The sequence below is a fragment of the Chenopodium album genome, chromosome 5 (assembly GCF_948465745.1).
Source record: "Chenopodium album chromosome 5, dcCheAlbu1.1, whole genome shotgun sequence".
In the NCBI taxonomy this organism is placed as follows: Eukaryota; Viridiplantae; Streptophyta; class Magnoliopsida; order Caryophyllales; family Amaranthaceae; genus Chenopodium; species Chenopodium album.
The window spans coordinates 22,137,930-22,210,018 of NC_137838.1; the positions used below are offsets into that span (position 1 = coordinate 22,137,930).

General features: G+C 35.9%; 1 protein-coding gene across 1 annotated transcript; it reads left to right on the forward strand.

The window, feature by feature from the left end:
- Positions 1–40,579: 40,579 nt before the first annotated feature.
- Positions 40,580–54,331, forward strand: LOC145632026 (vacuole membrane protein KMS1-like). The gene is made up of 8 exons (XM_081684281.1): positions 40,580–40,907; positions 42,728–42,939; positions 43,252–43,330; positions 43,668–43,967; positions 45,290–45,447; positions 52,978–53,094; positions 53,200–53,379; positions 53,793–54,331. Exons 1-8 carry the CDS (start codon positions 40,826–40,828, stop codon positions 53,961–53,963), a joined length of 1,299 nt encoding a protein of 432 aa, XP_081540407.1. The 5' UTR covers positions 40,580–40,825; the 3' UTR covers positions 53,964–54,331.
- Positions 54,332–72,089: the final 17,758 nt, after the last annotated feature.

A 72,089-nucleotide genomic window follows, 5' to 3' on the forward strand; every position in this document is an offset into this window, starting at 1 on the left:
TGTCATATAGGGAATGTTTTTATTGATAAAGCTTTGTGTGATTTGGGTGTCAGTGTTAGTGTTATGCCATCGTCTGTCTGTGCTAAACTTAATATGGGAGAATTAAAAAATACTAATATAAATTTGCAAATGGCAGATCGTTCTGTAAAATACCCCTAGGTATTTTAGAGGATGTCCCTGTCAGAGTTGGTAAATTTTTTATTCCTGTTGATTTTGTTGTTTTAGACATGGCAGAGGATACACAAATACCCATTGTATTAGGTAGGCCTTTTCTCCATACTGCAGGAGCCATTATTGATGTGAAAAATGGCAAACTAACCCTTTTTGTTGGTGATGATAATGTTACTTTTAATCTAGGGAAAGTTTTGAAAGGGCCTATGCTAGAGGAAAATTGTTGTTATATTGATATAATTGATATAATGGACGATATTTGTGATGATAGCTTGCCACAGGTTCTAGCAAGGGATCCCCTGGAGGAAATTCTTTGTGGGAATTTATCTACAAACAATGCAAGCGTTTGGGGTAATGAGGTACAGGATATTGAAAGAGCTCTTTCCTTAAAAGAGTTAGACCCCAAGGAAACAATTAAGGTAGTAAATTTAGTTCAGGAATCAAAACCTGCAGAGGTCAAGAAACCTGAACTAAAACCTCTCCCTTCTCATTTGAAATATATTTTTCTGGATGAACAGGAACTATAACCCGTGATCATCAGTACTGAACTTAATGTCCTACAAACTTCCCAACTTCTAGGGGTTCTTCAAACCCGTAAGAAAGCTATTGGGTACAGTATTGATGATCTCAAGGGTATTAGCCCTGATTTTTGTATGTACAGAATACATTTAGAGGATAACTATAAGCCCTACATTCAACCCCAAAGAAAATTGAATCCTAACATGCAGGAAGTAGTCAATAAAGAGGTTATGAAATTACTTGATGCAGGTATTATCTATCCTATCTCTGACTCCAAGTGAGTAAGTCCTGTGCAGGTAGTGCCTAAAAAAGGTGGGATGACTGTAATCACTAATGAAAAAAATGAATTAATTCCCACTAGAACTGTGACAGGGTGGCGTGTGTGTATTGATTATCGTAGACTGAATATCGCCACTAAAAAGGACCACTTCCCCCTCCCCTTTATAGATCAAATGCTTGAGAGGTTAGCTAACCATAAGTTCTTTTGCTATTTGGATGGATATTTGGGATTTTCCAAATTCCGATTCACCCTGAATATTAGGAAAAGACAACCTTTACATGCCCTTATAGCACTTTTGCATATCGTAGAATGCCCTTCGGTTTATGTAATGCTCCCGCTACCTTTCAACGTTGCATGATGAGCATCTTTTCTGATTTCATAGAGTCTATTATGGAAGTCTTTATGGATGATTTTAGCGTGTATGGTTCTTCATTTGATTCATGTCTAATTAATCTCGCTAAAATTTTAAAACGATGTGAAGAATGCAACTTAGTTCTAAACTGGGAGAAAGGTCACTTTATGGTGACAGAGGGAGTAGTTCTAGGTCACATTGTATCTGATAAGGGCATACAAGTAGACAAAGCTAAGATTTTAGTGATTGAGCAATTACCTCCCCCAGTTAATGCTAAGGGAGTTAGAAGTTTCTTGGGTCATGCGGGGTTTTATCGTCGCTTTATCAAAGATTTTTCTAAAATTGTTAAACCACTGACTCAACTTTTGCTCAAGGATGCTCCTTTTATTTTTACTGACGAGTGTCTTGAGGCTTTTAACAAGATTAAGCAGGCTTTGATATCGGCACCCATCATATGTGCTCCCGATTGGAATCTTCCTTTTGAGATCATGTGTGATGCAAGTGACTTTGCACTAGGAGCCGTGCTCGGACAAAGAAAGAACAAGGTTTTGCATGCTATTTATTATGCAAGCAAAACTTTGGATGAAGTCCAAGTCAACTATGTCACTACGGAGAAGGAGTTTCTTGCTGTTATATATGCTTTAGAAAAATTTAGATCATATGTTGTTGGTTCTAAAGTCATTGTTTTTATTGACCATGCAGCGTTGAAGTACTTGATAGCTAAGGCGGAATCAAAGCCAAGGATACTCCGATGGGTTCTTTTGCTTCAAGATTTTAATATCGAAATAAAAGATAAAAAGGGAGCAGAGAACGTAGTGGCAGACCACTTGTCACGTATCAGGTATGATGAGGGTAAGGATTCTCTTCCTATAGATGATTCTTTCCCTGATGACAACCTATATGCAGTTGTAGAGCAACACCCATGGTATGCCGACTTTGCTAATTATTTAGTGGGTGGTACTCTACCTCTTGACTTGTCCTACCAACAAAAAAAGAAATTCCTTTATGATGTTAAACACTATTTTTGGGATGATCCTTTTTTGTTTCGTGAGTGTGCAAATGGATTATTTCGCAGGTGTGTTCCCGAATGGGAAGTCCACGGTGTGCTTACTAGTTGCCACACCTCACCATAAGGAGGACATCATGGCCCTACTAAAACGGTGGCCAAGATTAATGAGTCGGGTTTTTATTGGCCTACAATGTTTAAGGATGCTAACACTTTTGTGCAGGCTTGTGACTCTTGCCAGAGGACTGGCAACATCTCGCGGCGGCATGAGATGCCTCAAACCGGAATTTTATAAGTTGAAATTTTTTATGTTTGGGGTGTTGATTACATGGGACCGTTCCCTTCTTCAAAAGGGAACCACTATATACTTGTCGCCGTCGACTACGTATCCAAGTGGGTTGAGGCCATCGCTACTCCTACTAATGATGCCAAGGTGGTCCATAGACTTTTCAAGAAGACAATATTTCCAAGATTTGGCGTGCCTAGAGCGATAATCAGTGACGGAGAATCTCACTTTCATGAGCGGAAGTTAGACACCCTCCTCAAAAATTATTGTGTCTACCATAGAACAAGTTTAGCTTACCACCCCCAAACTAGTGGCCAAGTTGAAGTTTCTAACCATGAGATCAAGGTCATTCTAGAGAAGGTGGTAGCAAAGTCAAGGAAAGATTGGAGCGATAAGTTGGATGACACCCTTTGGGCGTACAGAACTACATTCAAGACCCCTATAGGTACTACTCCATATAGACTCGTGTACGGTAAAGCATGTCATCTCCCGGTCGAATTAGAATACAAGGCATATTAGGCTATTAAGGAGCTCAATTTGGATGCTAAATTAGCGGGAGAAAAGAGGTTACTTCAACTTAACCAACTCGATGAGTTTAGGTTGACGGCCTATGATAGTGCTCGTGTCTACAAGGAGAAGACAAAGAGATGGCACGACAAGATGATCCTTCTGAGAGAATTCAAAGAGGGTGATAAAGTGTTGTTGTTCAACTCTCGACTTAAACTATTCCCAGGAAAGTTGAGGTCAAGGTGGTCGGGTCCTTTTATTGTAAAAAGGGCCAATAAATTCGGTTCTGTGGAGGTTTTTGATGAACATGGTAACGAGTTCAAGGTTAATGGCCAAAGACTCAAGCTATATCATGAGGGGGCTACGATTGGTGCAGTTGAATTACTTCACCTAAGCGATTCCGATTTACTTTGAGCTTCAATGTGGTAAGAGGTCGTGCGGGACCTAGATAAACCAGTGCTTTGTGGGAGGCAACCCGTATTTCTTGCTTTCTAGACTAGTTTTTCGTTATTTTTTATTTTTTTATTTTTTATTTAGAGAGGTGAGGAGAGTGAAATTTTACCTTTCATAAGTGTTTTTGTACAGGTTTTAGATCACAAAGTAAGGAGTTTTCAAGAGAAAAAGTTCGAAGAAAAGAGAAGCTCCAAATTGGGTACGGGCCTGATCGGGCGCGCACCTGAGGGTTAAAATCGAGCATAATTTAGCCCGATCGGGCAAGGAGTCCCGATCGGGCGCGAAATATGGATTTTATCGGAGCATATAATCGCCCGATCGAGCGAGGCACGCCCGATCGGGCGTGCAAGTAAGGAAGAAAAACAAGGGTAATTTCGCCCGATCGGGCGAGGCCGCCCGATCGGGCGAGGCCGCCCGATCGAGCGGAATTTTGAAGAACCCGAGTGCCACAAAAGAAATATCGGGCAAAGCTCGCCCGATTGGGCGAGCATTTTTGGCGATTTCGAACTTCGAGTTCGCGCCCGATCGGGCGGAGGTCGCCCGATCGGGCGCGCACTTCACATTTCACAGGAACCTATATTCGCCCGATCAGGCGAGGCTTGCCCGATCGGGCGCGCCTATATTCTGGAGGATTAAATCCTCCTTCTCCCCCTTTATTTTCTTTTTCTTTCTTACTTTTTCTTCTTCATTCACACTTTCTCTCTCTAAAACCTCCATTTTCAAACCTTCAACCTCACTTTCTTTCCAAGATCTTCTCAAATTCATCCATCAAAACCTTAAAAATTTTACATATTCTTAATCCTCACACCTTCCTCAACATTTTCCACCCACTTTCTCCCACTTTCTCTCATCAATTCTTAAAACTTCTTAGAGAGAGAAAGCTTCAATACCCAAATTTTTCACTACAAATGGCTTCCAAACGATCTAGACAACAAAGGGGTGAAAGTTCGAGGCAACAACAACCAATGGTCGACCCGGAGCTTCAAATACCGGGATGGGAGGAGGTTGTTATCACCTCAACGGAACAACGGGCAAGGATGCTCAATCTCATCGAGAGGCATGTAATCTCTACCCGTTTTGTTCATCATCCTACATTTTCTAGATTAGGTCTTGATAAACATGTAGAGAAATTATTTAAGGGTATAGGCATGAGTGGTTTCTTCCAAAAGCATCATGATATTTACGATTACTTAACATTAGAATTTATTTCTAGTTTTAATGTTATTAAAATAAATGCTTTTATCACTCATGTACAATTCCGATTGCTAAACAATGATGTGCGATTAACTCTAAAAGAATTTGGTAAATTGTTTGAGCTAAAATCGGACAAACCTATCGAACCCTCCCAAGACCACATTGTCGTGGTCTACAAGAGACTCACCGGGGAGGGTTTGATTAACCTCCAACACGCCAAAGGGACGTGGATTCAACATCCCGTCCCAAAGTTTTGGCAAAGGTTTGCCGACCTCACAATTTTTGGGAGGCATGAACCGGCAAACGTGAGGAGGGATGAACTTGAATTTTTGGCATCCTATATGATCCCTAATGCTGAGAAATTAAACATACCACATAGGATTGCCCAACACTTTCAAACGGCGGCCAATGCGGCCGAAACGGGTAGGTCTAGGGCGCCTATCTATTTTGGGGGGTTGGTGACCCATATTGCCATTAAACACCTAGGATGGAACCCAAATGGGCATAGGAAAGTAGTGGGTTCAACCCTCATGGACCTAGCTTACTTAGGGAGCCTAAACTGGGTGCAACCCATGGGCGGTGAGACTTGGTTGATAGTCCACCGGGAATCAGGTAGGAGAGACCAAGCTTTTACCCTACCCAACCCCGCCTTGACCAAATTTGAGAAGGGGAAGCCTTCTTACACATTTGAGATAAACGTTCAAGGCGAGGTTCAAGAACCTCACCTTTCACCACAACCCCACCATTCCCCCCAACACCATTCACCACACCACCCCCAACCACCACCCCAACCTTTTACCTATGCCATGCCCACCTCCTCCGTCGATTATAACATCGACCCCAATGCCCCTTATGACTTTTCAGCTTTTTGGAGCCAACTCGACCGTATAGAGATGGGGCAAGGGAGAGTAGAGGGTATGGTGCAAAACCTAGATTCTAGGTTAGGCACTTTGGATAGTCGGGTGGGTCATATAGAGAGGAACCTCGGGAGGGGTTTATACCCAATGTACAATGACTATGCACGCCGAGGGGCTATTCCCCGCGGAGGCATTAGTTCCCAATTGGTTCCAATACCCCCAAGGTGGGTATTCCACCCCTAGAGCTTTTGGTACTTATGTGGACTACTCTTCAGTCCATGGATATGGGGGTGATGCTCCTTTTGGTGGTATGGGGGGAAATGTGAACCCTAACTACTTTGCAGGTGGTTCGGGGTATGGTGGTGCTGGAACGAGTCAGGGTGGTGCCGGCTCGTGCTATGGAGGAGGGTACGAGAGGATGGATGATGATGAGGAGTAGCTTCTCCTAGCTACCTTCCCAAGTCAATGAGGGCATTGCTTGATTTGGCTTGGGGGGAGATTTCTTGTATATATGGTAACTCTCTCTCTCTTTTCTCTATTTATTGCTTTTCTAGTGTAGTTTTTATTGCTTTCCTTTATGAAAAAATACAAAAAAAAATTTGAAAAATAAAAAAATTCAAAAATACGTTCCAATGAATTGTAAATCATGCTTCCCTGTGTCCCATACTTAGAAAAATATTGTTTTGATTCTTGGTATATGATAATGAGCTCTGTGAATTTGTTAATCATGATTTGAAGCTTAATTGTTTGAATTCCTAAACATGCGTCAATTTTGCCAACTATTTGTAAATATAGTGCTTGACTAGTTGATTTGGTTAGGAATGTGTGATAGTTCCTGGTATGTCAATGAATTTGAGTATTGGTTTGCAACTATTAGTAATGTTTATATGGCTCAATATTATGCACATTGAGGAGGACGAAGGCATTTGTTCTCTTAGGTAGCCTTTAGACGATATTAGATACATTTGTTCCCTTCTTGTTACCCATGTTGTTGCTTGTGCCCTTTTATTGTTTATTTAGCCACATTACAAGCCTATATGAGCCCCATTGGTTACTAGTCCCAAGCTTGGCTTGGGGGAGCTATTAGTTGGTGAGGTGAGGGAGTTGTAGTGTGCATATCATTTGCACAATGTGGGAATAAAAGAGGAGTGATTGTTCTTTGATATTATGATTGAAAAATATAAAGTTGAAAATTTCCAATATGAGGTAAAAAAGAAAAAAAAAAGCAAAGAAAAAAAGTCGTTTCATATGTTCAAATGTTCTATTTGAAGGTTGCTCAAGAAAAAAAAAAAAAAAGAAGAAGAAAATTCAAAAGAAAAAAAAAAGTTCAAGTTTGAAAAAAAAAGAAAGAAAAAGAATAAGTAGTTCCAAGTTTGTTTTAATTCAATCTATTTCATATTATCATATTTTGTGAGTGAATATGTAAAAGTTGGGATTGTGTTGTGTATATGATTGTTTGGTGAACTTTTGTGGAGTTGAGTTGTGATTGGAGATGTTTTGGTCATCACTTGTTGTGATCATAGGTTTTATTAGGATATGGCTCCCTTAAGCATGGCTTTACTCTCACATTTTCCTAAGCATGGCTTTACCCTAACATTACAAGCTTTAAAGATCTTCCGACCTTTGTGCATAAGAGTTGTATGAATGTGAAAGTGTTGTTTATCAATGCAATTTATGATTTGACATATTTCGAGTCGACTAGTAGGTTGAGCGTTCATTGTTTTAAACACACGAGAGAGTGAGTTGGGAAGGCATTGTTCACAAATAAAGGGGTTGGTTGGAGAGCGATAGAGTACATCTTTTACTCGCCACAATGAGACTTGAGTGTGTGAGCTCTAGTCTTGAATTCTATATGCTCATGTGGTTTGCTCTACTTGACAATTGTTGGGGATGAAGGATGATTAGATGAATGAGATTGATTGACATTGAAGCATGTTCATTAGATTTATCTTGAATCGTTTGTCCTTGATTTTGTTTATTGGGATGAGGCATGTTTTATATGTTCATTAATGAGCTCTTTGCTTAGGGACAAGCAAAGGTTTGGCTTGGGGGAGTTTGATATGTCCAATTTATATAGTGTTTTACCCCGTCCCATGGTCATAATTAGTAGTGTTTTTGGCTCTTTAGGGCCACTTTTATTACTAATTTGTGTTTTCTAGTGTTTTTGTATTTTTGCTTGAGTTTTGTATAAAATTGCACACTTGGAGCGTTTTCCGGGTTTTTCACGAAGCAACTACTAGAGTTATGAGGACACGACCATCCTTGAAGCCCAGGACCAGTGAGAGCCGATGATTAAGGGCTCGGTATGTGATACTGGGGCAATTGGATCAAGTAATCAAGACCCGATGAGGAAATCCGGATTGGGCCGAGGAATCGAGCCCAATCGAAATCCAAGCCTCGAAGAAGAAGTCAGGCCCGATCGGGAAAGCATACGCCCGATTGGGCGGGCGCGCGCATAGCAGCATCAAGAAAGAAGCCGCCCGATCGGGTGAGCGTAGGCTCAATCGGGCGCAGCACACCAGCAAGGGCGTAGAAGAAAAAGGCGGGCCCGATTGGGCGCGTGTTTTTTAGGGACCAGATTAGTTTTCGTTTAAGGATTTGTTTTAGGGAGGTTTAAGTACGATTTTTATACGTAATTTTTTATTACCTTCTCTTTTAGATTTTCTCTCTCTACTTAGGATATTCCCTCTCTCTAAAACTCTCTCAACATTGTTCTTAATTACGTTCATTAATCCAGATTTCTTTTGGTAACAATTTCTTCTCTTTTAATTTCAGTTATTTTATTTAATTCTTTCATTATGTCTTGCTTTATTGATTTGATTAGTTTAGATTTAATTATGCTTGAGTAGTTTTATTTCTAGGGTTTATGGGGATCTAATAAATAATATGAAGGGGTAAATTTGTGATTGTTGATTATCAATGCTTGGTTAATTTCCTATTGATTGATTTAATGCTATGCAATTAGGTTTGGTTGGATTTAATTGTATGAGTTTAGCAATATTAATTCGAGATTCGACAGAAGAGAATTGATGTTTAGGCTTAGTTTCAATAGGCGGACTAATATATATGGTTAAGTCGAGATTCGACAGATGAGATTTAATACCGGTAAATTAACTCTGTGATTATAATACGTAGCGAAAGCCCTTTATAATCTGACTAATTGATGCTTGATGATTGCTTATTATGATTTGCCCTAGAAAATTGTTTATTAGTGAACCTATGCCCTAGGCCTTTTAATATTTAATTTGTACCTACTTTATTTTTCCTGATCATATTCTTCGTAGTATAGTCTTTAATTACAACAACATTGGTTACCTTGATAATTTAGATTATAATAATTAATTAGGAGTAGAAAGACTTGTTTCCCTGTGGATTCGACCCTACTTCCCTATCTGCATTAGTTAGAGGACTTAGGTAATACTTTTGATTAGGGGATACGACTTTACCCTGTCAATTACCTAGTCCTTAGGCGTGTAAGTTTTGATATCACAACAAAAGAGCACCCAACTAAGTTTTAGTACGCCTTTTATCCAAAATCAGCGTAAGTGACTTATTTACCATATTCACTAACAATTACGCACCAAGTTCACAAAATTACATGAGGTACGACTAAATTACTGAAATTTAATCCCCAGGCTGCTGCAGCTACTTGGGATGCTTCCATGTCTGCTGTAGCAGCTGCCTGGGCATGCCTGAGCTGCATGGGCATATGTTGCAGCTGCCTGGCAAAACCCGAGGCAGCTGCCTCGGGTGCTGCAGTTGCCTCGGGTTCTCACTTTCCCATTTTCTACATTTACTATCAAATGAACTACTTTTTTCTCATAGCATGCCCATATTACCTAGTCTTAGGTGTCTAAGGTTTGAAATAACATCAAAAGAGGGTTTTACTAAGTTTTAGGACGGTTTTTATCCAAAATCGGCTATTTGATTTCTACTTTGCCCAATTTCTACATTTTTTATATAATGAACTATTTCTTTATCATAACATGACAATATTACCTAGTCTTACGTGTTTAATGTTTGAAACCATATCAAAATAGCATTTTACTAATTTTTAGGACGGTTTTTATCCAAAATTAGCTATTTGACTTCTACTTTGCCTATTTTCTACATTTCTTATACAATGAACTATTTCTATATTATAACATGTCATTATTACCTAGTCTTAGGTGTTTAATGTTTGAAATCATAGCAAAATGGCATTTTACTAAGTTTTAGGACGGCTTTTATCCAAAATTGACTATTTGACTTCTACTTTGCCCGTATTCTACATTTCTTATCTAATGAACTATTTCTTTATCATAACATGTCAAAATTACCTAGTCTTAGGTGTATAATGTTTGAAATCATATCAAAAGAGCATTCTACTAAGTTTTAGGACGACTTTTATCCAAAATCGGCTATTTGACTTATACTTTGCCTCTTTTCTACAATTCTTATCTAATAAATTATTCTATATCATAACATGTCATTATTACCTAGTCTTAGGTGTTTAATGTTTGAAATTATATCAAAATAGTATTTTACTAAGTTTTAGGACGACTTTTATCCAAAATCGGTTATTCCACTTCTACTTTGCCCATTTTTTAACATTTTTTTCATATAAACTTTTTGTTTCTCATACCATTCCCATATTACCTAGTCTTAGGCGTGTAAGTTTTGATATCACATCAAAAAAGCACCCAACTAAGTTTTAGTATGCGTTTTATCTAAAATCGGCATAAGTGACTTTTTCTACCATATTCACTAACAATTACGCACCAAGTTCACAAAATTGCATGAGGTACGACTAAAATTACTGAAATTTAATCCCCAAGCTACTGCTCATGGCTGCTGCAGCTGCTCGGGATGCTTTCATGGCTGCTGCAGCTGCCTGGGCTACTGTTGCAGCTGCTACTGTTGCAGCTGCCTAGGCAACTTCCTGGTGGATGTTGCAGCTACCTGGGCAGTTGCCTAGGTTGCTGCTGCAGCTGCCTGGGCAGTTGCCTGGTGGCTACTGTACCTGCCTGGACAACTGCCTGGGCATGCGTCCGGTGCTTCATTTTCCTCGGGGTCTCTCTTTGCCTCGGGTTCTCACTTTGCCTTGGGTTATCACTTTCCCAATTATGTGTTCGTTGCAATAATGGAAGCAAGTATTGATCGAACGAAAACAAAAAAAAAAACCATACCTTCTAAAGGTGTTGAACTTCCGTGCACCTATTGACTATGTCAAACATAAACCTCATCACGTATAGGGCACAATCAACGTCGTTGTCTTGTTGCGCACACTGACATGACACAAATCTAATCTAGTCATGCATAGCCATAAATAAAGGCAAGTTTATTAAACAAATCACTATATCAAGGCATTACCTTCGAAGATTTCCACGTAGGTCCCGCAACCGAACGACAATTTAGCTTCTTCATAACACTATAGGAAAATAAGTTCAAAATTATGCTCAAAATAGCCATGAAGAGGACCAAGTTAAGCCCTAGAGTATTCGAAAATTTCGAACCCTAATTTGAGTTTTTTGAAAAACCCTAACCCTAATTTTCGATTTTTTCGAAATTAATATCTCTAAAATATGATTTTTGTGCTTAATTTTGATTTAATTTGAACCGTTTCATGTTTCATAATTTTAATTGGATTGATTATTTATGCATAAAAATATTTTATGTATGATCATCGATTTAATTTTAAGAGTTAGAATTATATTGGGATTAATTTTATGATGAACCCTAATTTAAATAGTGAATGATCATTTAATTTTAATTAGTGGACTGATTTAATTTAATTTTTAAAAATTTTATTTTTAATTAAATTAAAAACAAAAAAAATTAAATTGTTGGCAGTCGCGGCGGTTGGCGCAACCACGGTGGCTGCCGACCTGGTGGCAGTCCAAGAGGGAGGGGAAGGGAGGGCGGCGGTCCAAGGTGGTTGGGCAGCAGCTATGCAAGCGTTGCACGCTGCTGTTGTGGCTACCACTGCTACTGCTCAATGCTGTCCTTTGCGGCAGTGGCTGTTGTTGGCAGCCAGCCACCGTGGCTAGCTTCGGCTAGCCAACCACGGTGGCCGGCGAGTGCGGTGGACTGTTTTTAAAAAAAAATCTGTTTTTTGAAAAATATTTCAAGATAATTACAAATTATTTTGGGATAATTTTGGTTTTATTTTGGATAAAAATCTTTTGTTTAGGATAAAATCAAATCTTTCAAATGTTGTTATATTTGATATTATCCTTACTTAAAGTTATTAAATTGGTAATTATTCATAATTAAGTTGTTAATTTTTAATAAGAGTGATTAGGATATTCTGAGCATATTCCAAAAGAATAATAATTGATTTAAATAATGTGATTATCCCATAATTAGATTAGAATATAATTGATTTTAAAATTATTTAATTGGCTAATAATTAGGATAAAATCTCCTAAAGTTGTAGGATATTCATGGAAGATTAAATATGATTTATCTTTCTATCTCATGCCTAAATTGAAATGTATGATATTTTATAATTGGTCATGAATAATATACGATATTATCTAATTATGATTTAAAATATGAGATATTTTAGGAAATACATTGCCTTAATTATGAACATTCGATGTTGTAGTTTAGACAAGCATGTTGAGTGATTTATTTTATGGCACTTTTATAATATATGATATTATGTTGCTATATATAGACTAGTATGTCCCATAGATTCTAAATGCGATCTACGCATCATGATGTATTTATGTAATCTAAATATTGTCCATGTATCGTTAAGTATTTTTGTAACTTTTATTTAAAGCAAATAGATTAGTTATTAGTGTTAGTCCAAAAGAAGCCCATGAAGTGAAGGCCTAAAGGAGCAAGGTGGATGGAGATCCATGATGATTCAAGTGGGAGCATTTTCATTTCTAGTTTTCTTAGGACTAAGGGGTCATACTATGTCATGCTTTTTTTTATGCATTAGTAGACTATGCATGTTAGATTTTGTTTATGTTGATTGATGATGTGCTAGAGTTCACTAAATAACCACAACATAATAAATCTAGGTCCCAGTAATATTAAGATTGCTTTTCCAATTAAAAACCCAATAAACCTTTGATATTTATGATAGGTCATGCCAAAGCTGGGTGTCATTTTATATCTTGGGAGAGTTGGGGTAAATCAAGTTTTACAGTTTTAATTGGTTATGCTCAACAAGGTTACCTAAAACATTTAGAACCTTGAAGCAAAGGGTAATAATTAAACTTGTGATGATTAATTATTCAACTAAGAGTTACAAAAGTTGTACTAGTAAAGAGTTTACTCACCTTGAAAATGTAATGGTTGATGGTAGGGCCAAAGTCCGGTCAATTATTTCACAAATATAGAGTGTTGGAATCACTTAAAATTCAATTGGGATCATTTAATATTGAATAAAGTGCATTTAAAGTAACCTATTTAATTCGTTTATGGTACTTTAATTTTTAATAAAACATAACTATTAAACTTTGCCTTATTTTGACATAGATGGGTAGCCATAATCACAATGACAACAACATTTACAATCTTTGACCATTCCTTGAGAAGGATAGGTTGATAGGGGATAACTTTTCCAACTGGGAAAGAATGCTGAGACTTGTTCTGAAATCTAAGGGTAGAGAGGATGTCATTGACACCCCATTGCCAGGAACTTTGCCAGAAAATCCAATTACGGCAGAGATCAAGAAGCACAAAGAAACTCATGAGAGAGTTGTGCCTATCACTTGCTTAATGATTGCTACCATGGAGCCTGGTCTTCAAAAGCGTTTTGAGGATCAGGATGCGTACACAATCATGCAAGAAATCAAAGCCTTGTTTAAGAAACAAGCAAGAATTGGAAGGTACAAGCTCCATCGTGAAATTTTGGACTGTAAGATGGAGAACGGTACCACAGTTCATGATCATGTTTTCAAAATGATCGGCCTTATTCAAAATATGGAGAAACTGGGCACCCATACAGTGATGAGATGGAAAGATACATTATTCTCCACTCACTTCCAGAAATTTTCAACTAGTTTATCGTGAACTTTAACATGACTGATGCTGCAAAGACTATGAATGAGTTGCATGCAATGCTGGTTAGTGCTGGAAAACAAATTCCCAAGGAACCTAAGAAGGAAGTTCTTATGATTCAAAAGGGAAAGGGGTTCAAGAAGAAGGGGCAAAAGGCTAGTGATAAGGGCAAGGGCAAGTCAGTTGCTAAAGCTCCTGAAAAGCCTAAAGCGACTCCAAAACCCAAGGCTGCAAGTGAAAGTTAATGCTTTTACTGCAAGAAGAAAGGGCATTGGAAGGGCAACTGCCAAAAATATCTCGAATTCCTCAAGAAGAATGGAGCATCAACCTCAGGTATTATGTTATAAATATTTTAACTTTCACTTAGGTATGTGATACCAAGTTGCATTGCTTAACATTATTAATAATGTTGCACAGGAACTGCAAACAAGTGAGGCTAGCATGGAGATAGAGCTTGAAGATGAACTAAAAGTATTTGAGTGGTCAGAGATAGCTTCATAGCTTTATTTTCTGATTAGTTAATCATGATTTTAGAACAATTTCTAGTTTTCGATGAGACAATTTTCAGTTTTTTTTTTTTTTTTTTTTTTTTGAATACTGATTTGGTTTACTTGGCTTTGACAAGTGTTGATTCATGACCAAGGTAATAAATTGTTTTCATTATGCTAGATATGAGTTATTTTATTTCATGACATTGATATAAGGAGATCACAAAAGTAAAATTATATGATTAAAAGTAAACTTACTTATAACAAGGTAAGGTTAGGTCACACAACCAATTCGCACATCCAAAGTAACAATTTTATGGACTCTTATTCTTATTTGATTATGAATCACTTGAGAAATAGAAGTCATGCTTGATAAGGTAAAATGACCAAGTCGCCTTTTAGTTGAAAGGGTGAAGGAGCTAATGACCTTTTGGAACTCATACATATGATGTGTGTGGACCAATAAGTTCAAGAATTAGCAAGAGATTTAACTATTTCATTGCTTTTACTAACGATTTAAGTAAGTATATCGATAATTACTTAATGAAGTAAAAGTTGGAATCATTGAAATGTTCAAAATTCCAAAATGAAATATAAAATCAGTTTGAGATAAATCATTTAACACCACAATATGATTGTTATGATAAATATTTAACTCAAAATTAAAGATCATCTAAAGGGAATTGTTTAATTAATTCACAATCCAGAAACACTAAATTAAAATGTGTGTTAGAAAGAAGGAATCAAACTTTCCTAGATTAACTTTAATGACTTAAAAATATCGTTTTGAGGATATATATTAGAACAACAACTGTGAATAAACTAAACATAAACTCAACCAAAGCAATTGAAAAGACATCATAAGAGTTATGAATTGGAAATGTTCCAAAAGTTGTCTTTTCTTAACAAGATTAAAAGTTATGAAATCAATGTAAAATGTTTACAAAGATGACATAATAGACCCTAAATCAAGATAAATAGTTCTTCATGGGTTTTCCCATGGAAACTAAAAGGTATTATTCCTACAATCGCGAAGATAACAAAGTGTTTGTTGCTCACAGTAGTGTCTTTACAGAAAGAAATCTCTTCCTACAAAGCCAAGTGGGAGTAAAGTTAGATCTCGATGAGATTCAAGACGAGCAACAAATGGATGTGGTTAACACTACATCAGACACAAGGGCGTATGAAATTAGCTAATTTGATAAATCATATGTTGAAGCAAGCTATTTCAACTAGCGAGGCTTACATCGTCCCATTTGAATGAAAGGCTTCAAAGAGTTGAAGTAAATAATTCTATTGTTGCTTAAAACTATTGTAGGTTACTTAGGATCAAAACAAATAGTTTGTTTAAATTCTAAGAAAAGGTGGATTCTGAAATTTTCCTACCGGAATAGTTAGAACCCATACCCTGTAAGCAAGCTTTGGGTAAGTGCCAACTCAGGAAGTGGCTTAAGGTCATGAAATCTAGAATGGAATCCATGTCTGTAAAGATGTGTTAATACATGATAGCCTTACAAATAGGTTTAAGCCTATTGGTTGTGTAAGCTAAGCCTATTCGGATTCTTCTAGTGATTGCTAATTTCAATTAAGAAGTTTAGCATTGGACATCAAAATCACCTTCTTGAAATGTTATTAATGGAGGATATGTATATGATACAACCTAAGAGTTTTGAAATCCAAAAATCATATAAAGTTTTGCAAAATTCATAAATTCGTTTAATGGATTGAAGAGAGCATAAAAGAGTTGGAACATTCGTTTCGATTAGGCAATCAAACAGTTTGGTATCGTTAAAAGAACAAAAAGGAATCTTGTAGAGACAAGAATTTTAGTGGGAGCTATTGGTCTTCTTAGTCTTGTGTGTTGATGACATACAGTTCATGTGAAATGACATATCAATGCTTGACTCGGTCAAGTAATGGTTAAAGAGTTATTTCTATATGAAAGACTTAGGAGATGTTGAGTGCATATTGGGAATCAAGATCCAAGAAATGAATCTTGAAGAATGATTGGACAACATCGAGAGACTTATGTTGAAAAGGTTCTTGACAAGTTTATGAAGCAACACTCTAAGAGAGTCTAAGAGAGGATGTTTTCCCATGTTTCATGGTATTACGCTCAGTAAAACTTAGTGCCTTTAAAAGCTAGTAGAGTTGGAGTTGTAATGTGACTTATGCTTCTGCAAAAGGTCCATTATATGTGCCATGAAATGTACAAAGCAAGGTGTTACATATGACTTGAGCATGTGTAGCAGGTTTTAAGAAAGTTCAGAATAAGCATACTGAAAGTTAACAAGAATAATTCCTTAAGTACTTGAGAAGCACTAAAGATATGTTTCTAATTTATGGTGACAAGAGTGAACAAGTTATCAAAAGGTTATGCGGATGCAAGTTTCTAAATAGGCAAGATGACTTTAGATGGTGATCTAAATGCATTTTATGTCTGTAAGGAGAAATACGGTAAGCTTGAAAAGTTCAAAGCAGAATGTTGTTGTATACTCAATATCAGAATATGTGTGTTTGGCTAAAGTATGAGTAGTTAAGAAGGAAGTTTGGATCAAATTGTCTTATGACTAAAAGGACACCTTTTCCAAAACAAAGGAGCCAAGGTCATATTGCAAACCCACACAAAAAGATATGAGATATCACTCATTTATGTGATCAATGACAAGTGGAATGTCATGATCTGCAGAGTTTTATTATGAATGAAAATGTCATTTATTAAACCCCATCCACAGAATAAAGTATGAGAGTCATATTAAAGTCTTGGATTGTAGCAAATTATATTAATTCAAGTTGTATGTTTTGAGAAAACATATTACATAAGTGTAGACACCTAAAAATGTTGCCCCAAAACCAAACCCGATGATGAACACCTTTTACCGCCATTATTGATAGGGTTGAGTATTTAATATTTGGAGTGCTTAAATACATGTTCTATCCAATATATTTCATGAACCAATCCAATTTCTAGCTCATTTCCCTAAACCATAACCTATTTTCCACTTTTCGTGTCCACATCGCAAAACCGAGAGAAACTGATTTTATGGCTATACAATTTTGATCCAATTATTATTTTTTTGGATAGGCCTTTTGATAAGCTTTCCAACCATATATCATAAGCCCAATTCCGAGCTATAACGAAAAAGATATGAGCAAAACACTAAACTCGGCCCAAAACCGACACCCTTCCACTAAAACGATCATATCTTAAACTCTAAAGATTATTTTGACCTGATTCCAATTGTGTTGGAAAGTAGACTTAATAATATTTCCAATGATATATTATATGCTTTATTCTAAGTTACGGATTAAAAATTCTGATGATTTTAAAAACGCGTAAAAAAACTGGAATTACCGCGCAACAGCTAAAATGCCGCGACGTGGCAAGATCTGACGTGGCACGGGGCAAATTCCCGTGACACGGTACTTTGGATGTGTTTTTCATGTTTTTTAGTGCCCCGTGACTTGGCATTGGTACCGTGACACAGCGCCTTATGCCGCGACACGGTGGATTTTGCCGCGTCACAGCATTTTCAGCCGTGTCACGGTGGGTTGCTGACGTCACGGTGCTCACAAAACTTCTCCGCGTCACGGGAGACTGTGCCGCGACACGGGGAGTACTGCCGTGTCACGGTAGGAATTCCCGTGTCACGATGCCTTTCATGTGACACGGGACAGCTTCGTGTCCTATCCGCGTAAATCCTTCACGCGTTTTTACTCCCGTAGGTCAAATATTTCCCGCGTCACTCTAATTTTTCCCGCGTCATACTAATTTCCCCCGTGTCACGGTAGAATATGCCGTGTCGCGGTAGCCTTTTTTAGGGGTTTTATCTTTTTAGGGTTCCGCGTGTTCCCTCAACTCATTTTCCCTATAAATACCCCCCTCCTCTTTACAGTTCGGGGCACCAAAATCATTCTCTCTTCCTCTCTTTTACACCAAAAATCATTCTCACTTTCTCTCTCTCGTATTCTAAGCCTTAAACCTATATTCCTAATTACATCATTCTTCCCCTAAGCACTCCAAGGAGTCCATACTTAATCCGAGGTTTCGTCCTAAAACCAAGGCGTGAAAGATACAAATTACTGAGGGTTTGGACCAAATCAACTCTACTTTTATTTAATTTAATTTCCCTTTGATTTATTATTTATTGAAGTTACTAACAATTTATTCATGATGTAGCAATTTAAAGGAACGCGCAGAATGTGAGTAATTAACCAATTTAATTACTTATTATTATTTCTAATTTCTAATATCATGATTAGGTTATTATTATTATTTGATTTGACTAACAATTTATCGTTTTCCAATATTAATGGTTATTCTATTATTATTATTATGATCACCACATTGCATGTTAAAGGGAATATGTAATTGAAAATCACGCCTAATAAGATAATTTGGACAACCGGCTTAGGTTCCTTTTTAATCTTGTTGTTTAATCAAGTGATCACGATATTTTAGAATTATATGTTGCATTAATATTAAACCAATTTAGCATAATAAAGATTGGAGCAAATTGAATCTTTGTTTGTATGCCTTTGAGATCGCAGGAATCACTTTTCACAATAAGAATCGAGTAGAGGCCAATATGGGCGAATGTGACTCCATGACTCACTTCGTACCATCATCCCTGATCCTCCTTTCGTGGTTCCGAACCATATGGAGTTAGTAATATCATGGATTATGAATGGGGTGTAACCTTCACGGGTCAATCGTTGTTGCCTTCGTTGTCCCTTTATCGTGGTTGCCTTTTATGATCCGTGAACGGTTTACAAGTTCCTCAAAAAACTTGTTGGCGGCTCCCTACTTTCCTTGTCCCTAATCGTATTATGTCAATTCCCACTTCATATGAGTGTCAAGCATATTCACACATGCTTTAACGTAGGCGCACTTCGAACGACGCCTACAATAAGGAATGTATATATTTGCCGAATTATGTTTAAAACAAAAATTATTATTTCTCTTATTTAATTATGGTTTAATTAAATAAAATGTCCAAAATAATTATGAATTCATGGGCTCATCAGGTTGATGACCTAGTGAATAATGAAACCCCACAGATGAACAAAATTCATATATTATTTAAGTTCCTAGTTCGAAATCATTAAAGTGGACATAAATGATTTCAATAAATGGACTAGCATGTAAGATTGATTGGAAAGCGCAGTTGCATGGGCTATAGGGGCATAATGATGCTCGATCAATCACTTGGATATGCATGAATGATGCATGATCGAAATATTGACCTACTTTGAAGTTCAAGTAAGAGCTTTTGGATATCTTAGTGGATTACTTTGACAAGAGTGGAACATTAATTTCATTCAATGGATGTTTGACTATGGTGCATTCAAACATCTTCCCGTAACTGGAGGCTATAAAGGACGTTTCCTGGTTACTTCAAAAGTTGAGTGGGAGCCTTGTTGCTACAAGATTGGATTAATTGAGTCTACCTATTAAATTAGGGAATGTGTCATGGCTGCTTGAAGAGGGAGAATTCAGAAAAAACGTGGCCGCGTTCAAATGTATTACTCAGTAATAATTTGGTTGTAATTCTAACTCAGATTTCAAGAAATGATTTGTAGATTAATATGATCTCGACATGTGATGCAATCATATTACCAAGTCGACGCATATTGAATTAAGGAATTTGAATATTGCACACTTGTCTTAGACAAATGGGAGATTGAAGGATTTATGTCTTCTTCATGTGCAATTACTAGATATATATAAATGGATCAAATAATGAAGATAATTAAGTTCGTACATTTATGTCATCGTTATATCATAGCTAGAGGTACTAATGATCTTTGGGCTAGTAAAATAGGCCAAAGCCTAACTAGACGGAACCTATAAGGTTACACAAAGGGCCTAGATTGAGCATTAAAGGACGAGGCTCATCACGGGCCTCATCACTCTTGGTGGCCGGCCATAGGGAGGAATAAGGAGGTTTTGGGCTTCGTGACCTAGTCTAATTATAATAGGGATTATATATAGACTAGGTGCCTAGGGTTTGAGAAATAACATTTTGTGATCAGTTTGATTAAACCCTTAATTAGCAAACACGAAACCTAACCCTCTCAAACTCTCTCTCTCTCTCTCTCTCTCTCTCTCTCTCTCTCTCTCTCTCTCTCTCTCACGGCTCTCCCCTCCTCCTTGGCGTCGATGGTGGTGGTTAGTGCGGTGGTCGATTGTCCGTTAAAGGGGGTGATCGCGGTTCTTCCTTTTCACTCGACCAATCTAGTATTGGTGGATGACTCATTCGAATCACGTAGACTTAGTAGAGGAGAAACGATTGAGGCTCTCTCCCTGATTTACTTGTCAAATAGCTTCGTGGAATTCACGCTTCAAAGGTATAATTATGTGTCTTGTGTGTTATGCACGTGATCTTGAGAGTTGGTGCTTTATGAATATGATTCTTGTTTTTCCGCATTATAGTACCTATAAACTCCTACGGTACTAGCTAATTCCCTTAAAATTGTGTTATGTTATTTGTAGGTTTGACTTTGAGAAAACTTGTTTATGCTCCTAATTAAATAGTGAAATCTCTATCTATCTATCTATCTATCTATCTATCTATCTATCTATTTATCTATCTATCTATCTATCTATCTATCTATGTGTGTGTAAATAATACATAAAATAAAAATCAAATTCTATCCAATACAGAAAACGGGGCACCAATCATGATTATTAAAATTTGAAGGATTTTAGCTTATCATTTATGTTAATTAGCATGGTCCATATTTATTTTGTGTATCAGGTAAATAATGATATGGCAGACAATCCAATAGTATATTTGTGACTTGATATATAGTGAAATAGCGTAGGGCTAACTTCAAATGCGCATATCTCTCAATCTAAAAGTGATGTTTATTAGGCGATTCAAGTTGAAAGTAATATGTTTTTTCAAAAGCTTTCCAACAATAGGTCATAGGCCCAATTCTATAAGAAATGTGAAAGTTATGACTGTTTTACGAAGAATTAACCAAAGCTAGATCTTGCTGACAAGTGATCGACATAGCACATTTGTGCCTATTCAGAAATTCTAGATTATGAGCTTTTTCCTTGGCCATTTGGAAGGGACACGAACTAGCATGCCCGTGTGTATTCGAATGATGCATTTTTTAGTCAATTTTTACTATGTTTGGCCACTCTATACTTTTAAACCCACTAAACCAACTTGGTCCATCTTGTCCAACAACCACTTATTTTAGACTATTATTAGCTCTTCGCTAATCATCAAACAAGGGCATCATCGTCTTTTTAATTTTTTGACTTTTCATTGTAACTAGAAATAGAGTCACCCATCCTTATCCTCTCATCGCTTCCACCGCTTCCCATTTTTTCAATCACAGCTCGCTGGCGATCGACGCACCTCTCCTTGTCCTAGTTTATATGTTTTTGTTGTATTTTTTTGCTTGTATTGTTGTTCGGGTTTCTAGTTTTCAATAATACCCTTGCTCTGTTTTCTTATGAGTTGAAGCTTCTTACGATAGTTCTAAGTTTGGAGGCTAACAAAGTGTGGTTGCTGTATTTGGAGTCCGGTTGGTCGGTAGTGCCCTTAGATTTAGAGGTAGTATAGTTTAGCGGTACCTGGGTTATTAGCTTGGTGGTCCTTTTAGTTGCATTTTCGGGGTGGGATTGTGTTACGAGGAGTTGTCACATTGAATGTGTGGCTCCACTTATGGTAGATTAGGCGGTTTCCTTTGTGTTTGTGCTATTTTCTAGAATTTGTAGTTATTTGTGCAAGCAAAAAGTATTCTTTGCATTTGGAGATTGCGGGGAGCCAATAATTTTGAGGGGAGAGGTTTGTTTGATTTTCTAGCTTGTTTCTTCTTAGTTGCAGGATGATTTGGGTATTCATTTAATTACTATTATCCCAATGTTGGCGTCGGTGATTACAAAGTCAATCATCAATAAAAATTTCAATCTTGAAGGAGGCTCCCCATCTTTAATGTTTAGGGTAAGCAAAATCGTTTATTTTTTTGCATTCTACATAAGTAGAATTGTGAAAGCAACCTGCAATTTGGTGCAAGGTTTCTCATGGCAGAGTCGTTATAAAATACGACTATCTTGGCATGGTTCCTAGACTCAATCTCCACTATTTTGGTTCGTTTGGCAACTATTGGTCTAGGAAAAAGGTTTGGTAAGAACCTTTTGGTTATTCAAGCTCCGAGGTTATTGGTATGATATAAGACATCTTTGGTTTAATCATTCACTTTGTTTTCCCTAAGTGGCAAACCCAGTCTATGGGTTTGTTTGGATGTATGGGTTCAACTACGGTACACAAGGTTTTTCTTTTGGTATTTGTGTGTTTAGCCAGGTGTGTTTGGTTGTTTTTAGTTACTTGTTTTAGCTCTTATAAGATGAAATTTGGTCTTCATTTGTAATAAAGTTTTCTTTGTCACAAAAGAGGGGAGGGGGGGGGGGGGGTGGGGCCAATTGTTGAAAGAAGTGCAATATAATTCAAAGTCCTTGATAAAAGGCCCATGAAAGTAAAGGATGCTCTCCATGTAAACATGCAGATGTTAATGGTTGAGGTCGACCTCAACTAGTGTTGGCTAAGGTTATTGCCAAAATGAACATTTACTATATTAAAAATTAACATTTACTAATTGAACATATTTTACAATAATTTTGTATTCCTCAATAATCAAATGTTCAGTTTCATGCAGTATGACAATCATTCTTAGAAAATACATGTTCATTTAATGCCCTATGATGTTCATTCTTATAAAAATAAATGTTCATTTTATTTTAAATTATTACAAATTTTTGGTGTTATTTCAATTGTATAAATTGTTTCTTTTTATTAGGAAAAATTGCAAATTGCAACCATTATTTAAAGTTAATAATTTGCAAATTCTAGCCATTTAAAAAAAAATTGTAAATTGTAGCCCAAAAGTTCTAATAAATTGTAAATTGCAGCCCGATTCAACTTTTTCATCGGTTTATGTGTCGAAAAATATTCGGTTAAGATTTTAGGGGTCATTTTAATCGTTAAGAAACTGAATTGAGCTCGGAATTAGCAAACAAAAAATGTAAGTGCCTCATTTTTACAGCAAAAAATAGTTGTCCACAATTCGATACATGTTTCCTTAAGCAAAACGAGACACTTACGTTATTTTTTTTTGTTAATTCCGAACTCAATTCGGTACCTTAAGGACTAAAATGGCCCCTAAAACCTTAACTGAATATTTTTCAACACGTAAATCGATGCAAATGTTAAATCAGGCTGCAATCATTTATAAGAACTTTTGGGCTGCAATTTGTGATTTTTTTAAATGGATGCAATTTGCAAAATACAAACTTTAAATAACTTCAATTGACAAAATTTTCCTTTTTATTATAAATGTTAAATTAACATAAGCATTTTGTTTATTATTAAAAAATATAGGAAATTTTGACTTTTGCTACCTGTGAAACAGGTGTATTTCACTTTTGCTAATTGGGAAAAGTTTTATTTTATTTTACTACCTATCAAATCCTTTTTTAAAAAAAATTTGCTACCTGTTAACGGAATCCGTTAGGGTTCCGTTAAGTTTATTTTTTAAAAATAATAATAATAAATTAAAAATTAAAAAAAAAAAACCAGCCCTTCCCTTTAACCACCCTCCCCCCTCCCCCGCCAGCGGCCGGCGAAGGTAATGGTCTCGGGGCTCCGGAATTTCTCCAGTGGATGAAAGTCGACCCATAGGTAGGTAGTAAAAAAGGGCATATGTTAGGTAGTAAAATAAAATAAAAGTTTTCATAGGTAGCAAAAATGAAATTGATGTGTTTTACAGGTAGCAAAGTCAAAATTTCCAAAAATATATTGTTGATTTACTTAAGGAATATGGGCCTTTTATTTTTCTCCTCCATAATAATCTCTTGTTTGTCCTAAAAAAACAAAAATGTGATTTTAATGACATGGGTAAAATCTTCTTCGATATTTAAGTTCTTCTCTCCTCCCCAAAAATGGTGTTTCTGACTCAAATCTACACTTTCTCTTTACCCTCCACTTTCCTTCCCAAACCTCTTTTCAACCACACCTTTTCTCTCTCCTTAAAGAGGAAGACCAAGCCACAATTAATAGCTCAAACCAACAACAATGTTTGTGCTGTTGTTGTCTGGTTCAAGCATGACCTTCAAATCGAGGAGACGATGATAATCCTGACATTGTTTAAGCCGCTTTCAACTACTCTAATGTTGTCCCTATCTACGTCTTCGATCCTCATATTTTATCCCGTTAAGTCTATTTTTCTCTCTTTTTCTACTTGATTTTTGATTTCTTGGATAAAGTACTATAGCAACTAAAATGTTTAGTTATATAATTTAAAATGTACAATTTTTTTTCCCAGTTTCATAGTCTCTTTATTTTACTCTTATATTAATGTTCATTTTTATATAATGTAATGTTTAAAAATGTTCATTTGTTAGGCGTAGGGGTGTCAAACACTTACCCGACCCGAAAGGTTTACTTGAAACCGAACTGTTTTCGAACTGGTTGGACCCAGGTATTTTTTATCTGAATCTGATCTGGAGTCGACTCGACGTTATCTCAAAACCGACTCCACCTGGTAATTTATGATCCAAACCCAATTTGAAATCGACTCATATTTTAACCGAAATCAATAGGACCCGATAATATAAGATCTGAATTCGATTTAACCCGAAATGAAATCTACCCGAAACGGCGAAACCATTTAGACCCGAAAAAATACCACTTTTTACCCGACGTTTAATTATCTGATTTGAAACTTTCCATGACCCAATTAAAACCGACCCCATAATTCAATTAAACCCAACTTGTTTCTTAACATAACCTTTTGTTCTATCTTGAAATCAAATTCTTTACCACTATACATTTGTGGTAGAGAATGGATGATGGCTCAACCTTGGAATCATATATCCTTACATTTGAGTTATGTTGTTTGATGAAGTCTTTCTAGAGTCAACATTCAAGTTGTGAATTGTAGACTTTATAGAGAGAACAAAGATGGGAGTCATAGAAAGGAATGATAATTGATACGGAGTACTATAATAAAATGGTAAAAAAAAAATAATAATAATAAATGAATAGTAACGATTGAGATACCACAAAAGTAAGGCAAAGCAATAAGAATATGTTTGAATCGAGTCAACATTATAGGAACAGTACATTGATTGATATATTAGTGAATTAATTCATGATTTTAGCACTCTAAAGTCAAAAAATCCTATATTATCATTATATACCATAAAATATACTTCCAAAAATGTATAAAATTTGAAATATATAATATAAATATGTATATATGATATATTAATGTGATTAGGTGTGTTATATACACCTGATTTTGACGAATATGTATTTATTTCAGCTTAATTGAACTTCAAAATTTATATAAAACAATTCTAAATTTATTTGAATTTATATAAACGTATCTAAATTTATCTAAACTCATACCCTGTATCAATTTGAAACTATCTGAATTTATTGAAGTTAGCTAAAATTATTTGAATTTATAAGAAAATATCATAATTATATGGTTGGCAGTCGCGGCGGTTGGCGCAACCACGGTGGCTGCCGACCTGGTGGCAGTCCAAGAGGGAGGGGAAGGGAGGGCGGCGGTCCAAGGTGGTTGGGCAGCAGCTATGCAAGCGTTGCACGCTGCTGTTGTGGCTACCACTGCTACTGCTCAATGCTGTCCTTTGCGGCAGTGGCTGTTGTTGGCAGCCAGCCACCGTGGCTAGCTTCGGCTAGCCAACCACGGTGGCCGGCGAGTGCGGTGGACTGTTTTTAAAAAAAAATCTGTTTTTTGAAAAATATTTCAAGATAATTACAAATTATTTTGGGATAATTTTGGTTTTATTTTGGATAAAAATCTTTTGTTTAGGATAAAATCAAATCTTTCAAATGTTGTTATATTTGATATTATCCTTACTTAAAGTTATTAAATTGGTAATTATTCATAATTAAGTTGTTAATTTTTAATAAGAGTGATTAGGATATTCTGAGCATATTCCAAAAGAATAATAATTGATTTAAATAATGTGATTATCCCATAATTAGATTAGAATATAATTGATTTTAAAATTATTTAATTGGCTAATAATTAGGATAAAATCTCCTAAAGTTGTAGGATATTCATGGAAGATTAAATATGATTTATCTTTCTATCTCATGCCTAAATTGAAATGTATGATATTTTATAATTGGTCATGAATAATATACGATATTATCTAATTATGATTTAAAATATGAGATATTTTAGGAAATACATTGCCTTTGTAGTTTAGACAAGCATGTTGAGTGATTTATTTTATGGCACTTTTATAATATATGATATTATGTTGCTATATATAGACTAGTATGTCCCATAGATTCTAAATGCGATCTACGCATCATGATGTATTTATGTAATCTAAATATTGTCCATGTATCGTTAAGTATTTTTGTAACTTTTATTTAAAGCAAATAGATTAGTTATTAGTGTTAGTCCAAAAGAAGCCCATGAAGTGAAGGCCTAAAGGAGCAAGGTGGATGGAGATCCATGATGATTCAAGTGGGAGAATTTTCATTTCTAGTTTTCTTAGGACTAAGGGGTCATACTATGTCATGCTTTTTTTTTATGCATTAGTAGACTATGCATGTTAGATTTTGTTTATGTTGATTGATGATGTGCTAGAGTTCACTAAATAACCACAACATAATAAATCTAGGTCCCAGTAATATTAAGATTGCTTTTCCAATTAAAAACCCAATAAACCTTTGATATTTATGATAGGTCATGCCAAAGCTGGGTGTCATTTTATATCTTGGGAGAGTTGGGGTAAATCAAGTTTTACAGTTTTAATTGGTTATGCTCAACAAGGTTACCTAAAACATTTAGAACCTTGAAGCAAAGGGTAATAATTAAACTTGTGATGATTAATTATTCAACTAAGAGTTACAAAAGTTGTACTAGTAAAGAGTTTACTCACCTTGAAAATGTAATGGTTGATGGTAGGGCCAAAGTCCGGTCAATTATTTCACAAATATAGAGTGTTGGAATCACTTAAAATTCAATTGGGATCATTTAATATTGAATAAAGTGCATTTAAAGTAACCTATTTAATTCGTTTATGGTACTTTAATTTTTAATAAAACATAACTATTAAACTTTGCCTTATTTTGACATAGATGGGTAGCCATAATCACAATGACAACAACATTTACAATCTTTGACCATTCCTTGAGAAGGATAGGTTGATAGGGGATAACTTTTCCAACTGGGAAAGAATGCTGAGACTTGTTCTGAAATCTAAGGGTAGAGAGGATGTCATTGACACCCCATTGCCAGGAACTTTGCCAGAAAATCCAATTACGGCAGAGATCAAGAAGCACAAAGAAACTCATGAGAGAGTTGTGCCTATCACTTGCTTAATGATTGCTACCATGGAGCCTGGTCTTCAAAAGCGTTTTGAGGATCAGGATGCGTACACAATCATGCAAGAAATCAAAGCCTTGTTTAAGAAACAAGCAAGAATTGGAAGGTACAAGCTCCATCGTGAAATTTTGGACTGTAAGATGGAGAACGGTACCACAGTTCATGATCATGTTTTCAAAATGATCGGCCTTATTCAAAATATGGAGAAACTGGGCACCCATACAGTGATGAGATGGAAAGATACATTATTCTCCACTCACTTCCAGAAATTTTCAACTAGTTTATCGTGAACTTTAACATGACTGATGCTGCAAAGACTATGAATGAGTTGCATGCAATGCTGGTTAGTGCTGGAAAACAAATTCCCAAGGAACCTAAGAAGGAAGTTCTTATGATTCAAAAGGGAAAGGGGTTCAAGAAGAAGGGGCAAAAGGCTAGTGATAAGGGCAAGGGCAAGTCAGTTGCTAAAGCTCCTGAAAAGCCTAAAGCGACTCCAAAACCCAAGGCTGCAAGTGAAAGTTAATGCTTTTACTGCAAGAAGAAAGGGCATTGGAAGGGCAACTGCCAAAAATATCTCGAATTCCTCAAGAAGAATGGAGCATCAACCTCAGGTATTATGTTATAAATATTTTAACTTTCACTTAGGTATGTGATACCAAGTTGCATTGCTTAACATTATTAATAATGTTGCACAGGAACTGCAAACAAGTGAGGCTAGCATGGAGATAGAGCTTGAAGATGAACTAAAAGTATTTGAGTGGTCAGAGATAGCTTCATAGCTTTATTTTCTGATTAGTTAATCATGATTTTAGAACAATTTCTAGTTTTCGATGAGACAATTTTCAGTTTTTTTTTTTTTTTTTTTTTTTTTTTTGAATACTGATTTGGTTTACTTGGCTTTGACAAGTGTTGATTCATGACCAAGGTAATAAATTGTTTTCATTATGCTAGATATGAGTTATTTTATTTCATGACATTGATATAAGGAGATCACAAAAGTAAAATTATATGATTAAAAGTAAACTTACTTATAACAAGGTAAGGTTAGGTCACACAACCAATTCGCACATCCAAAGTAACAATTTTATGGACTCTTATTCTTATTTGATTATGAATCACTTGAGAAATAGAAGTCATGCTTGATAAGGTAAAATGACCAAGTCGCCTTTTAGTTGAAAGGGTGAAGGAGCTAATGACCTTTTGGAACTCATACATATGATGTGTGTGGACCAATAAGTTCAAGAATTAGCAAGAGATTTAACTATTTCATTGCTTTTACTAACGATTTAAGTAAGTATATCGATAATTACTTAATGAAGTAAAAGTTGGAATCATTGAAATGTTCAAAATTCCAAAATGAAATATAAAATCAGTTTGAGATAAATCATTTAACACCACAATATGATTGTTATGATAAATATTTAACTCAAAATTAAAGATCATCTAAAGGGAATTGTTTAATTAATTCACAATCCAGAAACACTAAATTAAAATGTGTGTTAGAAAGAAGGAATCAAACTTTCCTAGATTAACTTTAATGACTTAAAAATATCGTTTTGAGGATATATATTAGAACAACAACTGTGAATAAACTAAACATAAACTCAACCAAAGCAATTGAAAAGACATCATAAGAGTTATGAATTGGAAATGTTCCAAAAGTTGTCTTTTCTTAACAAGATTAAAAGTTATGAAATCAATGTAAAATGTTTACAAAGATGACATAATAGACCCTAAATCAAGATAAATAGTTCTTCATGGGTTTTCCCATGGAAACTAAAAGGTATTATTCCTACAATCGCGAAGATAACAAAGTGTTTGTTGCTCACAGTAGTGTCTTTACAGAAAGAAATCTCTTCCTACAAAGCCAAGTGGGAGTAAAGTTAGATCTCGATGAGATTCAAGACGAGCAACAAATGGATGTGGTTAACACTACATCAGACACAAGGGCGTATGAAATTAGCTAATTTGATAAATCATATGTTGAAGCAAGCTATTTCAACTAGCGAGGCTTACATCGTCCCATTTGAATGAAAGGCTTCAAAGAGTTGAAGTAAATAATTCTATTGTTGCTTAAAACTATTGTAGGTTACTTAGGATCAAAACAAATAGTTTGTTTAAATTCTAAGAAAAGGTGGATTCTGAAATTTTCCTACCGGAATAGTTAGAACCCATACCCTGTAAGCAAGCTTTGGGTAAGTGCCAACTCAGGAAGTGGCTTAAGGTCATGAAATCTAGAATGGAATCCATGTCTGTAAAGATGTGTTAATACATGATAGCCTTACAAATAGGTTTAAGCCTATTGGTTGTGTAAGCTAAGCCTATTCGGATTCTTCTAGTGATTGCTAATTTCAATTAAGAAGTTTAGCATTGGACATCAAAATCACCTTCTTGAAATGTTATTAATGGAGGATATGTATATGATACAACCTAAGAGTTTTGAAATCCAAAAATCATATAAAGTTTTGCAAAATTCATAAATTCGTTTAATGGATTGAAGAGAGCATAAAAGAGTTGGAACATTCGTTTCGATTAGGCAATCAAACAGTTTGGTATCGTTAAAAGAACAAAAAGGAATCTTGTAGAGACAAGAATTTTAGTGGGAGCTATTGGTCTTCTTAGTCTTGTGTGTTGATGACATACAGTTCATGTGAAATGACATATCAATGCTTGACTCGGTCAAGTAATGGTTAAAGAGTTATTTCTATATGAAAGACTTAGGAGATGTTGAGTGCATATTGGGAATCAAGATCCAAGAAATGAATCTTGAAGAATGATTGGACAACATCGAGAGACTTATGTTGAAAAGGTTCTTGACAAGTTTATGAAGCAACACTCTAAGAGAGTCTAAGAGAGGATGTTTTCCCATGTTTCATGGTATTACGCTCAGTAAAACTTAGTGCCTTTAAAAGCTAGTAGATTTGGAGTTGTAATGTGACTTATGCTTCTGCAAAAGGTCCATTATATGTGCCATGAAATGTACAAAGCAAGGTGTTACATATGACTTGAGCATGTGTAGCAGGTTTTAAGAAAGTTCAGAATAAGCATACTGAAAGTTAACAAGAATAATTCCTTAAGTACTTGAGAAGCACTAAAGATATGTTTCTAATTTATGGTGACAAGAGTGAACAAGTTATCAAAAGGTTATGCGGATGCAAGTTTCTAAATAGGCAAGATGACTTTAGATGGTGATCTAAATGCATTTTATGTCTGTAAGGAGAAATACGGTAAGCTTGAAAAGTTCAAAGCAGAATGTTGTTGTATACTCAATATCAGAATATGTGTGTTTGGCTAAAGTATGAGTAGTTAAGAAGGAAGTTTGGATCAAATTGTCTTATGACTAAAAGGACACCTTTTCCAAAACAAAGGAGCCAAGGTCATATTGCAAACCCACACAAAAATATATGAGATATCACTCATTTATGTGATCAATGACAAGTGGAATGTCATGATCTGCAGAGTTTTATTATGAATGAAAATGTCATTTATTAAACCCCATCCACAGAATAAAGTATGAGAGTCATATTAAAGTCTTGGATTGTAGCAAATTATATTAATTCAAGTTGTATGTTTTGAGAAAACATATTACATAAGTGTAGACACCTAAAAATGTTGCCCCAAAACCAAACCCGATGATGAACACCTTTTACCGCCATTATTGATAGGGTTGAGTATTTAATATTTGGAGTGCTTAAATACATGTTCTATCCAATATATTTCATGAACCAATCCAATTTCTAGCTCATTTCCCTAAACCATAACCTATTTTCCACTTTTCGTGTCCACATCGCAAAACCGAGAGAAACTGATTTTATGGCTATACAATTTTGATCCAATTATTATTTTTTTGGATAGGCCTTTTGATAAGCTTTCCAACCATATATCATAAGCCCAATTCCGAGCTATAACGAAAAAGATATGAGCAAAACACTAAACTCGGCCCAAAACCGACACCCTTCCACTAAAACGATCATATCTTAAACTCTAAAGATTATTTTGACCTGATTCCAATTGTGTTGGAAAGTAGACTTAATAATATTTCCAATGATATATTATATGCTTTATTCTAAGTTACGGATTAAAAATTCTGATGATTTTAAAAACGCGTAAAAAAACTGGAATTACCGCGCAACAGCTAAAATGCCGCGACGTGGCAAGATCTGACGTGGCACGGGGCAAATTCCCGTGACACGGTACTTTGGATGTGTTTTTCATGTTTTTTAGTGCCCCGTGACTTGGCATTGGTACCGTGACACAGCGCCTTATGCCGCGACACGGTGGACTTTGCCGCGTCACAGCATTTTCAGCCGTGTCACGGTGGGTTGCTGACGTCACGGTGCTCACAAAACTTCTCCGCGTCACGGGAGACTGTGCCGCGACACGGGGAGTACTGCCGTGTCACGGTAGGAATTCCCGTGTCACGATGCCTTTCATGTGACACGGGACAGCTTCGTGTCCTATCCGCGTAAATCCTTCACGCGTTTTTACTCCCGTAGGTCAAATATTTCCCGCGTCACTCTAATTTTTCCCGCGTCATACTAATTTCCCCCGTGTCACGGTAGAATATGCCGTGTCGCGGTAGCCTTTTTTAGGGGTTTTATCTTTTTAGGGTTCCGCGTGTTCCCTCAACTCATTTTCCCTATAAATACCCCCCTCCTCTTTACAGTTCGGGGCACCAAAATCATTCTCTCTTCCTCTCTTTTACACCAAAAATCATTCTCACTTTCTCTCTCTCGTATTCTAAGCCTTAAACCTATATTCCTAATTACATCATTCTTCCCCTAAGCACTCCAAGGAGTCCATACTTAATCCGAGGTTTCGTCCTAAAACCAAGGCGTGAAAGATACAAATTACTGAGGGTTTGGACCAAATCAACTCTACTTTTATTTAATTTAATTTCCCTTTGATTTATTATTTATTGAAGTTACTAACAATTTATTCATGATGTAGCAATTTAAAGGAACGCGCAGAATGTGAGTAATTAACCAATTTAATTACTTATTATTATTTCTAATTTCTAATATCATGATTAGGTTATTATTATTATTTGATTTGACTAACAATTTATCGTTTTCCAATATTAATGGTTATTCTATTATTATTATGATCACCACATTGCATGTTAAAGGGAATATGTAATTGAAAATCACGCCTAATAAGATAATTTGGACAACCGGCTTAGGTTCCTTTTTAATCTTGTTGTTTAATCAAGTGATCACGATATTTTAGAATTATATGTTGCATTAATATTAAACCAATTTAGCATAATAAAGATTGGAGCAAATTGAATCTTTGTTTGTATGCCTTTGAGATCGCAGGAATCACTTTTCACAATAAGAATCGAGTAGAGGCCAATATGGGCGAATGTGACTCCATGACTCACTTCGTACCATCATCCCTGATCCTCCTTTCGTGGTTCCGAACCATATGGAGTTAGTAATATCATGGATTATGAATGGGGTGTAACCTTCACGGGTCAATCGTTGTTGCCTTCGTTGTCCCTTTATCGTGGTTGCCTTTTATGATCCGTGAACGGTTTACAAGTTCCTCAAAAAACTTGTTGGCGGCTCCCTACTTTCCTTGTCCCTAATCGTATTATGTCAATTCCCACTTCATATGAGTGCCAAGCATATTCACACATGCTTTAACGTAGGCGCACTTCGAACGACGCCTACAATAAGGAATGTATATATTTGCCGAATTATGTTTAAAACAAAAATTATTATTTCTCTTATTTAATTATGGTTTAATTAAATAAAATGTCCAAAATAATTATGAATTCATGGGCTCATCAGGTTGATGACCTAGTGAATAATGAAACCCCACAGATGAACAAAATTCATATATTATTTAAGTTCCTAGTTCGAAATCATTAAAGTGGACATAAATGATTTCAATAAATGGACTAGCATGTAAGATTGATTGGAAAGCGCAGTTGCATGGGCTATAGGGGCATAATGATGCTCGATCAATCACTTGGATATGCATGAATGATGCATGATCGAAATATTGACCTACTTTGAAGTTCAAGTAAGAGCTTTTGGATATCTTAGTGGATTACTTTGACAAGAGTGGAACATTAATTTCATTCAATGGATGTTTGACTATGGTGCATTCAAACATCTTCCCGTAACTGGAGGCTATAAAGGACGTTTCCTGGTTACTTCAAAAGTTGAGTGGGAGCCTTGTTGCTACAAGATTGGATTAATTGAGTCTACCTATTAAATTAGGGAATGTGTCATGGCTGCTTGAAGAGGGAGAATTCAGAAAAAACGTGGCCGCGTTCAAATGTATTACTCAGTAATAATTTGGTTGTAATTCTAACTCAGATTTCAAGAAATGATTTGTAGATTAATATGATCTCGACATGTGATGCAATCATATTACCAAGTCGACGCATATTGAATTAAGGAATTTGAATATTGCACACTTGTCTTAGACAAATGGGAGATTGAAGGATTTATGTCTTCTTCATGTGCAATTACTAGATATATATAAATGGATCAAATAATGAAGATAATTAAGTTCGTACATTTATGTCATCGTTATATCATAGCTAGAGGTACTAATGATCTTTGGGCTAGTAAAATAGGCCAAAGCCTAACTAGACGGAACCTATAAGGTTACACAAAGGGCCTAGATTGAGCATTAAAGGACGAGGCTCATCACGGGCCTCATCACTCTTGGTGGCCGGCCATAGGGAGGAATAAGGAGGTTTTGGGCTTCGTGACCTAGTCTAATTATAATAGGGATTATATATAGACTAGGTGCCTAGGGTTTGAGAAATAACATTTTGTGATCAGTTTGATTAAACCCTTAATTAGCAAACACGAAACCTAACCCTCTCAAACTCTCTCTCTCTCTCTCTCTCTCTCTCTCTCTCTCTCTCTCTCTCTCTCTCTCTCTCTCTCTCTCTCTCTCTCTCTCTCACGGCTCTCCCCTCCTCCTTGGCGTCGATGGTGGTGGTTAGTGCGGTGGTCGATTGTCCGTTAAAGGGGGTGATCGCGGTTCTTCCTTTTCACTCGACCAATCTAGTATTGGTGGATGACTCATTCGAATCACGTAGACTTAGTAGAGGAGAAACGATTGAGGCTCTCTCCCTGATTTACTTGTCAAATAGCTTCGTGGAATTCACGCTTCAAAGGTATAATTATGTGTCTTGTGTGTTATGCACGTGATCTTGAGAGTTGGTGCTTTATGAATATGATTCTTGTTTTTCCGCATTATAGTACCTATAAACTCCTACGGTACTAGCTAATTCCCTTAAAATTGTGTTATGTTATTTGTAGGTTTGACTTTGAGAAAACTTGTTTATGCTCCTAATTAAATAGTGAAATCTCTATCTATCTATCTATCTATCTATCTATCTATCTATCTATTTATCTATCTATCTATCTATCTATCTATCTATGTGTGTGTAAATAATACATAAAATAAAAATCAAATTCTATCCAATACAGAAAACGGGGCACCAATCATGATTATTAAAATTTGAAGGATTTTAGCTTATCATTTATGTTAATTAGCATGGTCCATATTTATTTTGTGTATCAGGTAAATAATGATATGGCAGACAATCCAATAGTATATTTGTGACTTGATATATAGTGAAATAGCGTAGGGCTAACTTCAAATGCGCATATCTCTCAATCTAAAAGTGATGTTTATTAGGCGATTCAAGTTGAAAGTAATATGTTTTTTCAAAAGCTTTCCAACAATAGGTCATAGGCCCAATTCTATAAGAAATGTGAAAGTTATGACTGTTTTACGAAGAATTAACCAAAGCTAGATCTTGCTGACAAGTGATCGACATAGCACATTTGTGCCTATTCAGAAATTCTAGATTATGAGCTTTTTCCTTGGCCATTTGGAAGGGACACGAACTAGCATGCCCGTGTGTATTCGAATGATGCATTTTTTAGTCAATTTTTACTATGTTTGGCCACTCTATACTTTTAAACCCACTAAACCAACTTGGTCCATCTTGTCCAACAACCACTTATTTTAGACTATTATTAGCTCTTCGCTAATCATCAAACAAGGGCATCATCGTCTTTTTAATTTTTTGACTTTTCATTGTAACTAGAAATAGAGTCACCCATCCTTATCCTCTCATCGCTTCCACCGCTTCCCATTTTTTCAATCACAGCTCGCTGGCGATCGACGCACCTCTCCTTGTCCTAGTTTATATGTTTTTGTTGTATTTTTTTGCTTGTATTGTTGTTCGGGTTTCTAGTTTTCAATAATACCCTTGCTCTGTTTTCTTATGAGTTGAAGCTTCTTACGATAGTTCTAAGTTTGGAGGCTAACAAAGTGTGGTTGCTGTATTTGGAGTCCGGTTGGTCGGTAGTGCCCTTAGATTTAGAGGTAGTATAGTTTAGCGGTACCTGGGTTATTAGCTTGGTGGTCCTTTTAGTTGCATTTTCGGGGTGGGATTGTGTTACGAGGAGTTGTCACATTGAATGTGTGGCTCCACTTATGGTAGATTAGGCGGTTTCCTTTGTGTTTGTGCTATTTTCTAGAATTTGTAGTTATTTGTGCAAGCAAAAAGTATTCTTTGCATTTGGAGATTGCGGGGAGCCAATAATTTTGAGGGGAGAGGTTTGTTTGATTTTCTAGCTTGTTTCTTCTTAGTTGCAGGATGATTTGGGTATTCATTTAATTACTATTATCCCAATGTTGGCGTCGGTGATTACAAAGTCAATCATCAATAAAAATTTCAATCTTGAAGGAGGCTCCCCATCTTTAATGTTTAGGGTAAGCAAAATCGTTTATTTTTTTGCATTCTACATAAGTAGAATTGTGAAAGCAACCTGCAATTTGGTGCAAGGTTTCTCATGGCAGAGTCGTTATAAAATACGACTATCTTGGCATGGTTCCTAGACTCAATCTCCACTATTTTGGTTCGTTTGGCAACTATTGGTCTAGGAAAAAGGTTTGGTAAGAACCTTTTGGTTATTCAAGCTCCGAGGTTATTGGTATGATATAAGACATCTTTGGTTTAATCATTCACTTTGTTTTCCCTAAGTGGCAAACCCAGTCTATGGGTTTGTTTGGATGTATGGGTTCAACTACGGTACACAAGGTTTTTCTTTTGGTATTTGTGTGTTTAGCCAGGTGTGTTTGGTTGTTTTTAGTTACTTGTTTTAGCTCTTATAAGATGAAATTTGGTCTTCATTTGTAATAAAGTTTTCTTTGTCACAAAAGAGGGGAGGGGGGGGGGGTGGGGCCAATTGTTGAAAGAAGTGCAATATAATTCAAAGTCCTTGATAAAAGGCCCATGAAAGTAAAGGATGCTCTCCATGTAAACATGCAGATGTTAATGGTTGAGGTCGACCTCAACTAGTGTTGGCTAAGGTTATTGCCAAAATGAACATTTACTATATTAAAAATTAACATTTACTAATTGAACATATTTTACAATAATTTTGTATTCCTCAATAATCAAATGTTCAGTTTCATGCAGTATGACAATCATTCTTAGAAAATACATGTTCATTTAATGCCCTATGATGTTCATTCTTATAAAAATAAATGTTCATTTTATTTTAAATTATTACAAATTTTTGGTGTTATTTCAATTGTATAAATTGTTTCTTTTTATTAGGAAAAATTGCAAATTGCAACCATTATTTAAAGTTAATAATTTGCAAATTCTAGCCATTTAAAAAAAAAATTGTAAATTGTAGCCCAAAAGTTCTAATAAATTGTAAATTGCAGCCCGATTCAACTTTTTCATCGGTTTATGTGTCGAAAAATATTCGGTTAAGATTTTAGGGGTCATTTTAATCGTTAAGAAACTGAATTGAGCTCGGAATTAGCAAAAAAAAAAAATGTAAGTGCCTCATTTTTACAGCAAAAAATAGTTGTCCACAATTCGATACATGTTTCCTTAAGCAAAACGAGACACTTACGTTATTTTTTTTTGTTAATTCCGAACTCAATTCGGTACCTTAAGGACTAAAATGGCCCCTAAAACCTTAACTGAATATTTTTCAACACGTAAATCGATGCAAATGTTAAATCAGGCTGCAATCATTTATAAGAACTTTTGGGCTGCAATTTGTGATTTTTTTAAATGGATGCAATTTGCAAAATACAAACTTTAAATAACTTCAATTGACAAAATTTTCCTTTTTATTATAAATGTTAAATTAACATAAGCATTTTGTTTATTATTAAAAAATATAGGAAATTTTGACTTTTGCTACCTGTGAAACAGGTGTATTTCACTTTTGCTAATTGGGAAAAGTTTTATTTTATTTTACTACCTATCAAATCCTTTTTTAAAAAAATTTTGCTACCTGTTAACGGAATCCGTTAGGGTTCCGTTAAGTTTATTTTTTAAAAATAATAATAATAAATTAAAAATTAAAAAAAAAAAAACCAGCCCTTCCCTTTAACCACCCTCCCCCCTCCCCCGCCAGCGGCCGGCGAAGGTAATGGTCTCGGGGCTCCGGAATTTCTCCAGTGGATGAAAGTCGACCCATAGGTAGGTAGTAAAAAAGGGCATATGTTAGGTAGTAAAATAAAATAAAAGTTTTCATAGGTAGCAAAAATGAAATTGATGTGTTTTACAGGTAGCAAAGTCAAAATTTCCAAAAATATATTGTTGATTTACTTAAGGAATATGGGCCTTTTATTTTTCTCCTCCATAATAATCTCTTGTTTGTCCTAAAAAAACAAAAATGTGATTTTAATGACATGGGTAAAATCTTCTTCGATATTTAAGTTCTTCTCTCCTCCCCAAAAATGGTGTTTCTGACTCAAATCTACACTTTCTCTTTACCCTCCACTTTCCTTCCCAAACCTCTTTTCAACCACACCTTTTCTCTCTCCTTAAAGAGGAAGACCAAGCCACAATTAATAGCTCAAACCAACAACAATGTTTGTGCTGTTGTTGTCTGGTTCAAGCATGACCTTCAAATCGAGGAGACGATGATAATCCTGACATTGTTTAAGCCGCTTTCAACTACTCTAATGTTGTCCCTATCTACGTCTTCGATCCTCATATTTTATCCCGTTAAGTCTATTTTTCTCTCTTTTTCTACTTGATTTTTGATTTCTTGGATAAAGTACTATAGCAACTAAAATGTTTAGTTATATAATTTAAAATGTACAATTTTTTTTCCCAGTTTCATAGTCTCTTTATTTTACTCTTATATTAATGTTCATTTTTATATAATGTAATGTTTAAAAATGTTCATTTGTTAGGCGTAGGGGTGTCAAACACTTACCCGACCCGAAAGGTTTACTTGAAACCGAACTGTTTTCGAACTGGTTGGACCCAGGTATTTTTTATCTGAATCTGATCTGGAGTCGACTCGACGTTATCTCAAAACCGACTCCACCTGGTAATTTATGATCCAAACCCAATTTGAAATCGACTCATATTTTAACCGAAATCAATAGGACCCGATAATATAAGATCTGAATTCGATTTAACCCGAAATGAAATCTACCCGAAACGGCGAAACCATTTAGACCCGAAAAAATACCACTTTTTACCCGACGTTTAATTATCTGATTTGAAACTTTCCATGACCCAATTAAAACCGACCCCATAATTCAATTAAACCCAACTTGTTTCTTAACATAACCTTTTGTTCTATCTTGAAATCAAATTCTTTACCACTATACATTTGTGGTAGAGAATGGATGATGGCTCAACCTTGGAATCATATATCCTTACATTTGAGTTATGTTGTTTGATGAAGTCTTTCTAGAGTCAACATTCAAGTTGTGAATTGTAGACTTTATAGAGAGAACAAAGATGGGAGTCATAGAAAGGAATGATAATTGATACGGAGTACTATAATAAAATGGTAAAAAAAAAAATAATAATAATAAATGAATAGTAACGATTGAGATACCACAAAAGTAAGGCAAAGCAATAAGAATATGTTTGAATCGAGTCAACATTATAGGAACAGTACATTGATTGATATATTAGTGAATTAATTCATGATTTTAGCACTCTAAAGTCAAAAAATCCTATATTATCATTATATACCATAAAATATACTTCCAAAAATGTATAAAATTTGAAATATATAATATAAATATGTATATATGATATATTAATGTGATTAGGTGTGTTATATACACCTGATTTTGACGAATATGTATTTATTTCAGCTTAATTGAACTTCAAAATTTATATAAAACAATTCTAAATTTATTTGAATTTATATAAACGTATCTAAATTTATCTAAACTCATACCCTGTATCAATTTGAAACTATCTGAATTTATTGAAGTTAGCTAAAATTATTTGAATTTATAAGAAAATATCATAATTATATGAAATAATCTGAACATATATTAATTTATCTTAATGTGTATGAAATTATTCGAACTTATATGAATTTATCTAAACTAAGGTGAATTTATCTGAACTAATATGAATTTGTATAAACTTATCTAAAATTATATGAAATTGTTGATCTGAACTTAGGGCCTGTTCATTTCAAATTAATTTCAGTTCAGTTCAGTTCAATTCAGCTCCAATCAATTTAGTTCATTTCAGTTCAGCTCCTAATTTTCTAACTTCAAATTATTGGACCCAAAACCGAAACTAAAGTATTATAACTGAGAATGAGTAATAATCGAAGCAACCACATTCAAATTTTAACCAGAACTGAAGTGATTTGAACCAAGATCTAATCGAATTCGAAATGACCCGATCCAAAGTCAAATAAATTCACTTTACCCAAATAAACCAATAAAATCCGGATCTGAGTTCATCTTAACTTGATATGACTCGACTTGAATTTGATTCGACCCAATTCGATTTGTATCCGACCATACTTGAACTCAACTTTAACCCGAATTTGATGAAGCTCAACCCGATTTGATTTGGTTTGTAAGATTAAAATGACCCATCATTACCCAACCCAAACGTCTCGACCCGTCGAGGGTCAACCCAAACTCTATTTGGGTATCCGATTTGACACCTCTAGTTGGGCGCGACCTACCAGAGCTGCTTGGGCATGCGCAGATAAAACAACAATAAAATTGGGTAGCTCCCTCACTCTTTACGCAAACCCTGTTGGTTGAAGAGAGAGAGAGAGAGAGAGAGAGAAAAGAAAGGCTAAAAACACATTAAAATAAACCCAACAAATCATCTCATAATTCTTATTGATTATATAATCATAGATCTGCTCGTTTTTTTGGTTTTCCCTGTCAATTTCACTCTAACAAAATCATTTTCCTACAAACATCATCTGGGCACTGTTTTTTGGTCCAAAAAAGGTGATGTTCATATTATAATTGTAAAAAATTTGATTTTTCAAAAAAAGAAGAGGGCGCATCTGAAGATGGGCTCCAAGAAAAAATCAAGCAATTCGTCTAATTCTTCTGCTGCTTCATCGTCTCAAGAGCCTGATTCTTCGATCTCAGGTAATCCTTTTATTTTCACTCAAATTTATATTCTTATTGATTAACTTTTAATTGTTATTGATTTATTATATTTGGGTATTTTTATGAATTTGGTGGTTAGTAATTGTGAAGTTATTTGTTGATTTGACTCTGATTTCAATCTGGGTTTGGGTTATTTCTGCCGTTTTTAGCACAAAGTTGGGATTTTTTTGTAAGTTTTGGTAAAATATTTTAGGTTTTTCGGAGTTTTCATTATATAATGCGAAATATGATATACTCCATTGATATTGGATGATGGATTTCCTAATTGATTTTAGCATTGGAAATCGAGATTTAAGTTGAATGCATAACAATGTAATGCTTTATTTACTACGTATATATTATTAATATTGCTTCAGAGTTGTCCACAATAGTTTTACCTGTACAGCATTACTGAAAAAAAATTTGTTGTAAATTTGAGTTTGGACTTTAGGGTTCAATGTACTAGGAGCAATAACTAGTTAGGTGATCAATAGAAAGCCTTAGTAGCCTCAACCTTCATGTAAAGGCTATGTTCTGATAACTTGGAATACTGTATACTTATCTAAAGGGGTGAATACTCAAATTTACTAAGGCTGGATTGAACTTAATTTTGGATAAAATCATATGATTTTGGGGGCCGCACTGAATTTTCTTGCTAATTGGAACTGCTATGATGCGTTGTGGGTTTGTGCGTTGGTGTTGAGGCTGTCTTGTGGCTTGAATTGAAAATACAAGCTGCCATGACACCATGAGTGACGAGCAGTGCAGGGGCAGCACGGAGGTTGTAGCGTAGCTGCAGTTAGGGAAGATGGTGAGGAAAGGTTGATGGTGAATTGAGCAAGTTGTGGTTGCTGCTGTTGCAAGGCGGTGAGCACGTGTTGCTGCTTTGCTGAGTGAATGGTGGTGCGTGAGAGTGTTGTGGGTAAGCTGCAGCAATGGAGTGCAGATGGTTTAATGGCTGGTGGGCGTTTGGGTGCTGCTGCGGGTTGTGTTAGCAGCTAGATGTTGCTGGTAGCTGCTACTGCGTGTTGGTGATGCAAAAGAGATGAGGTAGGCTGGTGGTGTAGTTTTTTTTTTTGTGGTGAAGGTTAAGGGGTGGGAGTGGTGTAGGTTAGTGGTGTAGCCCTTGTTTGAATGAATTTTAACTTTTACTTGTAAATCTTATGAACTCATATTAACTTAGTACTGGTACTTTTTTTGTTTTGAGGCATAGTACTGGTACTTTAGTAGACCTGAAACATTTTTTAAGATAATGAGAACAAGGCCTAATCTTTATGGTCTGATATTTATCTCAGTTAATTAAGCTGTTTGAATATTGCTTAACTTGAATCTTTTCTTATACAAATATTCACATAGATGAATGAGATGTATCTAACTGTAAAGATTTTTGAATATTAAATGTTGATGCATGCGAATCAAGGGTCAGGATCTGTGGTTAGAAAAATTCGAGTTGGATTTGCCGTTTTGGCTTTTCTTGGAATTTATGTAACTATCCAGATTCAATGTAAATAATACTTTAACCTGCTTGACTGCTTGTATCATGATTTGCGACTTTTAAAGTCTTAATTCCCCTTTACGACATTTTTTCAAAACTATCATTCGGTCTAGTGAACATATATATCTGATGGTTTGTTTGTTATAGGGTGAAGCCAGGTGAAACTTTATTTACTGTTTATGGACAAACTATGTATTTCTTGTTTAACCATTAACGAGTTAGTTCAGCAGCAAGCTGGCTGTCTTTGACTCTTTGTAGCTTTTGGATGCAAGCTCGGCATTTTTAAATGAAGTAATTTTCTGACACTTATATATGCTACATTCAGGACTACATGAGAAACATCAACATGAACTCGAGACTTTGACTTTGACTACACAACCGGGTAGAACTTTGAAGTTTTTTGTTTTTGCTATTTCTGATTATGTGAAGCAATCAGTTGCATATCTCTTGGCAAAAGGTGGTTGGCTTTTAGTCTTGAGTACCTTGGTAATGTCAAGTGTAATTCTCTTGGCAACTATTGAAGGTTCCCATGAAAAGGTACTGTGTTCTCTATTAACTTTATGTCTCATATTTTTCATGTAGACCTATACAAGTTTTTCTTGGTATACTGTGCAAATTGAGAAGCTATTTGGTCAAAATTGATGCAATGTTATCAGTGCTTAGATTTATAAAATGCTGGGTAATTTGTTTTTTTGGTGCTTTTAAATTGCTAAGGTTGAGATGGATCATTGTTTATTTCATGTATATATTATATCTTGAATTGTTTCATTCTAGAGAAACAAAATGTTTATCATTATCCACTCTAATCGTTGGTGACTAGGTTAATTCTGGTGTTGCTTTCTCTTGCAGCATGTTCAAGAGATTCTTCGATATCTTCAGTTTGTATTATGGTGGACTGCTCTTGGTGTTGCATCTTCTATTGGACTAGGTAATGTGCACTTTTTGAGATTTTTTCTTGTATTGTTGTATGCATTACTTGGTAGCAGCTATATGAAGAAATTGAATGGGGGTACTTGTCAGAGGGGAATATGACAAGCATATTAATTTGCTTTAATTTGTCTTTTGTACTGTTTCAAACATCTTTTTTTGATCATCTCTTGCAAAGTTGCAAGCTCGACTAATTACATAATTATTTCGTGCAAATGATGCAATTTTTATTTGAGCAACAAATTAGTTGTTTTAATTTTTGAAACTTGAAAACAGCAGTGCATGTCATTTTCAGCTCAGTAACATATATCCCTTTTTACTGCTTGTCGATTTTTCAGGATCCGGCTTGCACACTTTTGTTCTCTATCTGGGGCCACATATTGCCCTTTTTACCATAAAAGCAATGCAATGTGGCCGAGTTGATTTGAAAAGTGCTCCATATGATACAATACAGTTGAAGCATGGTCCATCATGGCTTGACAAGGACTGCTCTGAATTCGGACCTCCATTATTTCAGTCTGTTGATGGTACAAGAGTTCCTCTTAGCAGCATTTTGCCACAAGTACAGTTAGAAGCTATTTTATGGGGTGTTGGAACTGCTTTGGGTGAACTTCCACCATATTTCATTTCTAGGGCAGGTATTCACATCATAAGTTAGTATGCATTTTCACCCTGAAGTATCAATATGTTTTTAATGTTTAGTTATTGAAATCATCTAAATATGCTTGTTTATAATGATGTCCAAACTTTAATTTTGAATTATTTTTTCAATACTGAATTGCTGTGATGAATTTTTTTTTTTTATTAAATAACTTTTGTGTTTGAGTAAGTATTCAAAACCTACTCTCTTTCACATGGTATGTTGAAGTTTGAAGGATGTGTTTGTTACTGAATATTTACTTCTTGGTACAAGGTTTGCTGATCTTCAATGTTGTCAAAATCCTGTTCTGGAATGTTTTTATTTTTTTTAATCATTTTTTTCTCTTTAAATTCTAACTTTCTAAGTGACACGACCCGGTTTGTATTACTATCTGATTATTCAAAACTTCATACACATTTTATTAATTCCTAAACTTCATCAACAAATTATTGAAACTGTATTAAATTTTATGTTTCTGATTGCAACAAACTCAAAATGTATGCAATCTTTGATGATTTGATTTATCCCTCAGTCCCTCAAATCATCATCGATGTACTTAAGAATATTCTCTTGGCTGGTATATCACCCGCTTGGTTATAGCATTTTCTTGACCAATGGCTGATTTTTGGGTACTAGGCTGTAAGATTTCTTTGATATGTTAACAATAGTTTTTGTACGTTGCTTCCCGAGTTCTCGCATATTCCAAACACTGAAAAGATTATGTTTTTCTGGTTTTGGAGCAAATATGACCCATGCAGTTGGGTACCATGTTTACCCTCCATCTGTTGCTGCTCATGATACAGTGATAATACTGACATTGTCTGGTTTTGAACTGCATTTGATCCTTATATTGGTTTTCTTCTTTCTGTATGATGCTGCTACTTATTTTAGGATTTCCTTGCTCTAAATCTTACGTTATAGGCTAGAATGTGAAGACATATGGATTAATTTTTAACGGTAATTGTTGTATTCATGTTTTCTTGGTAGTACTGTTGAAAATCTTTTTCTTGTGATATTGTAGTTAGAATTTTTGCCAGTGGTAGTGATTTTGCATGCTCTTGAAAAGTAATATTTCTTGATTTGCTTATTCATTATCAGCCTAATCTTTTGTTCTTCCAATTCAATATGTTGTTGTATTTGTGTTGTTTTCCTGTTCTGTCTTCTCTCTACCTATCATATGCTGGCGTTCTCTGAACATGGTTTGTTTGTTTGTTTTTTTTTTTTTTTTTCCCTGGATGAAATTAGCAGTCTGCACTAATTATTCCTACTGACTGTTTTTACCTAGCTCATTATGTTAGACTTACCCAAATCTTTATTCAGCAAGCTTATCTGGAAGCAAATTGGACCCAATGGAGGAATTGGATGTGTCTTCCCCTGAAGACCATGGATTCATTGGCAAACACTTAAAGCAATTGAAATATTGGTTCTTGTCACATTCTCAGTACCTAAATGGCTGGACAATCTTACTACTTGCTTCGGTTAGTTTGCTTAATGCTCTTTTAACATTGTCAATCTTTGGCATCTAGCATATTTTTACCTCATACATAATGCGATCCACTTTAAGGTGTCCATTATTCGGATAAAAACCGAAATCCAATCCTATCCAAACCGAATTATTAATTCGAATTGGATCCAAATTTAAATTGGATCGGATTGAAATTTTTTGAAAATTTGGATTTTCGGATCGGATTGACCTTGTTTGGATCCAAAAAACCGAATTAATCGAAATATGAAACATGCTTTTACAAATAAGGATACTTTATATAAATCACGTAAAATTATGTTGATAATTACATTAATATAATTTATGTTTTTAATTTTTGGGCTTTTCTAAGCTATGCCCCCAAAGTTATTGAGTTTCTAAGGTGTGCCCATGTTTTTTTAAAATTACAAGATGTACCCTCCAACTTAAGGTGTTTATTCAACTGTACCCTATAACGTTAATCCAACGTTAACAGTTGTGTTAACGGTTTATTACAACACTTTGGAGAGAAATTTCACACCAAAATTGGGTTAGAGTTATATAAGTAGGTTAACATTTAGCATTTTTTTCCAAAATTTCTCATCTGCTTGTTCTTCTTTCTTCTAAAAAAAATCATAGATATGTCAAGCTCTCGGTGTATTTTTTATTCTTTTTTCTCATCCACTTCTTATTACTTCCTATTTATGTACAATTACTAACGTCGAATTTACGTCAGAGGGTACGGTTGATTAAATAACTTAAGTTAGAGGGCATAACTTGTAATTTTGAAAAAGTATGGGCACACCTTAGAAACTCAACAACCTTGAGGGCATAGCTTAGAAAAACTCGTAATTTTTTTTATTATTCTTGTATAACTATGTATTTAAGACTAAGCTTTTCATAATTGCATTTTTTCAATTTTATAATCACTTTAGGCCCCTAAAAATTTGCAATGTATTTTAATTTGGATTTTCGGATCGGATCTAAATAACCGAATTTTAATTCGGATTGGATTCATGCGAAATTCGGATCGGATTGGATTTAAAAATCAAAAACCGAATTTTATTTCGGATCGGATTGGATTTGGCCTAAATCCAAACCGAAAACTGATTAGACACCCTATTCCACTACACAGAATGAATATGAATTCGCAATATGCTAGGTGGGAGTATTGTAATACGTTTGAGTTTTTTTTTTTCTCTTTTTGATAAATACGATTTTTAGGGTCATAATACGATATATTAGGTAACCCTGCAAAGGAAACGGACTAGCTATCAGGAAAGCAAAATAAGGACCCCCTCCTCCTCCTCCCCAAGGCTTTATGGTGTTTGGCTGGCGTAATGGAGACAAATAGTCAAACCCCACCCTTGTTGATCTATTCTTACTCTTCATCACCCCTCCTTGTTAAATCCTATCTCCTTAGACATATCATAATATGGTGAATACGCTGATTTGGAAGTATTAATACGCAAAAGTATTGAGTATTGGAACGAAAGTATTAATATGAAATATTTGGGGGGTTGGGGGCGAGGAGTATTGGGTAACCCTGATCAATCGCAATATGAACGCTTGAGCATAGAGGTGTCTATTTGGATAACGGGATGGAGTTTGGGTCGGGTCTGTTCGGGTTAAAATATTTCTTTTCAGGTCCGGTCGGGTCAAATTCGGGTCATAATTTATAAGTCTGGGTCGGATATGGGTCGGGTTAACTCCAGATCGGTTCATGTTTGGTTCGAATAAATTCAAATTGGGTTTGACCAGGTTAATTTCGGTGTCAGGTTGATTTTGGTTCGGATGATTTCGATTCGGTCAAGTCCGGTTTGATTAAGATAAGGTTGATTCAATATTTGGTCAATTCCAATTCAAATCCTTTCCGTGTTTGTCTAGATTTTGTTCGAGTTGACCAAATTCAATATCCAAATAAGGTCATTTTAAAATTAGAGTAAATATTATTGGGCCGATATTAAGTCATTCATATGTCATTTCTCATATTGCATGGTTAATTATTACGAAATGCAAAGAATTAGTTTTCTCATTTAATCAATTCATGTGTAATTTTATCTTGGAGCCAAATTTAAATTGAATAATTATTGATGACTTATCATACGTACGTACATAACACAATTAGTAATGAACTAGTGATAGATTGATTAGATTGATAGATAATAGTCACATATGGTGATTTACACAAAAGAATGTCCTCTTTTTAAGGTACTACTCTTCAATTGTTTAATTTCATGAGGCTACGAGTACTATTAGTTTGCTTTATTACTAATTCAATTTGTATATATATTTGTTAGAGTTTTAGACTTTCTAATTTATTAAAAATTTGTAAATTTTTAAATATATAGTAGTATAAGAACTTGAAAAAAAAGGTAAATAATAAATTAGGTTTAAAATTATTGCCGGGTTAAAATCGGATCGGGTTAAAAATCGAATCTGGTTAAAATCAAATCGGTTTAAAATCGGGACGGGTTAATATCAGTATGGGTAAAAAAGATTGGGTTAAATCGGTTATTTGTCGGGTCATCTTCAGATTGTTTCAAGTTCAAGTCGGGTCAAATCAGTTTGATTTGAGTTCAAGTCGGGTCATATTGGGTTTGGGTTGAGTTCAAGTCGTGTCAAATCGGTGATGGGTCAAGTTCAGATTGGGTTAAATTGGGATTCGGATTAAGTTCAAGTCGGTTACAGATTGGGTTTGGGTTCTGAATTTCTCGGGTCAAATCAGGTTGGTTACAATTCGAAACGGATGATTTTTTTTTTTTGGATTGGTTCGGTTTTGACACCTCTACATGAGCATCTAGAATATAGATCTAAGTTATGAGTTATGACTAAATGTTTGCATTGATACAACTAATTCTGTTCACAACCCTGGTCTAGGGAGGGTATCTCTTGAGTTCCTTGAATATGAAGAAGTTAGTGCCTACCCCATTTTGGGCTGTATTATTTTCCTGGATTCTGATATGAGTATTTCTCATTTGACCAATGTAGCCTTTTTCTTTATAACTCTGTTTTTTATTTCTATTTTTTATTTTTAGGGTTTGTTGTCAGGTTCACTACTTAGCTTATGTGAAATTTAAGCATTTTTTTAATGAAATCTAATTAAAACTCTCTTAGTTCTGGAATTTATGTTTCAGGATTTATAATTTTTATTTTTGAACTGTTGGCAAGAATGGCAACAGTAGAGTAGTAGGACCAGTTATCTCCTGAAACGATACTCCCTTTGTTATTCTTCAGACTTTCAATTTTAACACGTCCCTGAAATAAATTTTACTGATCCTTTTTCCTCTGCATTAAATGAACCCATTTTAGTCTTCATCCTAACAGTTTTCAGTACTTGTCTCAACTGCCAATATATTCTGGCAATTAGGAGATGTCTGTTAATTACCAATACGTTAAAGCATTACAAAACATAAATACAACACGTCAAAGCCTCTGAAGTGCAAAAATAATCATCTTCCCCCAACTTCATGGAAGGGTTTGAGAAGCAAACCAGGCCAACACACACACACACACACACACACACACACAAAAACTGAAACCAAGGAGCTAGAGGACCAATAGATCAAACTATAAAACTAAAGCTAGCAGCAGCACAGATAAATCTCTGAGCATAATTTAGCAGGTAGAATCAGAGCACAGAACAACCTCTCACAGTGCATCTTTCAGCAGTACATTAGACCAGCCCCCATAGTCTGAGACCAGAGCTCTACTGCCCAAACCTTTGTTTTGAACCCTGGAAGAACCTGAATATGGCTATAGAACATGGGTCTCTCCCCTTAATGTAATTACTGTTCACCCAGCGGACCCAAAATTTTTATTTCTTGTATTGCAAAGCCCCAAAAAGCTTGCAAATAGCTGCTTTATTCCAAACAGGCAAACAGTCAATTGCTTGATGTTTCTTCCACCTCCTATTTTCAATTAACAGAGTGACAAAAGCTTTTTTGGAGTAATATCCCAAGTCCTTATAAACAAACAGCAGCCTCTGCAGTTCTTTTCAAAATCAGCATGGGTGAATAAATCTGATTTCAAAATATCTTAATGCCAAAAAAACTACTTTGCTTCCACGGCTGGATTTTATCAACTAGAGTTTTGGATCACGAAAATTGTAAACTTCTCGGGGAAGCTACTTTCTGGATCTTTAAGACTCGAGGGATGCTTGCCTTGTCACCAAGAATCACACCACTTAAAATGACACCATTTTTTTTAAAAAATAATAGACCAGAGGCTTTAGAAAAGAGATTTAGAGCATATAACTATAAAGAAATTGTTGTAATATTTGCTCCAGAGAATAACAACAAATCAATGGCAAACATATGGTGATTGATAACTACCATTTTTTTTTCCTTATTTATTTTTCGTCCTTAGTAGTCCTTACTACCCAAAATTTAATGAATATAAGGGATGGAGGACATAAGAAACTCGGCATCGCACCTCCAACGCACCTTATGTTGCTTTCCTTTCCCAAAACAAGCCAATTCACCTACCTGCTATGGCCCATTGGAGTAGAGAATTATTAAGATTCTCCTTCTTAAAATAATGAAGGTTTCTTCACTATACAACATTGAAGCTACAACCATTCCACAATGAAGGATCAAGCCAGAATTTGTACCTATGCAATACATATGTCCATAAAATATACCTTGGCCCTGTTTGGGAGAAAGCTGAAAGTTGAAGCTGATTGAGTTAGCTGATTTTGACTAGCTGATTTTATTAACTGATTTGACTAACTTATTGTATTAACTGATTATATAAAAGTGTTTGGTAAATAGCAGATAGCTTAAAGGTGATTGAGTATGTGAAATGACCAATAAGCTAATTGTGGGGTAGGTAGTTTAGATAGGATTTTAAATTAAATGAGGTTATAAGTGTAATTTCACAATAATTAATGAATAAGCTAATTGAAAAAGCTCCTAAAATGAGCTTTTTCAAAAAGAGCTTATTTAGTGGAATAAGCTCTTTCAATAAGCTTAGTACCAAACACTTGTATTAGCTTGTTTGACTAGTCAATCAGCTAAAGCTAGTCAAATAAGCTATTATACCCCCAATAAGCTAACTACCAAACAGGGCCTTATCCTTATTTGTCCTCAAAAAACATCTCAAATGAAGTTGGAAACAGGGAAGAGGGTGGGATTCTGTTTTTTTTTTTTTTTTTTTTTTTTTTTTTTTTTTTGCAAGGATTTTTGAATGTTTAATAAGATTATATCCTATATCTCACTTTCACTTGCCAAAGTTGAAATCCAAGTCGTGATAATATATTTGTTTAATAGAGAGCTAGTTTTGAATGATGGAATGCTCAAATAGATCAAAGTAGTTTGATGTAGAAATAGAATCAATTGACGTGGTCTCTATTTTGCAATTTTAATACCAAAACCGTAGAACTTTGAGGCTATATTGCTGTAGTATAATCAGTGATGCAGCCTTTATAATATAAATGGTGACTTGAAGGCTTTATTTCTGTGGATCGTTTATCTATGACATGAAGTAGAGAGTACATCTAAGTTTGAGGGATAGGGAGGGTCAATCAGTCAGTGCGGGTCTACATGTTGGAACCTGTATATATTAGATGTGCCTTTGGGATTCACATTAATATCATTAGGAGTTGAGGAAATTAATGATATGTTTTTGTTACTAGAGGTATGGAAGTAAATGAAAATAGCAATGAATGTAATTGTGTTCTCCCTCTGTCCCGGAATTAAGTGACAATTTACTTTTGACATTGAATTACCACCCACTTATTTCCCTCCTCTCCTATTGACTTTTAAGAAACCACCAACCATTGTTTTTAAGGAATCTAATTCTTTTATTCATTCGCATTAAAACTGGTGAAAAATGAGAAACGAGCACTTAACTTCAGGATGGAGGGAGTATTAAATTACGTTGATCTCTTTTAAGTGATAAAAATGTCTTCTGCTAAATTTTCATGTACTTAGTAGTGCAAGTAGTTATGACATTTATTATAGTTAAGTTACGCTAATGTCTTGTATGTGAAAAAACATTCCTCTTGAGGGAAAATACACTTTTTCATGTACATCCCTCATTCTCTATAAAAAGAGATGATTTTCCTAATGTGAATAGAAGATAATGAGGAAAAAAAAATTATTCTTGCCTTTTTTTTTGGACAATATTTGTTCATGAGTGTTATGACAAAGACAAACACATCACATATATCTTGTAGATTGGTTTAGTAATTTAGTTAAACAATTGAAATCAATTGGTCTTTTCTTTGTATCTCAATAGAGTTATCTTGTTAACCCTTTTGTATCATAGAGGGTTATATTAAACTATTTGGAAAGTTGCTATGTTATGTGCCTAAGAAGATATACCCAGTTCTCTCTTTTTTTTTTTTTTTTTTTTTTTTTTTCCCGGCAAGCAAGGAGTACATAATTAATTAAAGGAAGTAGAAGCAGTTATAGCAAGGTTCCCTTCGAGCGGGTTAGTAGTATTAGTACAGTCATCCGCAGCTAAGATTCTAGTAATGTCTTCAGACACAATTTTACTACTGACCGTCGGTGGTGTACACAAAATAATGGTCTTGTACAAAAGATCGTTCAAGGCCCTTGCTTCCTCAGCTAGAACATCAGTAGCAGTATTAGCTGTCCTTGGTTCAAACCTTAGCTCTGTACCTATTAGCTGGCCCCAAAGTTCCCTGCAGTATTTTCAAAAAAGTATTTAGTCTGCTTGTCGTTCCTTTCTCATTCCCATTTATCAGGTCAGTACCGTCAGTTACTTGTTTGCAATCCGTGGAAATAATGCAGTTTCCCCAGGCATGGTATTGAATCTGAGTAAAGGCTATGTAAACTGCATATAGTTCAGCTTCAATGGCACTGCAGCAGAATGTTTTTGTATATGCTCCTATGACCCAGTGCCCAGTGGCCTCTGTGATCCCTGCAAATTATGGCACAACCTGATTCTTTTGTTGGGGGGGGGGGGGGGGAGGAGGCATCAGTGTTAATCTTGAGGTAGTTTGGTTGGGCAGGTGTCCAAAGGTTTGGGGTAGGCTTTTGGTAGGCAGAGGGTTGGTGCTTGGAGTAGATTCATTCAGTCGCAGCCCACACAGATTTTTCAGATGAGATGGGGGCATTTATTATCCTTCGTTTTGTTCTAATACAACAAAAGGGGCAAATGAAATGATTATTATTTGATAAACTAGCATAAAAGCAGGTTGTGGGCTTTGTGTTAAGTGCGGATTACAGAAAAATGATGCTTTCTTTATCTCTCTTTAATTTCTTTAAGAAAATCAGAGACCCAGAGTTTGCTTCAACAAGGAGAGAGGTGTTTATTTACAAAATTCACTTTAGGCTAAGAACCTAAGACCTCATTTACCTTAATAGAAATTTTATTATTATTGTAATATTACTTATTTTCAATAATGTATATGAATTGATACATGATTAGAATTTAGAAAGTCTCATGGGCTTCGGTTAGAAATTAGCTACTTTTAAAATGAGTACTATTGGTGAAAAGTGGGGTTTTATTTTATGCATGTTAGTGTTTCTTCATGTAAGGGTTATATAATCTAATGAGCAACCTGTGTGTATTTTAGGTGCCGAATCCTCTGTTTGATCTGGCGGGTATAATGTGTGGACAATTTGGGATACCTTTTTGGCAATTTTTCCTTGCTACATTAGTTGGAAAGGCAATAGTAAAGACGCATATTCAGGTTGGTCGATGCTGTCCTGACTTAACTTGTTCCAAGATTGAGGCATGTATTTAATCATTTTTATTTGTATTGATCTTGATCCGCCTATTTTTTTTCATGCTGCAGACAATTTTTATCATCTCAGTATGCAACAATCAGCTCCTAAATTGGGTAGAGAATGAATTAATATGGGTGCTTAGTCATATACCCGGAGTTGCTGCTGTGCTGCCTACATTAGTTGCCAAACTTCATGCTGCTAAAGACAAGTATCTTGTTACTGCTCCACCAGTGGCTACTAATGTCCAGGTAGGGGGTATTCCTTTAATATGTTTTAAGCTTCCTTGAATATCTAACAAGTCTTACAGGTGGAAAACGGGTTGCTCTGATAAGGTTTTATTCGTGTCCATTCAGTTCAGGTTATACTTGGTTTGCTAGTTGTTCATTTTGGGTAGGGTCAAATTTAGGTCTTTTTAAAATTTGCTTATCATAATGAATCAATTTACTTTAGATACATTTATTTCAGGACATTAACTTATTTTCCGTTTATTGATTTTAATACTGTAAATTAATTTATTTGATTTTGTGATGGGGTCTGGTCTATTTAGTTTGGGGCATAAAAGGGTCAACTTATAATTGGTACAGTTGGGTTTGAGCCAAGGTTATTCTGGGTTTGTCATTTAGGTCACGTCAGTAAAGCATGTTTGAAACCATTGTTGCAGGTAAAGAAGTGGGGCCTTTCATTTAATTCAATTTGGAATACTGTTGTGTGGCTTGTCCTCCTGAACTTCTTCTTCAAGATTGTGAATTCCACTGCTCAGAGTTTTTTAAAGAAAGAGCAAGAAAAGGAACTGTCCTTGTTCACAAAGAAGTCATCGATTCCAAAACAGTGAAGAGGAAACCAGTTGAGGAACTTGAATCAAAGGTTTTGCTACGTGTTCCTCTTCTGCTACAATCTCATGACAAGATGTAGTTATGGGAGATGGTTAAAAATTTGCGTATTGACTTCTTACAGCTAGAATTCTACCTCATATTCATCCTCCTGCAAGAGCCACTGCCTTAGATGCCTTGTATAGACATAGAAATAGGATTGATGGTGGCAAGGAGAAGTAACGGTTTTAACATTTCTTATAGTGTTTGTCTTATTTAAGTTTAACTCAACCTGATGTTTGTACCTTCACACTGGGTATTGGGATATGTCACGATTCTTTCGTAATGCAAGAGACAAAAAAGTTCCTTGCATGTCTCTTTTTTTGCTGTCTTTACGCTTCATTCACTATTAGTATTTGATGAATTTGCATTTACGCTATTGAATATTCTACCGAGTTGATGGTTGATGGTACGAGTTGTGATGATAGTCTCTGTTATTTGAAAGTTCTATTATACAGTGTAAGCTAAGCCAGTAAGCCCTTCCAATTTCATTAGGCTATACCAAATGAACCAGCACAAACAGAGACTTCACCTCATGATTTTTAAACTTTATACGAAGTACAATAATGAACCTTATGCTCTTCCCTAGAACTGCAGCACTTTAGTCATGTTTCTTCCATGAAATCAAAATTTTCTACTTTTCTAAGTAATAATGTGGTGGTGGCGGCAATGTTGTTTAACTTAGTGATGGTGGTTGTGAATCCTTGTGATGACGGTGGCTGACTTGTTGGTTGTTTGTATTTAGTGGCGTTGGTAATTTTAAGAAAGATATGAAAGGAAAATGAGATACATAGTTTTATGAGTTAGACCGAACAATACTGCTCGAAATCAAATAAACATGATCTATCACTTTGTTTGGATTGAAGGAAACTGAAGAAAAAGAAGGGAAGAGAAAGGGTGCGGGACTCTCTTGTTTGTGTAAAGGAATGGGGAAAGTAGAGGGTGAGATTCATTTTCGCTCTCTTTAATAAGCATAATTCTTTCAAGATTAGAAAGAGTTAGAGGGAAAATGGAGCTCACCTTTCTCTATCTTTCTTTCCCCTTCCCTCTCTCCTTTTCCATCCCCTTCCTTATTTGCTGTCCAAACAAAGTGTTAAAATAATTTGGGTATACTTTGAGATTGGTTTTGCTTGATCAACTTTCAAACTTAGATTTTTTTTTTTTTTTTCCAGAACGAAATACCAAGTATGGAGTACAATATATTGCTATTATGCATCATTCAAAAAACAGAACTTTCTAATCGTGATATACAAGTATTACCCTTCCCTTTCCTCACATTCTTTGTCATCCGAACATAGGAATGGTTTTCTTCCTTCCCTCTCCCTTCCTTCCACGTCTTTTTCTCTTTTTCCAAGCAAAGCTGTAAAAGGTCATGCAAATATTATTGGGCCCGTACACTATGTTTGTTTCGGTTTGACATTAGTGAACCAAATGTCCCTATTTCAAATTTTGACGAAAAATTTAAACAATATGTCAAAGGGGCCCACAATTTGTACTTTTCTCTCCTAAATTATTTAGGGGTCGTTTGGTTCGCAAACTGGTATGGGGTTGGAATCAGGAATGAAACCATAGTGGTATGAGTTTGGAACTTGATTCTTAATACCATATGTTTGGTATGATTATAAAATGCAATGTTTTTCTTTTATTTAATGCCTTAATGTATGAGAATAAGCCAAACTCACCTCCACCCCAAGGTTTCTAAACCCCATACCTTGGGGGTTTGAGGTATGGGTTTGAAACTCATAAAATCATAAAACAAACATAAAATATAGATTTAAACTATTCTAAACTCATACCTTATACCTTAATTATGTGAACCAAACACCCCCTTATTTTTTCTCTCCAAAAAACATTCGACCATTCCCTCTATATAAATGCATGACTAAATTGAGTAAATCTCTAAAAAAAAAAAAACCAAACCAAATTTTGCTGCACAAATTAAATTGTAGTCTTTGTTCATTCTCAAACCCTAAACTGAGGTAATTGAAGCGGATGATTGAGATGGAAGGAAAAGTTTTGCTATGGTTGTTGATTTGGAAGTGAATAGTTGTGATGCAATACGTAAGATTTGAAATAGGGGTGGTGCAAAAAAAAAAAAAAAACTTACGTACTTAAAAGGTGGTTTAGTAAAAAAAAAATACATAAACTGTGGGTTTTTTTAAAAAAAGTTGGACGAAAAAGGTAGTTTATACCAATTTTACCTCATAATAACTACAGTATTATCTGGTTTATTAGAAAGGTAAGAAAAATGAATCCCTTCATCTTATTTCCCTTCCATTGCCCTATGTCTTATTCAAATAAGAGAAATGTATCTCTCACTTTCGGTCCCTCAAATTCCACCCTTAAGCTATCTTTGGAGAACAATAGTGAAGGAAAAGAGAGGGGATAAAAATTAAAAGAGGGGAGGGAGAAGGTGAACTTTCTTCGAGATCTCTCCAATAACGTAGAAATCTATACTTATATATTAGCGAACCTTAAACGGAATCTCAAGACCAACAATTCTTAAGTTAAGAGTCTTACCATCTTACCCATTTATTAATTGTGTTTATTATCCAACAAAACTATAGTTAACTTAGATAAGTTAATTTGTGTCTTATTATACAATTTGTTTTCATTATGTAATGATTAAGTTCGACAATAAAAAAAATGTTTATAACAAGACTTAGGCCATGTTTGGTAATTAGAGTTTGACAAAAAATGAGCTTATTTGACCAATAAGTTAGAGGTTTGACTACATAAATCATCATCTAATTTGGTTGTTTGGTTAAAGAGGTTTTTTTTATGAGCTTATTGAAGTCTAAAGATCAAAAAGAATAAGGGCTAGCAGTATGGCAGAGAGTTGGAATTCATTCGAATGATAAGATTTCAAACAATAAGGAACGAGGAAGATCGATGCCTTTGAATTGTTCGAGGGAATATCTGTACAAATAAGCTATTTTGTAAAAAGCTAAAAAAATAGAGCTTTTTAGATTAGCTTATTAAGTAATGGATGTTAAAAGACGATTTTATCCTAAAAGTTACTCTAATTCACATTCTTGCCCTCCCAATTTCTTACCCTAGTCAAGTAAAAAAAAATATTATCAATGTCCTAAATTGTCATTTTATGTGTTCAACTAACAAACAACTACAAATAATAAGCTAATTTTACCAAACAACTCTACATAAAAAGCTCTTATAAATCAGCTAGGCAAAACAGCTAATGCAAACCAGCAAGTCTAGACAGATAATGCAACCAGCTCTTACCAATCAGCTAACCATTAATTACCAAACATGGCCTTAAACTCAAAACCAACAAGTCTTACTATCTAAACAGTCGAATTTGATTAGCAAATTAAAAAAGTACAAACTAACAACCCAAGACATTGTTTGGATAACACACTAGTTTAATTTATTAAAATGGATAGAAAAAATGAATCCTTCCAATTTCGTCCCTTCCTAGCATTATATATTTAAACAAATGATGATGCATCTTTTTTTTTTTTCCCACTTATCTTCCTTTCACTCCATTTTGCTCTATTTCCAAACATAGTGTTAGTAATGAAATACACGTTTCATTGACTTTAGTTTGAGGGCAAATTTTTTGAAGACGACATTGTCATTTTTATTAATTTTCTACCATACATTGTTGAAAGAAAGCCGAGAAGGTTCTCAAATTAATAAACATCATCATTAGATCAAGCACTATACATATTGCATAACACGGACATTGGCCACTACCCTTGCATGCTAGAGTATGGTTTGAATACGGTATTGAAATTCAAAATAAAGTGTTAAATACAATGCAAGCGTGAATTGTCTCACATTTGAGGACTGAACAAAACCATACGTTACAAGAGTTTGTGCTTATTAGAGATTGAAGCTTCTAAGAAAGGGAGTAGATCGGTGATTGTCCCTTAGACCTCATGATTGTGAGATGTAGACATTTCCACTAGATCGAGCTTTGCATTAATGCATAGTAGAAGAGTGAAATTGTTTATGATTGTTCATGGTTATAGTTGATGCGTCAATAAGATACATGGCATACACTACATCAAGTAAGAGTGTAAGAGAAGTTAAAACTCTTATTAAGTAGAATGATGTATTCATGTATAAATAATTTGATTAATTAAGAATATAGTTTCTTGATTGATCTTTAACAATGATCTGTCTAATCAAATAATCATCTTGAACAAATTAGCCGAGAATAAAAAATGCAAAGAGTTGATAGATACATATATAAGTTCCTTCAATTGTTTTTCCATTTGATTAAGATTGATTTCATGAACAGCGGTCATTGTTATATGTATTAATATTCATTTGTCTGTTGTATTTCATCAGTTTTAATTTTTAAAACATGTTTCTTTTATCACGATTGTCAGTGTAAAAGTTTATCAATCAATAATTTTAATTTTCCTTAAGGAAATTTTATAAAAGTTATACTCCCTTTGTTTTTAAATACTTGCTCCATTTCTCCATGCGCGGAGTTTTAGGAGAAATTGAAGAAAGTAATAAAATATAGAGATAGTGGGGTTAATGGAAGGTAAATTAGAGGAGAGAGAATGTAAAAGTAATAAAATTGGGTCCTACTAGTTGAGAGAAATGCATTAAATATTATAACAACTTTCCAAATAAGGAAATGAAGCAAGTATTTAATAACGGCCGCAAAAGGAAAGTGGAGCAGTATTTAAAAACGGAGGGAATATATTATAATAGTATTAATTGAGACGAATTAAAAAAAGATCCCACATAAATAATTAAATATATTTTTCCTTACGTACTAGTCACAAAAGACGGTTAAAAGAGTAGTGGTAAATAGTGTAAAAATTAAAAAGGATCAAGTAAAAAAATGGAAAAAGTATGTATCTTTAGTGATAAGTTTGACAAATGATACTCCGTAGATGATAGAACATAGAAGAAACAAGCAAAGACGAAAGGAAGATAAATAAGATGCCCTTTAAGTGGAGGACAATGATGGGAGATGATGAATTGAATCTCGTGAAAGAAAAAACTTTATTTAACTAATTTCTTCCTCTTTTAGCTTTGTGTGGTGGAAAGGAGGTACCTTCCAACCATGAGGTTGGGAGTTCAATCCTCACTAGTGACAATTTGGGGGAGTGATATTCCCCCCACTCTTCCAAATTGTCTACCCCGCTAACTCGGGACAGGAGGACCTGTGAGATATCAAGTTATTCAAAAAGTAGAAGCATGCAATTGAAAATGGATTTTGATTAGGACGAGAATCTAGTCTAGAATGAGAACTAAGAAGCAAGAATCTATTTCTCTCCCGAAAGTAAAGTAATTAGGCATTTAAGTAAATTATTGCATTTATTTAAAGTAAAACTCCCTCCTTAAGGCCTGTTCTCATTGACTGAACTCAGCTGAACTAAATTAAACTGAACTAAACTGAGCTGAACTGAAATGAAATGGATATTTTATAAGAGAAGGAAATTAGGAGCTAAACTGAAGGCCTTTTCTCTTACGTTGAAATTCAGTTTAGTTCAGTTCAGTTCAGCTCAGTTCAGTTCATTCTTGTTCATTTCAGTTCAGTTCAGTTTAGTTCAATTCAGCTCCTAATTTCCTTCTCTTATAAAATACTCCCTCCGTTTTTAAATACTTGTTCCATTTCTCTTGGACACGCATGCCGATGCTAATCTTTGATCAATAATATCTTTAATTATCAATAAGTATAAATTCTAACAATTGAAAATTAATAATCTATTTATTGAGATGATTCCAACAAGTACCTACAAGACTATATTTTTTCTTATGTATAAATCACAAACATTAGTCAAAGTAGGAAAAATGAATAGTGCAAAAAATAGAAATGGAGCAAGTATTTAAAAACGGAGGGAGTATTCATTTCATTTCAGTTCAGTTCAGTTCAGCTCAATTCAGTTCAGTTCAGTTCAGTTCAGCTGAGTTTAGTCAATGAGAACATGCCCTAAACTGAGCTGAACTGAATTGAACTGAAGTGAGCTGAACTGAGTTTCAACGTAAGAGAACATGCCCTTAATCTCTCTTATTCATCCAATCATCCACGTTTTCTTACACTCACCAACCTTATATTTCATCTCGCTCTCTTATATATTCGTAAAATAGAGAGCACCCACCTTATATTCATGCACTCGTTCTCCTTTTTCCAATTTTCTCCTAAATTATATGAAAGTATATATTATTGCTATACCAGTCACAATTAACTAGTATTTTCTTTATTTTATTTTACTCGTAACACAATATGAAACATTCTTGAGAAAGAAATTAGATAATGATAATAGACACATCAAACAAAATAATCTACACACAAAACATTTATGTACCATTTCCTATTTCTTGTATGAAAATTATTGATAAAATAATCATGACCTACTAAAGTGTGCCCTAATATTGTGTTGTAAGTAAATGAAAAAGAGAATTAAAATTATTAACAAAATTTTGCGCTGATCATAATTGCAAAAATTAAATTCTTCATCGGTTCATCTTTTTTTTGGTGTTTAGAGAGCCACAAGGACAGAGTGAGAATCGATCCCAAATTGTAATGTGAAGAGTATGATGATAAATTAGGAGATGAGAGTAATACAGGGAGAAAAATTAAATGCTTCATCGGTTCATCTTTAATTCTCAAACCAAAATAAAGTCGCAATTAATTTTCAATTTTAAAACTTAAGTTTTGTTACAATTTAAAAAGAACAGGAAATGTATAAATTCCCCATGGCGAAGTGGTCAGCCGGACAAAACAATTAAGGAAATAAATCGGAAAGAACAAGGAACAAGAAATCATGTTTACCTTCATTAGAAAGAAAATTTTATACGGACTACGACTTATCAAACGGAACACTGGTGGCGTGTATATTGTACGAGAAGATGATACCAAACAATTTTTCTTTTATGAAATCTTTGTTGGACGATTCCTTTAGCATGTGAACATCTACATGTGGTAGCTAAAACAGATTTTTATGACCAATTTCTTATAGAAAATTACAACTACGGAGTATATATATTTATTTAACACCAAGAATATGATAATAAATAGATCTACGAGTATAAAAATATAGAAATCTATATTTAGTATTTAAAAACTATAATCAAGAAATTAAGAAAGACACACGTCCCCATCCATTCTATTACACTTCTCTAACCATAGTGCCACATGTCATCTTATGCTATTAATTTTTTATTACACCATTTTTTTTTTTTTAAATTCTTTCATTAAATTTATATTTCATCTTTCATACACATTTCATCTCTCCCCTTTAATTCAACCTTTTCCTATTCTCTCTTTAATTTTAGCCCTTTCACCTTCTATTTAAGCCTCTTTTTCGATTAAAGTTCCAAAATTTTAATTTCTTTAATCATGTTTCCGATTACATATTATACCCTATAATGACTTCCTGATATTTCCCCACTTATCTCTCAATACAATTTTTCCGATTACATATTATACTCTATAATGATTTACCGATATATCCTCACTTATCTCTCAATACAATTTTATAAATATAAATAACCTGTGCATTGCACGGGCCAGAAGGCTAGTATAATTAAATAAGTAAAGTATATGCTACAAATACAATATCCCTTTACATCTACATGTGGTAGCTAAACAGATATTTATGACAAATTTCATTATAGAAAATTACAACTATGGAGTATATATTTATTTAACACCAAGAATATGATAATAAATAGATTTACGAGTATAAAAATATAGAAATCTACGGAGTAATTAAATAAGTAAAGTATGCTACAAATACAATATCCCTTTATTTCTTATAAACATTAAAATTTAATAAGTGTGATTGGGTGATTCCAACAACTACTTTAAAAAAAAATACTTGTTATATACCAACACGTTCTTAACCTTCTTGTAGCGTACGAGTAGAATTTTAATACAAGTACAAATAATTAAATTATTACAAAGTATTCAATAAATTATTATTTTTTTTAAAAAAAAAAAAATTATTGTAAAGATGTGAGCACATATGATCTGTTTAATTAGGTACGTAGTAGTAAAGTAGGCCTTTTTTTTTAAGGATAAGTACACCATTAGTTGACTTTTCATTTAATTCTAAAAGTAAACTATATAGGAAACATGTGTTTAATAAATCCGAACTCATACCACTGGGCCACGTGGGAAGTTTACTACATAACGCTGGTTTTATATATATATATAAAATATCTAGCAAAGAGATATAATAATCATAATTTCCATAATTTAGTATGGGTTCAGCTGAACCCATAATGAAACCGCCACTGCCAGTTGAGGCTACCACAAGGAAGCCAAAATCATGAATTTGTATTAGTATTTAGTGAGTTCAAGGTGCCACGAAAAAAAAGGTACAAAGGTCAAACTAAAACAAGTACTCCGAATTAAAAGTAAGGCAACACTTGTAAATTTCATATTTTTCGTGGAAATATGTTCCAATATACACACTTATAGTAAAGACAAATAACTGAAATACAAATCAACTAGGAAAGCATTAAAATGTTTCTAAAAAAAAGGAAAGAAATAAAAACAAGTGTAAAAAAGTCTTCTCTTCTGGGGTTTTAAAATTTATTGTTCTTTTAAATCGAAAATAGCCTAATTTTTTCGGAAATTAGACTTTTTTTTATTTTCGACCATTTCTCTTGTTTTTCTTTAGCTTTTCAATTCAGGTTTTAATGAATCTACCCACATAGTGATAGTGTAGATGTTCACTCATCTCCCTATAATGGAGGCATTAGTTTTGGTTGGCTTAGTTTGTTTCTCTTTAGGGTCCTTTTGTGTGTTATGGATTTATCAAAAAAGTAATCATCTTTTGCCATATTATTAGTTCGTTGGTAAAGATTTGTTTGGATCACAACGGTTATCAAATTTTCAAATACATTCAAGCAAATCAAATAAAGATCATCCTTATGGTTAGAACAAATCGATATATCGCCTCTTTAAAAAGACAATGTATTCTAGCGGTGCGTGCAAGAGACATATTGTAGGGAATAATTTCAAGCCTTTAAAATCCCACTAGCTTGAACCCCACTGTGATCATACACTAAAGTACGGTGGCGTCCAAAAGGGAAGAAGATAGAGCAAAAGAGTCGCCAACAAGTTTTTAAGGAACTTGTAAACCGTTCACGAGGTGAAGCTTACACCCCTTAACGATCCAAGAGATCGTCAACTCCATAAGGTCATGAACCAAATAAGGGTCCGGGGATGAAGGTACAAATCCAACCTAAAAGAGATTGAATCTACCCTAATAATAGGTCTCTACTTTATTCTGATCGTATTCATGTGCGCTTTTTAATTAACATACAATCAATAGGATTAACCCTAAACCTGTTTAATCTATGTTGGTTGAATATTAATGCACAAATAAACTATTATTGGCGATCACTTGAATTATAATCAAAGTTAACCTAAACAAGATTATTAATTATCTTATTAAGCGTGATTACAAGTACAAATTCCCTTTAAACATGCAATAAAAGGTGTGATCAAGCAATAAAGAAATAATAAATATCAAGCAACATAATAAATAATCATCATAATAATAATCATGATAATAAATATCATCATCATAAAAATAAATTATAATTGAAATAATCATGATAATAATAAATATAATCATAATCATGTTCATGTTAATATTAAAGCATAATAATAGCAAGATCCTAGGCATGATACTAACAAGATTAATAACAAACCCTAGCATGTCACTAAGCAATAAAAATCAAATCTTTAACCCTAACATGATACTAACAAGAATAAATATTAGGAAGAACATAGGAAGCATCATAACAATCATATTTAATATTAAAAATATCCTAGACATGATACTAGGAATAACAATTTAAACATGATATCTACATCATAACATCAATTAAAACCATTAAAGCACTTACTTTAATGTCTTGTACCTCTTTCTAATAACAAAATACACACGTTAGTAACTTCAAGGAAAATAATAATCAAAACAATTAAATTAAATAATTGAAAGAGAGATTTGGGACCAAACCCTCAGAAATTAAACCTTTCACGTCTAGGACGAAGGCAACTTCGAATATGGCTAGGTGTTTCTAGATCTTGCGAATGCGGAATTTTGTATGAAAAAGTAAGAAAGAATTGAAGAAAGAAAAGAATGCTAATTAAAACTTGTGAATGAGGAGAATTGGTTGTAGGTGAATGTAGATGATGAATTGGTGAATGAAAACGGAGTTTTTAATACGATATTTATAGAGAAAATCAGCCAAAAAAGATAATTTAACAAAACAGAGTCTGACGATTGCAAAACAGGATTGGCGCCAACCCTGGCTAGCTGGCGCCAGGCACCGGTGGCTAGCGCCAGGCGCCAATGGCTAGCGCCTGGCACCAAGCCTGGTTCCAGGCGCCAAGGACTGGGGTTGGACGCCAAACTGGATTTCAACGCGTTTTCGAAAATCTGATAAATTTCCCGTACTGGAAGATAAAATAATATAATTTCTTCGGAAATGCTATTTGATTTTGATTAAAACTCTGAAAAGTCAACAAAGTCAACTTATCAATGCTAATTGAATTAGGAATGAAAAGAACCTTCTAGAAGATTCTAGAAGACCAAAACCATTCCTAATTGCATTAGGAATGATAAATCATATTAGGCCCTCCTCTAGATCATTGGGCCGTACATAAAGCTCAAACCGGGCCCAGTTCAGTAAATTGGCCATAATTTCCTCAATATTCATCGGAATTGGGCTTATAATATATCGTTGGAAAGGTCTTTGCAAGCCCCATCCAACTACACCACTATTGGTCCCATATCATGGACCAACCAAACTGGATTGTCTGTTTTCTTAAAAATAAAGTTTTCAAAAACAGGGAGAAGAGAAAAGAAATAAAACTTTCCGCTACACTAGACCTTTCCACACTTCGTTTCATTCGATTCGACGTGAAAGGTACTCATCACTGAGTTTGGTTTTGGGGAGACACAAATGGGTGTCTACACATATTACAAAGTAAGATCTATTCAACAATCGTAATTTTGATGAAGGAAACATTTGTTTGATTCTATTTAATATATTTGTTTATTTAGATTTCATTTTAGATGCGTATGCATGGCTTTTTAATAATGAATTGATTGGTATAAAAAACTAGGAAAGGATTAACAATTGAAAATACCCAAATATAATCATTCATCACATTCTTTCTCAATTCGTTGTCTCAATATGAATTCGTTGTCTCAATATGATAACTGAAAGAAATCGAATGTAATTGATTCAATGTAGAGGAATTGTTGGAGAGAAGTTTAGGAGAATAAAATAAAGAGAGAGATGTTCTGATTGCTTGAAAATAAACGGTTACAACATCACTGCCCTAATACATGAACTAAGGTGTTGAGCTCAGCTAGCTGGCAAGAAGCGAATACATTCATTGCACCAAAATAACATAAAGCTACAGGACAAAAAGAGAATAACAGAATGCCAACACATTGAATAACTAAATCTCCAATTATTTGGTGTGATTTCCTTAATACAATATACTACCTCCGTTTCTTATTATTTGTAAATTGTTGTAACAAATGGGTATTATAAGTAAGGCATAAAATAATTTTGTGTTGCAATAAATAAGAAATGAAGGTAGTAGTTCCTGTAGAGGAGCTGTAAGCCAAGAGACCTCACAAGTAGTAAGAGCCATGGCTTTATACTTTGCCTCTGCAGATGATTTAGCAGTGAAATGCTGCATCTTAACTTTCCAGGAGACAGGAGAGTCACCAAGGAATATGCAATAACTAGTTGTATATCTTATGGTCATAGGGAAACCAACCCAGTCACTGTCACAGTAGGCTGTTAGTGTAGCAGCAGAGCTTGAGGCTAGCAAAATGCCCTAGAAAATAGTACCAACCAGATATCTAAGCAAGCGTTTAGCAGCTTATAGATGGACTGTAGTGGGATGATGTATGAACCGAGCTAATATTTAAACAGAAAATGCAATGTCAGGCCTTGTAATAGTGAGGTAGTGAGGTAGGTGAGCCTACCAAGTAACCTTTGGTATACTCTAAAGTTGATCACCCTTGTCAGCAGTTAACTTGAGATGACTGTCCATAGGGAGCTGTAAAGGTTTGGTGTGTAACATACCAAACTCCTTAAGAATGTCAGTAGTGTATTTCTTTTGAGAAAGAAAGAATCCAGCATCTGATCTGTCTATCTCAATACCCAGAAAATATCTAACAAGACCTAGATCCTTCATGTAAAAGGCTACAGACAAGAGAGTGTTGAGATTATTTATTTCTGACATATTATCACCACACATAAGAAGATCATCCATGTTTCGGGGGTTTTTGTCCCTTGGGAGAGTTACAACACTGAAACTGGATTCGACTGAGGATGCTTGTACCTTTGCGAATCTTTGGAGAATCTTGGACTTTTTGACTTAAAGAATCTCAAAATTCCCTAAGCGTTTTTCAAGCATCCGACACTCGGCCAACAGTCCGACCGTTCTTTAGTCAACCAAGCGCCTTTCTCCCTTCTTCTAAAGGTAACTCCTGTATTTTCTTTTACTCTTCATTTTTTCTTTGTTTTCGAAAAAATGGCTCCCCAATTGCATGCGGCACGGCGTAGGATAGTGATCAGCCGGTCACCGGGGACGGCTGAATCTAGAACTAGCAGTGCCGAATGCTTGGCCAAAGACCCTGCTTTGCGAACTTCTCCGAATCCGACCGTTTCCGTGTCTGTGCAGGACACTATGGCCAGAACCAAAAGAACCGCAAGGCAGTGTAGTTCCGATGGAGTTTTCTACCATTCGGACGGGTCGACTGTTTATTCAGACGGCTCAATAAGAGTGCCTCGAAGTGAGCTGTCGGAACGCCCTGACAGCCCTTCTTATCTTCCTCCAACCCCCACATATTACCATTCGCCCACATCCAGTGGAACTCCCAGTGATGGAATCCTGGGGGAGGCGGATGAAGAATATCAACCCGGGCCTTCTGGACAGGCGCCGGAAGAGAGTCTAGGGGAGGACCCCGCTGGCACCAGTCGGCGGTCCCCTAGCTCTGATGAGAGCTCTGATGACGAGTCGGCCTCGTCATCTTCTTCAGAGAATGCCTCCATAACTTCAGAGGAGGCTAGATCAAAAATCCAGAGAGTCCCTGGCAGTGGATAAGGGGGAAAGCTGGGCCGAGCCGAGCGCTTCCAGGCGCTTGGAAAGAGCCCCTATTATCAGCATGTTCCACCCGGCAGGCGGAGCTCCATGGCATCCGGCCTTGCCAATTTTAGGCGCAAGGTCGTCCTAGGCTATGGCTATTCTTTGTCGGTCCCTAACGAGGGTGACACCATAACCTGGCCGAGCCTGGCCAGCTATTAGGACAGAGCATTCGGCTGCTATGAAGCGGCCTTCCAAGCTGGCCTCCGCTTCCCTCTCCATCCGGTCGTGGAGAGGATCTTGGACGGATACCAACTGGGTATCTGGCAACTTGTACCCAACTCCTGGATTAATATTCTGGAGTACATTGCCGCCTGTGAGATGCTGCAGGTGGAGGCGAGCTTTGAAGCGCTCGCCCACATGCACTATCTGAGCAGGGCGCCTGCTAGGGGCGGTGAGGGCTGGTACACCTTGACCACTTGCAAGGGGTACATGATGGCTGTTGGCAAAGAGAACAAGTGGAAAGACTGGAGGACTAAGTTTTACATAGTCAAGTCTGCCGACAGCCGCCTGAACCAAAAGTATAACAGGTGGAATAAGAATCCACCTCTCCTAGCAGGCAGGAGCGCATTGCCGCCTATTCCCAGGCGGGCAAAGGAGGAGATCATGGACGCGGGGTTGTTTACCGTGTTCGTGTGGACGAATGATGAGGGGGACAAGGAGGTCACCCCTCAATGCTATCTCCCTTTGTACAAGTGGTTTGAAGAAGGAACATTCTTAGCCGCCTGTGGGCTAAGTTCTGAAATGCCGAGAGGTAGTCGGCCGTCTGTTTTATATGCAATCTACTTTTGCTTTTCAGTACTTGTTTAATGGTGCTAACACTTGTTCATTTTTGCAGACAAAGCAATGGAGAAGCTCTCAGCCACAAGGAAGCCGGCTGTATCTGCTGCTCGATACAGGTCGAATGTCCTAAATAAGGCAGAGGCAGCCACCCATACCAAGGTGGATGAGCAGAAAACTGGCGGCACCCCCAAGGTAGGAAATTGTTATACTTATCATTTCTGACCTATTTTGAATTTGCCCGAATGATTTCTAACTTGCTTTTATCTTGCGTTGATGTAGGGTACGCCTTCCAAATCTCCTTCAAAACCATCCGACCCTAAGGTCCAAAAGACAAGGGCGGGCGATGTGAGCGCATCCGGCAAGGGCGGCCGGAAGCACATTGCACACAAGCCCAAGAAGGGCCCAGACGCCTCTTCTCTCGAAGTTGAAAAGGAGATCAGCAAACCGGATGCGCAGAGGGCATCGAAGGGTGGCTTCAAGCAACCCACCGCTGCTGTCGGCTCAGCAGGAGAGAGGAGGAGTCTGGGGAGAGAGGAGGAATCGAAGGACGACGGTAAAAACCATTCGTCTTTATTGTTCTTCCATTTAGATATACTTGTGTTATTTTTCTAACTTTCTTTCCTTCTCAGTTCCTGTGAAGAGGCCGACTGTAATCCAGATGGCCAAGTCCATGCTGAGGGCGGTTGATCCTGACGACAAGGCGTCTGTCAGAGGAGTCGGCACCCTGGACTTGGATGGCATCTTGGGGAACCTCTGCGAGGTATGAGTCTTAAATTAAGCAATTCTTTTTATTTTTTTCAAGTCTTTATCCGCCTGGTTTTAACCATTCGGCTCTTTTTGCAGGCCATGCTGCGCGTCCAAGGGCTCAGGCAACCCCTCAAGGAGAAGTCCAAAGAGGTAACAACCGCTAAGGCTCGAATCGAGTCCGCCTTGGATCGAGCTCAATTTGATATTGCTCAAAATGAGTTTCTGACGCTTGATATGATGTATTCGCAGGCGGAAGCCAATATGCAGGTGAAGAAGGACCTGGACTCGGTCCGCCTGCGCATCACTTCCCTTAAGAAAGAAATTACAAATCTTAAGGAGAAGCTCGAGCCTCTTCAGGATGCCAAAGAGGAGGCCGAGAGAGCCAAGCAGAAGGTGGGCCGCCTGGAGCAGCGCCTCAGCAACCAGGAGCATCAGCTGAAGTCCAAGTTTGAGTCCGTGGCTGAGCAAGAGAGAGAGGCTCTTGTTAAGCAAATGATGAGCGACTATGATGCCATCATGCGGGACACTTGGGCGGCTGTGCAGCCGGACTCGGACTATCAGACTTGGAAATCCAAGTTTGATGAAGCCAGCAAAGCATTCGACGCTCGCCTTATTGAGGAGGCTGAGAATGCTGCGGCCGAGGAAAGTTCTGGGTCCGACTCTTCTGGAGAGTCGTCCTCTGGGGGCGAGGAGGAGGATCAGGCGGAGGAGCAAGAGAAAAATGATGAAGAGCAGCCGAGGGACAACAGGCCGGCTGCCAATGAAGAGGCTCTCCCCTGATCACTTAAGCTTTTTATGTTTTTCTGCGGCCGAATGGCCATATACTTTGCTTTTCCGGCCTGCGTGCCAAGTATTTGATGTATCTTTACCGGCCAAGGGGTCGGGTTATATAACAATTTCTCTGGCTTTGCCAGAAAACAATCTTAACCAGTCGTCTGATGGCGATTGGTCTTTTAAATTTAAATCATTCGGCCATTTGGCTGAAGTTATTCATATTGTTGTCCTTTGTATTTTTGAATTTTTCATTGCATGTTTTTGGCTAAGTATTATAACCTGTATACCATGCGAATGTTCTTGCCCCTAGACAGATGTCGAGTGGTTTCGGTTTATTAGATTGGTTGACTTAGAAATTATTGATACTTAGAAGAGTATGCTTGGTTTCTAAGTCAATCAATCACTATGGTGATTGCCCCAAACCACTCGGCAGACGTCCATCCAGAATAGGCAACTTAAAGTTTTCATTCGGCCATTGGCTCGAACAAAACTCAAATTTCCAACTTAGCAGATTTTGCTAGGGGAAAACTTCCGCCTCTTTTGCCCCGTGAGCTAAAAACAGGCGCATCCGGCCATAGGCCTCTTTTGAGATAAGTTTATAACTTAGCAGATGTTCTTTAAAAAGAACTGTCCGCCTGTCTTGCCCCAAAAGCAAAGAACAGGCGTCATCCGGTCAAAGCCTCATTAACTGCTTAAGTAAACTTAACTCGTATATTAACAAGAATGTTCCGCCTGCTCTGCCCCTTGGCAAAAACAGGCGCATCTGGCTTAATGACTTATTAGCCTCTACTTATGAAACAGTGCCCATTTTCGGGCTGTGCTAGAACAGTTAGAAAATTCAGGCCTTTTAAATTTCACTTTCGATTAAAACAAATGACTGCGAATACTGCCTTAGCATTCGGCAGGGCCGCTTGTTATGTTTGTAGAGCAATGTGCCACCCAAATGGGAGATGCTTCTCCTCGACGAATTCGCCCGAATGGACTTCGCCGGTTATCTAACTCATGTTGGAGCAGACGGTCATACTCATGTTGAAGCAGACTGTGACCATTCGGTCTCTTTTTGTTTATTAATATCCGGCCATTGGCCTCATCATTATTTTATCTGGCCTTTGGCCTCTTAAAGGGTTGAGTAAATATTTGTTAAGTGTCAACATTAACTTAGTGAATTTCGTAGGAACGACTGTTCTAAAGCAATCGGCTCCTTCAGAAGGATTGGGGCGTCTGCTGTTGGTACAGACGCTTTCCAAACGCATTGGCCGTCTGTATTTTGTACAGGCGACACTAGGAAACTTAAAAGGACAAGTTGGGAAATGAAGGCATATTCTCATTAACAAAACTTGAGATTACAAAATTGAGGTCTTTACATTCGTACTTAGAAGTAGTACTTTTTCAAGTTGTCTACATTCCAAGTTCTAGGCAGCTGCCTGCTGTCTGGGTCTTCCAGGCGGTAGGTGCCGTCTCTTACTTCCTCATAGATTCGGTAGGGGCCTTCCCAATTTGGGGTTAACTTTCCCGGCTCATTCGCCCTACCGACTGCCTCCATTTTTCGTAACACAAAGTCCCCTACTTTGAGAGGACGCTTGTGTACTCTCTTGTTGTAAGCTCGAGTCATTCTCAGACGGTATATCTCATGACGCAAGGCAGCATTGCCCCTGCGCTCTGGAAGTGAGTCCAATGCTAGGCGCATGGCCTCCCAGTTCGCCTCTTCATCATACAGCATGATTCGAAGAGTCGGCTCATAGTGCTCAATGGGCAGAACAGCTTCTGCTCCATACACCATAAGGAATGGGGTTTCTCCAGTTGCACTTTTAGCAGTCGTTCTGATGGACCAGAGGACGTGTGGTAATTCATCCACCCAAAGGCCACCAGCCCGCTCAATTTTCTTTTTAATCCCGTCTGAGATTAACTTGTTGAAGGCTTCGACCTGGCCGTTTGCTTGCGGCCGGCCGACTGATGCAAAGAAGCTTGAGACCCCCTGGTCTCCCAGCCAAGTCTTGAGCTGAGGCGTCTCAAATTGAGGACCATTGTCAAAAACCATAGACATGGGCACCCCGAAACGGGTGATTATGTTCCTCCAGATGAAGGAAATGACATCTTTAGTCTTGATGTTTTTTACTGCCTCCGCCTCTACCCACTTGGTAAAGTAATCCACAGCCACCAATATATAGCGCTTGCCGCCTGGTGCAGTTGTATATGGGCCCAGAATGTCCATACCCCATTTGGCAAAAGGTATTGGGATGTGGATGGCCGTCAGGTCTGTAGCCGGACGATGGATGAGCTTGCCAAATTTTTGGCACTTGTCACATTTTTTCACCATTTCCATGCATCCGACTCCAGAGTTGGCCAGAAGTAAAGCCGCCTGGCCTTGGCCGCGAGGGATCTGCCGCCTATATGGGAGGCGCAGAATCCCGAATGCAACTCTTCGAGGACTTCCTTACCCTTCTCAGGGGTAACACACTTCAACAGGGGTTTCAAAAAGCCAGCCCTGAAGAGTTCGCCTTGTCGCAACTCGAAGTTAGCTGCTCGTTTTTTTAGAACAGCCGCCTCCTGTGGTGAGTCAGGGAGCGTGCCGTCTGCAAGATAGGCCCGGATGCTGTCCATCCAAGTTGAGCTTCCGTCAAGAATTCCAATGGGGTCTTCCTCAGATATACTTCTTTTTTCC

Bases quoted from the DNA above. Each gene is read 5' to 3' on its own strand.
- LOC145632026 (XM_081684281.1), top strand. From the start codon at position 40,826: ATGGGCTCCAAGAAAAAATCAAGCAATTCGTCTAATTCTTCTGCTGCT. The intron at 53,095-53,199 runs GTTGGTCGATGC...TTCATGCTGCAG, and splicing joins TAGTAAAGACGCATATTCAG to ACAATTTTTATCATCTCAGT. The intron at 53,380-53,792 runs GTAGGGGGTATT...CCATTGTTGCAG, and splicing joins CAGTGGCTACTAATGTCCAG to GTAAAGAAGTGGGGCCTTTC.